General features: G+C 41.0%; 3 protein-coding genes and 2 long non-coding RNA genes across 10 annotated transcripts in view; 3 read left to right on the top strand and 2 right to left on the bottom strand.

Annotated features, from left to right (window-relative positions):
• Positions 1-383: 383 nt before the first annotated feature.
• Positions 384-6,857, bottom strand: LOC115577920 (uncharacterized). 5 transcript variants are annotated; one of them, XM_030410778.1, is made up of 9 exons: positions 6,717-6,857; positions 5,358-5,659; positions 4,938-5,104; positions 4,738-4,834; positions 4,288-4,623; positions 4,033-4,171; positions 3,426-3,553; positions 3,237-3,302; positions 384-3,155 (listed from the first exon to the last, which is right to left on the bottom strand). In XM_030410778.1, exons 2-9 carry the CDS (start codon positions 5,526-5,528, stop codon positions 2,976-2,978), a joined length of 1,284 nt encoding a protein of 427 aa, XP_030266638.1. In that variant the 5' UTR covers positions 5,529-5,659; positions 6,717-6,857; the 3' UTR covers positions 384-2,975. The 5 variants fall into 5 exon arrangements, with proteins under 5 accessions (XP_030266638.1, XP_030266640.1, XP_030266639.1 ...); XM_030410780.1 differs by having other exon boundaries at positions 6,721-6,742; XM_030410779.1 differs by lacking the exon at positions 6,717-6,857 and adding an exon at positions 6,437-6,703.
• Positions 6,858-24,956: 18,099 nt separating this feature from the next.
• Positions 24,957-27,992, top strand: LOC115577925 (uncharacterized). The gene is made up of 2 exons (XR_003983304.1): positions 24,957-26,320; positions 26,507-27,992. It is a non-coding gene; the product is annotated as an uncharacterized LOC115577925 (long non-coding RNA).
• Positions 27,993-31,745: 3,753 nt separating this feature from the next.
• On the top strand, positions 31,746-52,388 carry LOC115577924 (programmed cell death 1 ligand 1-like). Its single transcript, XM_030410787.1, has 6 exons — positions 31,746-31,869; positions 41,621-41,944; positions 42,249-42,284; positions 43,573-43,848; positions 51,106-51,192; positions 51,392-52,388. The coding sequence occupies exons 1-6, from the start codon at positions 31,818-31,820 to the stop codon at positions 51,526-51,528; spliced, it is 912 nt and encodes a 303-aa protein (XP_030266647.1). The 5' UTR covers positions 31,746-31,817; the 3' UTR covers positions 51,529-52,388.
• On the bottom strand, positions 35,091-36,695 carry LOC115577926 (uncharacterized). The gene is made up of 3 exons (XR_003983305.1): positions 36,534-36,695; positions 35,299-35,427; positions 35,091-35,133 (listed from the first exon to the last, which is right to left on the bottom strand). It is a non-coding gene; the product is annotated as an uncharacterized LOC115577926 (long non-coding RNA).
• Positions 52,389-56,699: 4,311 nt separating the features above from the next.
• LOC115577923 (butyrophilin subfamily 3 member A3-like) overlaps positions 56,700-72,089 on the top strand; it is a 17,093-nt gene continuing 1,703 nt past the window's right edge. For both annotated transcript variants that reach the window (XM_030410783.1, XM_030410784.1), the window contains exons 1-4: positions 56,700-56,828; positions 60,127-60,450; positions 64,092-64,403; positions 68,665-68,940. In XM_030410783.1, coding sequence (XP_030266643.1) covers positions 56,777-56,828; positions 60,127-60,450; positions 64,092-64,403; positions 68,665-68,940 — 964 coding nt within the window. In that variant the 5' untranslated portion in view covers positions 56,700-56,776. The remainder of the gene's footprint in view (positions 56,829-60,126; positions 60,451-64,091; positions 64,404-68,664; positions 68,941-72,089) is intronic.

The following is a 72,089-nucleotide window of genomic DNA, read 5'->3' on the forward strand; positions in this document are numbered from 1 at the left end:
ATCATAATTTCTTGGCTTCATTGTCTATCTGCATCAGGCCTACAGGAGGCTTTGTAGGGTAAGAGACAAACATCGTCATTTAACATCGTCAATAAACCCACAAACGTAATAAAAATCTGCAGCATTTAAACCACAAATGTACACACTAAAAACGAATGTGTTGGAAATAACACAATTTTTGTTTTGTTTTTTAACACATCTCCATGTCCAGAGAGGGACAACTCGACTTTTGTTAATCTTAACACATTCACTTTGTTAGTTATATTAACACAGTAAATGTGTAGGTTTTATTAACAAATGTTTGTGTTACTTAATCCTAATCAACACATATTTGTGTATATTGGCAACACGTGTGTGTGCATGCTATATAAAAAACAACAACATTGAAATTTACTTGGCATTTAATTCAATAATTCTTTCAATTCATTACATTTACTATTGCCATTTACACAAGTCATACCATTTAGGAAATAAGTCTATATCTTGTCAGTAAATGAAATTCAGAATCTCTGAGTTGATATACATCCAGTGGCAAAGCATCAATTGCATCTTTCAGATTAATCACTTGAAATTCATTTGTCTCTTTAATCACATAAGTGTGAAGGTGGTCATCAAAATACTTAACAATGAGAACTCTCAACAAAACGAACACTTCGTCACGGTCAGAAAAGGGAACAATATACATTGCCTGTCCAAAGATATGTTCGTTGTCCATATCACATTTTAAGGGAACCACACAACCAGGTCTGTAGCAATGACCAAGTATAGACACACAACTGGCCACACTTATCATACTCAAAATGTTTAAATCATGTCTGCAGGCTGCCATTTTTTCAATCAACAAATCATACTTTACCAAACTACCAACAGCAACTTGGAAATTATTTGTAACAGTGACAGGTCTTTCAAGTGGGTCACCAAACATCCATGTGTACATGCAAGAAACTTGATGTTTATAAGCCAGTGTTTTGGAAATATTCACAAAGTTGCAAACAATGTGAGCATGCCTTTTTAAAGGGCTATGCTTGCCCTCGAAACGCATGCACCACAGTCTTACCAGAGGGCCGAATTGGATTGTCAGTCGCCAATAATGTGTCATGAAGTGGTGTTTTGGGATAAGTTTTCTTTCTGGATAAAGAGTTTTAAATAGATTATGATGATCAATGATGAGCTGCTTTAAATAAAGGGCCATTCCTGTGGTTGTTACTGGGGCAAAAACAATGTCGCATATATTTCTCAACAGAAGGAACAATTGCCAGTGTTGACTTTCTTCGCTCACAAAATCTCCAATAAAAAATGGCAAAAAAAGAAGCAAACACCACATTTGACTTGCTGTTTGTTTTACAGTGTTTTCTCCTGTTCTCAAGTTAAGTATGATGCTAGGTTTGCTCTTACCATTGTTGTAACCATAATCAAAGCTTGTAATCTTATCATTTAATTGCTCCAATGTGAAGAGCTTTTCCACATATATGAAATGATGCAACATTAGCTTAATTTCAAGTGGAGCTACACCTTCTAAGATGTCATGCATCACATCAACGCGAACATTTTCTGTGATGTGGAAATATTTAAGAGAATTAAGGCATGAATCTCCCTTAACACCAGTGGCAGAAGGATTTTCTTGAGCGACATGCAGCTGGTAATTTTCTTTGTTACACAACTCAGTTTTATCATCATCAAACTCTTTTTGGGCCATCTCTTTATCAACCATGCAAAAATGACAAAATTTGTTCGCAGAAAAGCTTTCAACAAAACCCCCAAGTGAATGACAGCCAAGATTGTCAGCAGTGAAAACACAAATTGTTCCAAAGAGAGTAGTCTCCTGGCCTCCAATGTTGACCTGAATGCCTCTGGTTTCTAGTGATTTCAAATCATCTAGTAATGGTGCAAATATTTTTTCAAAACCATATGTTTCTTTATCGATTGAATTGAACAGAAGGCAGAGGTGAATGTTGGCAAGAGCAGAGTTAAATTCAGCAGGTAAGTTTCTAATACAAAAATAAACAGCCCCCATCCTGTGTATTTTTGTTTTTGACCCTAATGGGTTCGTTGTTTCTAAATCATCGAAATATAATTGAATTTGTAAGGCACTACGATGTTTCTTATACAGTTCATGTCTTTTGAAATGTAATCCATCAGAATAATCATACATTTTACCATCATGACTATCAAAAGTCTGCCTGTAAAATGCTTGCATATGTTCATTCCTGAAAAGAAACTTGACTGTTTCGGAAATTGGGATGTACTGACAAGTGTCAGCAGCAAATGCTTGTGATGACGTGCCATGCTTTCTGCCTGTATGCCCTCTATAACCTAAGAATATTTCTGTAGATTTAATTAATGATAGCTTCTCTGAAAAATGTTTGCACATTTTGTGCGTTGTGTCCACATCTTCAAACATGTTTCGTGCTTCTTCAAAATTTTGTAGTAAGTTTTGGACAGCTTCATCATTTTGTGGCACTGCAAAATTGTTGGGCACAGACACAGTCTTTTCTTGTAAACAATCCAATGTTTTCTCAAGTAACTCTTTTGTGCATGTTATACTTTTCTGAACATCAGTAAGAGTTGTATTTGATGCAGAATACATTTTAGCAACAAAACCTGCTGCACAGATCTTAAGGTCTTGGAGATCAGAATTCACAGTTGTGTTAACATCAGTAGTACTGTCAAAACTGCAGTCCATATCAGTCTCTGAAGCACCTGAGGGGGTTGGGATTGATGAGGTCTGAGAGCTGGTAATATTTTCTGTCTTTGTTTCAAAAGGAACGACATTAGCATGGGAATGATCTCTTTTCAGATGTTTTGAATACGAATTTACACTGTGGTAAGTTCTTTGGCATTGGTCTTGACTGCACACTAAAGTGTAGTCCTGCCCATCGAGAGTGCATGGACATGTCTGAGATGATAAATAAGCCTACGTGCATCTCGAGATATTTGTCCTTTGCACTTCGGGCAGATGTACATGGTCACATAACTTAGAGGACCTGGAGCTTTGCAGCAAGCTCCACAATTTTGGATCTCTTCCCACCAGAGATCTGCAGGCCATAGATGTGCTCGATGAACCCGAAGACTGAGGTCAGTTGAACGGGATAGGCGAGGTTGCAGACCCAATACAATTTGAACAGTTTGTCCAGACTGCAGGTGAGGCCCTCTTCCTAGAGTGGAATGACTATGTTGTCATTAGCAGCCACAATGACATATTGTGCTGATGTTGTGCTGGGATGTCCACGGCTCACCAGACGAGGTTGCATCACTGGAGCAGGGTCAGTGGTTTGTAGGAGGTCGTGGAAGCTTGTTCCTGGCTAAAACACACAGTGTATGCAACAAATGTTATTCTGTATACATCATGCACATAGATGATCTAGGTTATGAATAATTTACATATGAACTTGTTTTATATTCCAGTCAAATTAAGATAATCTTACTTGTTTAATGTCCAACATGTAGGACAGAGCTGATTTGATGCTGCATTTTGTCCATCCCTTAGATCTTCCTGACACAGTAGGGGGCAGATAATGTGTGAGCATCTTCAGTGCTCTATAGCACTTTGATTCTGTAGAAATAGAAAAACATACAGAGTATCAGCACTTTCCACCCATCCTAAATAGCAATAATTTGGACACATTCACAAATAGGACTTAAGTAGTTACATTTAACTTAAAGATTACAAGTTAAACAATTCTTTTCTTTTATCCCTTTCACCAATTGCGTGCATCGCTAGTTTTTTTTTGTTTTAATACACATTAGTCGTCACATCCTGTCCATTTAATTTTTAAGTGTTTCCTGTTCTATTAGTTTTACTCTGTTTTCCCTCTTTTGTCATTTCCTGATGTGTTTCACCTGTGTCTTGTTTTGTATATATGTAACTAAATTAAGGTCATAAGTTCATTCAAAAAGACATTTGAAACCTAAAGTTCAAGTTTTGATTTTGAAATCTGAAAAAAAAAGTTTTTTTTTAAATCTAGTAGGAGGGGAGACACGTGACTCACGAAATCAACTAAGGAGGGAAAACATAAATAAACCAAACATTACCAGCACTCTCAAGTTCTGGTGGTTCATCTTTTCCTTCAAGAGCAGCCAGCTTCAACAACTTTGGCACCATGGTTGCGTCCCATTTGCGTAGAAAGATGTCCATCTTGTTTGGAAACAACTTCTCGAACTCTCTGTCAATCTGTTAAGTTTTACCAACAGGACAACACAAGGGTGATTAGATAAATGTACACATCGGTTAAGGGTATATGAAAATCCATTCGAGGGTGAGGGTGGTGATTAAATTTACTGACTTACCAGATATGGCATATCAACGAAACAAGGGCAGTTCTCAACAATCTCTGCCAGAGTAGGTGACTGATTAGATATCCAATATCTTTGGTAGGAGTAGGTTTTGTCCATACCCATCTTGATCGATGAAAGGTTCTCAGGACTAGGCTTCATCCTCTTGATCACAGTTATCCATTCTTGGACAGACTCATCACTTTCTGTAACTTCTTCAAGTCTAAGAGTGACTTCAGATGGACCACCCCTTCTGCAATAACGGCGCTGATCATCCCTTAGTTTTCGGCGGATATTCCTCAGCTTATCTTCCAGAAAGCCAGTGTGGCTTGTTGGATCATAGAAGTGTTCCTTGACAACACAGAATACAAGCACAACACAAATAAAACAGTTATCTTATGAGCTACCATCAAAATCAATCAACATAATGCATGTTTCACACCACTTTTAACAATTTCCCCTTACATATCCTTCATTTTCATCCTCCATCTTGATGTTAAGTGATGGGAAAAGTGTCACAATGGTTCTGGCGAGGAGTTTTTTGTCCGCACTAACTGGATAACTGAGGAAAAACATAATGAACAAGAAAGAGGACACATTAACATTGTGCACATTAACATTAGACCCCCTGTACTCCAAAATAAAAGTGACAAATGTCTACTTGCAATCCCTTTTTTTCCACAAGGAAGCTGACGGCAGTTGTTACCAGTGCCCTTCTCCATTTTTCTGTTAGGGTCCCATTCTCCTCGTAGAATGCAAAAATCCTGGGATCTTTTTGTTGAAGGTGACCTTTCACACTCTCAGGATCAAGATCACTGGCTGCAGTTGAAATCTGAAGGAACATTCCATATATACAGTATTTTATTTTAACTAGTATACTGCTGTAAAGATATTACCACTTAATCTACGCACTGGGATAATAATGCTACACATAAAAGGCACACTAATATTCTGTTTAGTGAACTTGTAAGAGCTGCTTGCCAAATCTTATGTTAATCTGAGAAACATTTCTAGATATTTGTCAGGAGCACATGAACACAGGTACAAAAACCTTTCTTAAATTAACAGACATTGAACAAACATACCTGCTGTACTTCCATTTCCTGTGTGGTAACAGCAGTGGCACGGACATCACAAACATCTGATTGAATGGACTTGAATAGAATTTGGAATTTATCCATGTTTTCAACATTACAGTTCACATCAACGTCTATGTATTCCTTAAAATCTGAGCAGAACTTCATAATTCTGGTCATTTCTGCTTTGCACGACAGTGCAGATGTACATGCCTTGGTAACGTCCTTGACATTACCAAGAGTGCAAGTCTTCTTGAAAGCTTCTTTGCCATCCAGGAGGACTGTTGTGAGGGACCTGGGAAGAAGCCATTCTACGTGTGTATAAACAAAAATGTACAGTTACAAAACAAAATGAACACAAATTCACACTTAACACAATTCATACAACACTAAGGTGACAACAGAAGGAGTTATCGTAAAAATAAAAATGTAATCATAGCCTAATAGCAATCAGAACACAGTTTCTGCAGGTTTGAACAAGCTAGATTTCACAAATCCCAAAATTGAGAGTGTAATGTCTCTCCTAATGTCTTAGAAATAGGACCTGTATACAGGATCTATGCATGACAGTACAGTTCGCACCGGGAGACAAAATGGCTACCGTTCGCGCCGCGACAGAACAAAAGGCCCCAAAACCAAAGTTACCGCTGTTAGCTTAGAGCGCGGCCTAATGTTTTAGATAACAGTTACCAGAGCCGAGTAGCGCCATTAGCTCGTACCGGGAGACAAAATGGCTACCGTTCGCGCCGCGACAGCACAAAGACCAAAAAGCAAAGTCACCGCTGTTAACTTAGAGTGCGGCCTGATGTTTTATATAGCAGAGCCGGATAGCGCCATTAGCTCGTACCGGGAGACAAAATGGCTACCGTTCGCGCCGCGACAGCACAAAGACCAAAGAGCAAAGTCACCGCTGTTAGCTTAGAGTGCGGCCTGATGTTTTATATAGCAGAGCCGAGTAGCGCCGTTAGCTCGCACCGGGAGACAAAAAATTTTATATACAGGCGCCGTTAACTCGTCTTAATATTGTTGTATTGAAACAGAATGACAGAGCTCTGTTACTGTTAGCTAGACAGACATATTCTGTAGACCTATGGACCCCTACTAAGCTTTGCCGCTGACAGCGAACAGACCTCCGTTGACTGTTAACATGGCTACTCGGAGCTGAGCTAACAGCTCCACTAACGTCACTCGGTAATCCACAGCAGAGTACCTCCGGATTAATATTGCTTAAACAGACCGACCATAAACAATTAAATTTATTTTTCCGAGTAATTGTGCTCATGAGAGCGATAGTAATACCTAGCTTCAGTAAAATCCACTTTTATTAACAATTTCAGTATGCTAATGTCAGATATGACGCGTACTTACCTACAATGAGGTCAAAGGGTATCGAGCAGCAGCGCAGCCGGACCAGTGGTTTATATCAAGGCCAAAAAAAGATGCACACACAAGTGTCCAATCAGAGTCCTCCTGTGTGCCTGTCATCTGTATCCGAGGTGATTTGTCAAATGAGATGGCTGATATCTGTGCACTGGCACAGTCGACTCCGGTGCCAATCATACCTTGCTGCATTTCATGATTTATATATTTTTTTATGAATGTATGAGAATATAATACATTTAAAAGAAAAACAATGTTAATTAGAACACTTAATTAATCATATCAATTGATTAATATTAAATAGATAATAAATAAAATAAAATAAAATAAAATAAAATGCTTCATACATGCGAATTTATGCCCGTTTCCATGAGGTGGAGCTGCAGGGTCGGGTGGAGAAGTTTATTTGTGCTGTGAAACAATCATTAAATAACGAGAAAATTAAGGAGAGCGTCACCGTCACACACACACAGAGACACAGGTCGCAGGAGCTGCAGCTGCTCCACTCCTCGTATCAGCTGGTGCAACTGAGTGCTGTGTGATCGAGTGTGGTGTCTGACTCCGATGGTTGTTTCCATCGATCTAGGGTCTATATATTAAACTTGAGATTAATTCTGAAACACATATACAACCTAAACAGCCCAAAATTCATTTTCTTCATGTAAGACCACTTCTAGGATCGGGCTGCTGCTTCCGACTCATTTGGATGTAACATATTCACGCAGGTAGTGATGCGCAGCATGCAGACAGCCGTGAGAGAGAGAGATGATCCTCATTAACAAAAAGCATTTGCTTATGCAAAGAAATAAATCTGTTTAAGCTAGATATTTATATGCCACAAAACAATATTGAGTGAGAAAGAGAGATATGATCCATTACGTGATAGTGGAGCGGAGAGTCAGCAGGATTTTGCACCCACAGTCAGTAGTATTAGTAGGTGTATAGGCAAACAAGCAAGCAACAACCACTAAGATCATTATTCATTGTACTATTACATTTGTGGAAAGTTATTACAATACAGACGTTCACGTCCCCACAAACGTAATAGTTATTACGTAATAGTGATAGTTATTACGTTTGTGGGAAATTGTGTGTTACATTTGCAGTAGGCAGCGCAGGGGCGTCACTAGACCAATTATTGTACTGGGGCACAGCTGGGGCACAGATAATTAATTTATTAATTTTTTTAGCACTTATTTATCATAAAAAAAAAAACATAAATAGTGCTTCAAACTATACAATCATATCAGATTATGTTGTTGTCTGGATCTTTGAATAACCAGCTGAAATGAACTGATGCATTTGGCCTACTTGAAAAAAAGAAGCACAAATATTTATTTCAGCAACCACATTCAAATTGAAAATTTGCAACAGTAAAACAAAAAATAAAGCACTCCTACATCTCTGGGTTCTATTCACATACACAAAACTATAAAAATATACACAAAACAATAAAGCCATATAGTACTGCATTAATCATTAATCAGAGAATCATTTTCTGAGAAGTAAACTGTAACGTCTCGGTTTCAGTTTGGCAAAGCGGTCAGTCACTTGACAGTGACTTAACTTGGAGAGTTCCTCCCTCTCAACTGACAAGATGGCAAGATGGTGAAGCCTATCTTGCCCCATTGTGCTTCTCAGCCAAGTGTGGAGCTGTCTCAGCACACTGAACGTCCGTTCACATGTGCAGCTTGACACTGGGATGGTCAGAGATATCTGAATGACCTGTGTCAAGGTTGGGAACATGACTTGATCCAGCAAGCTGAGAACACATTGCATGTCCGTGATTGGAAGGCTTTCCTGCTTTCTGGCCAGATAGCGTTTGGCAACTAACACCTCCTCAGGTTTTAGATCAACATTGTAATGATCTGCCAAACCTCTGAGGTCCTCCTCACAGAGAAAGTTGTCAGATCCTGGATTACAGGCCTGAACACCTTTTAGAACCTGGCTGTTGAGAGATGAAAAACGCTGATCCATCTCAGCAACCATCCTGTCAAGGCAAGGTAGATACAAGACTGTTTTCAACTTCTCTGCATCATCTAGGTCACTCACTGCCCCGCAACTAGACTCCACTACATAGCCCTCCATGCGTTTCTGTTTCTGCCTTTGTCTGGGAACAGCACATGACTCTGGGATTTGGTTGGCTTCACAGAAGGCCTTTGCTCCATCATACAGTTCAGCAGCTTTCTCATCTGTACGCATATCTTTTAGTGTGACACACAAAGCGCATTTGTACTCTTCAGCTTTGGCCAGGTCTACCGTTTGACTTTGCAGATATCTGTGTAGGTTTTCAGTCACAGACAAAAAAGTCTTAAACATCATCAACAGATACACTGTGGAGAACCTAGCAAGTTTGACATGGAGTCCCACAGCCGTAGGGTTGTTGATGCTGGACAGGCACTGAAGCACTGCAGGGAAATTTGCTATCATGGCATTGATGGACCTCAACTGGCATGACCAGCGCGTCTTCGAGAGTTGCACAAGTTCAGATGGCTGTAAGCCAAGCTGCTTTTGAGTCTCCCTGAATTTGTGATGGTTAACAAGAGAGAGAGAAAAGAATGTGTATACACTCTGTAACAGGTCAAATAAATCCTTGGCCTCTGGTATGGCTTGGCAGGTGAAACACAGGACTAGATTTAGTTGATGGGCATAGCAGTGCACATAAATGGCCATGGGATGAATCTCTCTGAACTTAGTTTGGACCCCTCCAACTGTCCCACTCATGACCGATGCACCATCGTAAGCCTGCGCAACCACCTTTACATGATCTATGCCATTCAATCTTAGCTGTTCTTCAATTGCAGCGGTAACAGACTCTGCATCAAATCCTTCCAATTCTGTCATAGCCAGCAAATGCTCCTTCACACTCCCTTCAGTAACGTAACGAACACATACAGCTAGCTGTTCAGTGCAGCCATCTCTAGCTTCATCTGCCATGACTGAAAACATTCCTGCCTCTTTTATTTCACGACTGATAGTTCCTGCTATCTCTTGAGCACAGCACTGAATGATTTCATTTTGGGATGAAGGTGATTGATATGTACTGTGTGATGGAGCTGAATAGGACTGCAGAAAAGGATCAAACTCTTTCAGGAGATTAATACACTCCAGAAAGTTTCCCTGGTTGTTGCTGGACATGCCCTCATCATGGCCACGGAATGGGATGTTCTGTTTACCCAAAAACTTTGTAACAGCCACCAACCGGCTGAGGTACTCACGTCTCTCTTTGATTTCTTTCTCATTTGCAGAGTCTAACTGTTCAACAACACTACCATGAGCTGCACTGGCTTAATAGCCATGCCAGGAAAGCATGCTTGCCTTATGGGCAGGTGATTTCTCATGCTCTCTACAAAGATCCAGAGCTTTTTTCCAATTCTGAAGGCCAGAGTTTACAAAGGTGTCATGCTTCAAATGTTTACCAAATATCCTACAAGAAAAACAAAAGGCTGCATCTTTAGACTTGGAATATTCCAACCATGTAAAGCTTTCAAACCAGTTAGCATTAAAGGATCGTTTCTTTACACCAAAGTTGTGCTGAGGATATTGTGACAACTTTACTTGGTTTGGGCCAGAATCCTTTCCCCCTAGATCACTTACATGTCCCTCAACATTGTGGACACTGATTTTTCCCCTTGCCCCCAGTCTGATGTTCTCTGCCACTGTGGCAACTGCTTTCTCAGTCTCATCTCTAGGGTTTGATCTCTCCTGCCTGTCTGTCTCTTGCTGCCCTTCCTCCTCTCTCTCTGTTTCCCCTGACTCAGCCAGCTCGATCTCTTCTGCACTCTGCTTCTCCTGTCTGGTGCAACATACAAAAAATTCAATATGATCAACTGTCGCCTCAGATAACCATTACAACTAACATTTATCACATCTGCAAGTGGGGTAGTTTGCAGTAGCTAACTACATTGTCAGCCAGGTCTCACCTCTCAGTGTCACCTCTCAGGGTCATCTCTCCCTGAGGCCCTTCAACCTCCATCTCTCCTTCACCTCTTCTTGTACTCTGCTGCTCCACTTTGTCTGGACAGACATGGAAATATATATCACTGTAACTGTTATACAGTTGACCAGTGGTTTTCAACTGGTGGGTCGTGACCTAAAAGTGGTTTATGTTGCCTCGTTACCTAGCTTACCTCTCTCATTCCTCCTTTCTGCTTTATCCCTGCTCCGAGCAAATAACTTTCTGATATCCATCTACAAGAGTAATCCTGTTTGAGTCAAATCGAAATCAAAATAATACATTATGTTACAGGTCCCAGTCACAGGGACCGAGGTAACAAATAATAAAATGCCTCCAAAAGACCACAAAAGAACTGTACAACATTAAATAGCTCTTCCATTACTCTAAATATAAACTGCATGTTTAGCTGCCTGGCAGACCACAACACTAAATTATCCATACCAACATACACAGACGAAAACAGACAAAACATTACCATATCAACACAGTTTCTATCAAGGCACTCAGTGTGCAAAGCTAGACCACAGGCAACTGACTCACATTCAAATCGCATTTCATTTTCATTGCAGTATTCATTATAGGCTAAACATTCATTGTGTAATTCAAATAAACCATTTCATCAAGGTATCAGTAACTGCAATCATTTAACTGAATCTTATATGTTTTAATCAGTGTATCTTTACTATTAACAAATTTTTTCTTTAAAACTGTGTATTCACTGGTGTATACCGTATCTTTAAACTATCATCAAAACTTTTATACTCTCATTTGTTATCATCGTGTCTCGTAACCAGAATACTCAATGAGCCCGATTATCTGTTTATACAAAGCCTGTGTTTTAACCTTAAATATCAGTGTTGTATAAAGTACTTGAAAGCGATACTTGAGCAAAAGTACAAGTATCTTACCAGAAAATGACTTTGGTAGAAGTTAAAGTCGTCTTTTAGAATATTACTTGAGTAAAAGTCTTAAAGTACCTGACATTTACTGTACGTAAGTATCAAAAGTAATTTTCTGATATAAAATGTACTTAAGTATTAGAAGTCAAAGTACAAGTATTAAACAAAGTGAGCAAATACAATTTTGAATATGCAATTTATTGTGGCTTCTTTACAATAAAAGCATAACAGGTACAGGCGAAAGAGGCTTCAGCTTCAAACAACATTGAAATTAAACTTCTATCATCAATGATGATAAGCTCTCTCTCTCAACCTCCCCGTGTGTTATATGAACAAACGCAACTGTCTGTGGAGCTTCTGGACATACTGTGTTTTTATTCAACTTGGAGACCAAATCTGCGGATTAACTGCGTGAGCTCACCGTGTTTGGCCGCTCAGCTGACAGTCGATAGCTGAAACCCGACGTCCGGAGAGTTCAACAGAAACCCGGAAACCAGAGCCTTGGGGTTGGACGCGGTAAACAACGAGCCGCTGGTCTGTTTTAAGTTCACTTGGAGCCGAAACCTGCGGCTAACAGCTGAGCAGCTAACAGCTGAGCGGCTAACGGCTGAACGGCTGAACGGCTGAGCGGCTAACGGCTGGTGATGCTAAAAACAACTAGCGACAACAAACAGCCTCATACATTAAACATAAAAAGTAAAGTTGTAACATTTAAATCCACATGGAAATGGCGACACAGAGGTGAAAACAAACAACATGATGGGCAGTTTACCCAGTACTAACCTGTAAGACAGGTGGAAAGAAATAGCGCTCAGACACCGTTGTTAGACGTTATGTTCCGAAGTTGTTTCTGAAGTGACCGTGGGACCCCAATCACAGCCAAAGTCGCGTGAATAAATTACCATATTAAGTAGCCATGTGTGCATTGTGTATGGAGTGAATAAAGTAGCAATGAGTTGCCATATTAGGTACATATGTGCGCATTCTGTAGATTATGCCATGTAGACTTAAAACTCTAAAGTGATTTTTTTTTTTTTACTGGTGAAATTTATACTGGGGCACTACAGACCAATACTGGGGCACGTGCCCCAGTGAAATCTGTCTGGCGACGCCAGTGAGGCAGCGGCTAATACGCTTATGGAAAATGTATTACATTTGTGGGTTTATTACATTAAATGCTGCTGATTTTTATTACGTTTGCGGTCATTATTACTTTGGCGGGCGTTGGGGGGGTGGGCACTTGAGGTATAGTGCCCAGGGGCACCAAATGGGGTTAATACGGGCCTGGACTCAGTGGGCGTGTTCAAGCTGAACTCCAGCTGACCTCCTGCAGCAGCGACATCTGCTGGCGACTGCAGGGCGGAGACACAAACGCTGCTGTGAAGTTGGACTCTCTACGTGACGGGAACAGAAAGGGCTCATAAGAGTGGACAGTACAGATAACTGTAGAGTTGAACCTGTGTTGTCTGCAGCAGTTCACCACTTCTCCATCATCACCACAAGTAATCTGACAGAACTGAGCAGTTTATTGACGACATCTTTCAGAGTTGTTGTGTAACATGAAGGATTTTATAGGTTTATTCATGTTGACTGTCCCACAGCTGCGGCCACACGGCTGCTACTGATCTGAAAGTATGTGATGTTTGAGTAGAAAAGAGGCGCTTATGGATATGGAAATTCATCGAAACACACGTCATATACGTCAAGTCCTGACGTCATGAAGGTGGGGTCTAGACTCGCGCAGCACCTGGAGAGCAACTGCTCAGCTGCTCTGCAGCCGCCTCGCTCCCGCGATAACTTAAGGTCATGTGACATCGGATGCGGAGCAGAAACCATCCAGGTCATCGTGGACACATTTTAACCAGCATGCATCACGATTTAGGCAGCTGCACAGTGCTGCATGATCATGAACTCGTCTGCTGACCAGAAATCATCACGTCATGGTGGTGATGTCACATAAAGGGGGCGGGGCACCTGTCACTCACGCAGCATCCTGGGATTGATTTGATTCTGATCAGATCGATGTTGAAGATGTAAATCTGTCATAAATATGAAGGAACAACAACTGACAGCTGACCTGTTTGATTACATGCTGCATATTTATGATAGTTGTCTGCTGATAATTTACATTTTTTTAATCATAAAATGTTTCTGTATTCAGAATAATAAATGTATGATGTTCTGTCAGGGAGTAAATCACTTCACTGCTGAAAGTAAAGAAAGCAGACTCACTGCCAGCTGCAGGCTCTTATTTTGATATGCAGACTGTTTGTCTCTGTGACGTCATTATTAGAACTTAAATATAAATCACTGAATATAAAATCGATTCATCAGAATCAGTTGAATGTGAATCATGGTGGTCTACTTCAGTGCAGCACTACCTGTAACAGGTGTGTCACAGTGAGGCTCTGTGGTTTCTGACTGAGAGACGCTCAAGTTGTTGATTTTGGTATAATGTGAAATAAATGGATTTACATATCTGAACATAGTTTTTTGTTAACTTGAGCATGTTGTAATGACAGCAGCTGATACAAAGAGCAGGAGGCCCGACATCTACACCTGAGCCACACACACATTACTGAGCAAACAAACGGTGTGTCAGCTGATCATCTTTACCTGAACTCTGATATCTTCTCCAGAAGTCATGTGTTTGTTTCAGCTCCCATGTTGATGACTGTGACGCCCTCTACTGTCCTAAAACCAGCCTCTGTCTTCATGAAGTCAAACCTCTGTGATCACATTTGGCTGCATTAAGACAACAGAGGAGGGTTGTGATGATGAGACGCTCCAACTCTCACCTGAAGTCACTCTTTTCTTTCTCCTCACACCTGCTGCAACACATCCCTGATCACATGACTCAGATATCCAATGAAAACGTGTCTGAAAGTGTTTGTATGTATTTTTAAATGAAAAGCAGAAATGAACCTCAGTGAAATAGGATCCTGTGTGTGTGTGTGTGTCATATCCTGTTTTAATAAAGCTGCTACTTTCCGAGAAACTCAAACATTTCCTTGTAGTTTCACTATTAGAGGGATTTAAAAACACGTATATGCATCACTTAAAGCCATAGAAAGATGGCTGACTCTTCCTATCTCCCTCATTGGGAGGATAAATATATTAAAAATGAATATCCTACCCAAGTTTTTGTACTTATTTAAGGATGTTACTTTGGCGCCACCTGAAGGAACATTTGCAAGAATTACATCACTCGTTACAAAATGTATATGGAACAAGAAATGTCCGAGAGCTCGCCTGTCACTGTTATATCTTCCATTTGATACTGGGGGTTAAAATGTCCTAACCTTTACTGGTATTATTTGGCAGTACAGCTGAGGACCATAATGTTTTATTTTTGCAAAGAAAACTCTCCATCATGGGTGGATATAGAGGCATACTCCCTCCAGATACCATTAAACCTGTATCTGTACTCAGCCAGTTTAAAGTATCTACGAACTCACACCACTCATCCTATAGTGCTTACTATGGTTAACATATGGTACGAAGTAAGGAAATATATGACAATATCTAATTCTTTGTCACAATTTAGCCCAATATGGGGCAATACTGTGTTTAAACCAGGAACACTAGATGCGGGATTCCAGATTTGGGCAAAAAAATGATTGAGAATCATGTCTGACCTTTATAAAGAAGGAGTTTTAATGACATTTGAGGACATATCCTTAATGTTTAACATTCCGAGGAAGCACTTCTTTAAATATTTACAACTAAGGAGCTTTATTTCTTCCTCACAGAATCAGTCACTAACAATCCCGACTCTGTCGTCTTTAGAAGAAATTATGATTAAAAATTGCAGAAGCAAGGGCTTGATCTCATTATTCTTGCATTATTATACAACTGGCTCATGTCTGGTTCTGGCGAATCAGCAATATCCAAACTTCATGCATGAGGGTTAGACCTTCAAGTTGACATTTCAAACGACGAGTGGAATAAAATCTGTAAGGAGGATCAAACCAAAACAGCCAGCACAAATTTAAAGCTTCTTCAGTATAACTGGTTGCTGAGGACCTACATCACCCCAGTGAAATTACATAAATATAACAGTAATATACCGGACATGTGCTTTAAATGTAGAGAAAATCAAGGGACATTCATACATTGTATATGGGAATGAAATAAAATTAATGCATTCTGGAAGGAAGTGACTAATAAAATAATGACCATTTTGTCTATAAATATCCCAGTAGATTCAAAAATGATACTGCTACATCTGTAGCCGACAAATCTGAAACTAAGAACCACAGAATATAAATGTATTGACTTTGCTATACTACAGGCAAAACGATTAATAGCTCTCAATAGGAAGAAAACCTCGGCCCCTACAATAGGAGCTTGGATTAATACTATGGCACAATGTATGTCAATGGAGAGGATAACACATATTCTGAAAAAAAATACATTAAGTGTTTGTATCTTCTTTATATTGTATTAAAATATGTACTCGAATCTGTTAAACTGCATATCTGTCTGTGCTTGAAATCAATAAAGAAATTGTTTTAAAAAAACAACAACACGTATGTATTAAAAAGGCGTGAACACTAAACAGAGGTTGTCTGGGACATAAAAACAAATATGTCAAAAAAATGTATTGCAGTTCTCTCACTGAAATGTTTTAGATATTGAGCTCATTTTCTTCTCATTGGGTCTGATCCTGATGTTTTACTGGAGGAGCTGCACAGAGAGGATTCACTGCTGCTGATCAGGAAGAGAAGCAGCTGTCAGACACTAACAGTGAAGCTGAAGCTGAATCTGAGGCTGCAAAGTGTTTTTATACACAGCTTTAATGTGAGTGTGAAGACAAAGTGCAGAATTCATGAGTCATAGTTAATATATGCGGTGATGACGCTTTTATTGTGAAGGAGTGCACCGGATGCTGAGGAACAGAAGCAGTTTGTGATGAAGCATCAGAGTGTTGAGGAGTGTGTGCAGCTCCGTCACATAGAGCCTCCATCAGTGAGGTGAATCCTCAGAGGACATCAACAACTATGGAGCTTCTTCCTCTCGTGTGTCTCTGTCTGCTGAGCTGCTCTGGAGACGGTAAGAAAACTGATCATCATCACTGACACTTTGTCATTTCACTTTATTTCATCTCAACAGGAACAATGTGGAAACATGCTGGATGTTAATCAGGCTGCTTCCTGCTTTAGTGCGCACGAGACACCTGCTCAGCGCCCGGTGACGTCACGTGCACCCTGATAATCGGCGCACATCGATAGTATTGATTGGATCGATTATAGAAGAATTACAGCAGAATGATAATGAGTTTTATCCCGAGATGCTTTATAATGATGTGTCGTCATCACTGTTGTGTGTGCGTGCGTGTTCGTGCGTGTGCGCATGCTCGTGGGGCGCCGTCTCCATCCTGCTGCAGACTCTCGCAGGTTTCACAGAAACTCTTGTGATGAAATTAAACCTTCCGGATGTTGTGATCGTTGGACTTTGGACTCTTTTATCGGAGGTGAAATAAAACGCGTGTGTGGAACATTTGACAGTTAATCATCGTTATTGAGTAACTCCTGAATCACTGTGATTTATAGACTATATAGGAGATAATGAGTTACTACAGGTCAGACTGGAGATAATCAATGAATCATCAGGTGATGATCAGTTCATGAGGAGGGCAATAAAATGATCTTTTAAAGGCGCATTTCAAAGAAATCAAGGACACATAACAACAGACAGTACAACAGAAACAGGAGACAGTTTAGTGCAAATGAGGATAAATAAATAAATAAGAAGATGTAATTACATGATTCCAGGAGCTCGGCACAGAGTTCAGACTCTGCAGTCGTCACCATACAGGAAGTGGACCGGGCCGGGTCAGGCAGGGTCAGACTTCCAGGGTGAGAATAGAGAATAGAGTGTGATTATGTGATCAGTCTGACACAGAGAAGGCCACTCAGAATAATAAGTGTGTTTTCAGGTGAGATTTAAAGGTGGAGACAGTGTCAGAGGTGTGAATGTCTGCTGGGAGAGAGTTCCAGAGGCTGGGGGCAGATCGGCTGACAGCTCTGGACCTCGTGGTGGTTCTGTTGGCAGATGGTGAAGAGCTGGATGGTAGAAGAGGAGCGGAGAGTGCAGGAGGGTGTGTGGATGTGGATCAGTTCAGACAGATATGATGGTGCCAGGTTATGAAGGATCTTCAAAAGTGAGGAGAAGAATCTTAAAATCACTGCAGGATTTGATCAGGAGCCGATGGAGCTGCTGCAGGCTGGAGTGATGTGTTCAGCAGAGGGAGTTCTGCTGATGATACGGCTGCTCAGTTCTGGACCAGCTGGAGTTTATGGAGTGATTTCTGAGGAAGACCACGGAGGAGAGAATTACAGAAGTCCAGACGGGATGTAATCAGAGTGTTAACCAGAATATCAGTGCAGGCTGGTGTGAGTGAGAGACGGAGACGGTTGATGTTGTGTAGATGGAAGTTTGCAGACCAGGTAACATTATTGATTAGTGAATAATAATACAGAGTAGTTAACAGGTAGACTCACTGATTTTAATGACTTCATCATCATGTGAACAGTTAACTAATGATTAAGTTATTAGTAAGTAATAAGTTATTACTGTTTGTTGCTTCTTAGGTAATCAGTAGCAGCTCATTAAGAAAGTGTTCAGCATGTTGATTCACAGGTGATTATGAACGAGTCATTACCTAATGATTAATGAATATAGTATCTCAGCAAGTTCTCTCATTAATCATCAAGTTGTTCCTGATTGGTTCCTCAGTAACTCCTCATATGTTTGTTGACCTCATTGTAAAGTGTTGCTGCTGAATCTTTAACTTCAACCTGTGAACTGCTGTAACAACATATTTCAGTGCTTTTATGAAACGTGAACCAAAAACAAAACAACAACCACAAATCACACATAAAGTCATCAGCAGGTCGTGTTGGGACGTTTGTGTGTTTGTTCTTTAACTTGTTGTGTTTTCTTCCAGGGTCAGTCGTCGTCACCGTGGAGGAAGGAAGTGACGCCATGTTGCCCTGCTCCATCAACACCAAGGAGAACATCGAGAAACTGACGTTTGACTGGAAGAAAGGCGGTCTGGAGGTTTTCTTTTATCAGAACGGCAAACATTACAACAACGGAGGCCGAACAGGTCAAGATAAACAGTTCCAAGGACGCGTTTTTCATTTTGAGGATGAACTGAAACACGGCAACGCCTCCATAAAAATCAGCAGAACACAGCTGACTGACAGCGGAAACTACGCCTGCACTTTCCCCCCCAACAGAAGTCCATCCAGCGTCACTCTTCATGTCGGTGAGTATTTTATCAAACAGTTCTGACGACTGATGGACTGTTAAAGTTCTTACATTTCATCATTTGAAGTGTTTGTGTAACATTTCTTTCTCAAACTGTCTCCAGACTTCCTGTTAATGTCAACAATAAATTATTAAATAACATAATGAGCACACTTTTATTTGTTTGTGTTTATTCTGACTGATGTAATGATTTGTAATTTAATGTTTCGTTGGTGTTTATTACTTATTTACTGATCATAATGTTGAATTTTATAATTATATTTAAATCAATACTGGAGAGACAACTGAAGATATTATTTCCACAACTATCAGATAAATTAATATTGTGTAGATATTAATATTAATGAATGATCCTCTGGTACGAGCTGCAGGTCTTCTGGTTATATTCCTGCTTTAACTCACTTCATCATGTGACTTTTTGTGGCTGCAGCGATCAAAGTTCCTCACAGAGACGAACAGTTTCATCTCAGATTAACTCAGAAACTCTAATTCTGTTGATGTTTCAGTTTCCCAGTATCACATGTTTTCCATGTTGGTGATATCACATCATCACTCTGATATAATTACTGTGTTCTGTTTTCCCTTTTAGCTCCTGATCCAGAGCGCTCTGTGTTAACCTCTTGAGGCTCATTTTGATCGCGTGTGTTTCTGTCCCTCAATATTTAAACATTTTAAAGTGTGTAATAGTCCAACAAGACCACGAGGAGCTGATACATGTTCACTGCATCACTGTAAAACACTCTGAGGGTTCATCAGGTGTGTTGATCTGATTTAAGACTCTGAGAGAGTTTAATTAGGAAATGATCAAACTGAAAAACTACAAACTTTCTTGTTTTATTTTTTATCAAACAATATATTAAGAAATGTAATTAATAAGTTATAATCTGGTCCATCAGGCTGAAATTCTCAGGATCTCTCCCTCAACTTGTCTAAAATGTCTGAACCAAATTGTATGTTGACAGACAGAAGAGGCTCTGAGATATTTTAGAAAGTGCAGTACAGATTATCTCCAGCAGATGTCCACAGAGCTCTCTAAAACTTCTCCAAAGTTACCAAATGATGATAATAAATCCCTTTAAGATGCTGAAAAATGTCCCTCAGTGTTAAAGTCGACGATAAAAAGATGTTGTGAGTGTTTAAATAAAGATTTACATATTTATTATCATTGAATCATGTCTCCTTAAACATATAAATAAAGTTTCTCTGTTATGTGGGTGTCCCGCTGCCACAGGAAGTCCGACAACATTCACTTCCATATATGGTCACACAGGTGATTTAATTGGCTGCTAACTCAGAGTGTTTTCACGGTGCTGACTTCCCATTGGATGAAAGCAGCTGTCAATAACACACACGTGGCGCTCACGTACAGATGCTGTCCTGTGATTGGCTGAGGGAGTTAAAAGACCGTTAGGTTCGTCACTTTAGGTCGTAGAAAGATGCTGATTGGTTGGTTTTGTTCCGGGACGTTTACTGATGTCAGAGATACTGAACATCATTGGTCAAATCTTCTGTCGATACTTTAAATTGATTAAAATGAAGTTGTTCGGAAAGTTTGACGAGCGGCGCTAAAAATAAACGAGCGACACAATCGACTTTTATTGTGGTGGTTTTCAGTTCCGCTTCCGTTTAACCGAGCTGGATTTAATGGCTGGACTTTTGTGTTTAAAACGAGCCGCTGTTCGTCTATAAATGTCTGTTTTTACACCTATAAATACAGTTTAACTGCGGCTACACAGGCTAGCTAGTAAGTAGCTAACTGTTTACTGCCGTAAAGTGAGACGCTGCTGCTGTAATGTCGTAAATCTTTATTTTAGGTTCCTGAATGTGTCGATAAAAACGAACCTGTGAGCTTTCAGATGAGGTGTAATATGTGTGTGTTGACTTCTGACGTCAACATGAAAATATGTTGTTTATGTTTTTATTATATTTTACTGTAAATATCGGGTCGCGTGCATCCTGCGCACCTTATAACATTAAAAGACAGAACACGTGAAAACATCCCAGGTGAGTGATGACGTCACTCTCCACCTGTCATTACCAGTAAATGTCTGTCATCAGCTCCACAGGCCTCAGTATCATACAACACACTAACATCTGTTGAGCTGAACCTCTGTGTGTCATTCTGCTGTGTTACACATCTGGAGACAACAACATCTGTTCAGTTTGTGTCAGTGTTAAAGATTTACACTAAAAATGCCTTCCTATTATATTTATATTGACAGTGAGTAGAAAATGTGAATATTGTGCTTTGATCATCTCAGTGACAAAAACCCATTCAGAGTTATACACACTCAATATTCCAGTTCATCAGATAACAGATAAAAACTAACAAGTCTCATTAAACAAATCTTCATGAAAGTTTAAATGATCAGATTGTGATGAAACTGTTGAGAGATGTTGTTCAGTCTCATTGTCAGTCTGCAGAATGTAGTTTGTGTTTAAACTGCATATCTGTGAAGTGTGTTGGGATACTGAGAGGTGTTTCTAATATTTTGTCCACCCTTGTTTGCAAGAATTAAACTATGAAAATATATAAGACACAGCACTTTAATCTTTCACAGGTTTAGGTGTGTATACCTTTGAAGATTCAGTCTTTTATTTTTTTAATTGTTCCTTGTTAAATTAAGCAGAAATGTACTTTATATGTGCATCTGCCATAATATGAGGCAGAATCTGCCTCATATTGGAGGAAGTAAAAATGTTCGAAATATCAAATATCATATAATTACTTCTCATGGCCGATACCAATGAGATAACCAATAATGTCACCGTTTGTGTTTTTTTAAAAAGACGTTTTTAACTTGTAGTTTATGCACAGCAGAGGGTCAAAGACTTTAAACTTGTCTTTTTCCCTCCTCTCTTAGCTCTTGTAGAAGATGTATTGCAAATTTCAATCTTGTTGTTTTCCTCTGAAATTATAAAAAACATCCTCACCTGAGACGACATGTTTGGATATTTGGCGCTGTAGTCTTCACTGTTGTCTGATAATTTATCAGGCCGTGCATCATTATTATAATGTGTTATATTATGTTCACAGGTGCAGCTCCAAAGCCGTTTGTCATAACACTTGATCAAACAAAGGACTGGTCTCTGCTGCAGTGTGAAGCTCATGGTGATCCACTTCCTACAGTAGAGTGGAAGGACAGTGATAACAACACTCTTAATGCTGATACACCTCAGATCTCAGAAAGAGGAGGTCGTTCATACATCACTGTCAAGACCACAGTGACAAAGACTGACAACTACAGCTGTGTAGCTACACAGGAGACACTCAGCCATCAGATTGCTACTGTGACTTATGTGCACTTGGCAGGTCAGTGGTATTTTAATCTTAAAAGAATTTAACTCTCTGTGTGTTTCAAAAATGATGATGAGTTCAGACTGAACACACAGGTCATCAGCTCAAAGTCTGTTGATGCTGAAAATGTTTCAAACAGAAGAAGCGTCGAGAATTAAAACAGAAAAAGTAGATAAATGTGTTCTGGATGTAAATAAGAAGAAGTTCATGTTTGTGCTGCTGAAACATTCACTGTAAAAACTCTCCAGCTGTTGAATTAACTGGAACGAAATCAACTTTTGTGTTCAGTCTGAATTCACCTTTAAGGATCATTTCCATCATGAATTATTGTCTGTATGTTGGATATGACGACGTCCAGCTGTGATGATACACGACTACAATCTGAACACAGACACTTGATTCATGTGTTCATTTAGTTGATGAATCAGAGAAACTTTGAGTCCTGAAACACATCTGAGCTCCGTCTCCTGGAGTCACACTGGAGCTGCTTCTGGTTCTGATGTCACAGGATCTTCATCACTGAATCTTTTTCTCAGTGACATAAAAGAATGATGTTGGTACCGGTCTCAGGTCCACTGAGGAGCTCAGACTGAAAGTGCTCCTGAACTCTGAGCCTCCTTTTCTGTCAAGTTTGTGGCTCCTTTCCAGTTGAGAGGCAGTTTCCACAAACGAGGCCTGTAGTGAAGCTCCACAGCTGCCTCTTCTGCCTGCTGACTGTTTCAATCCTTCACAGCGACTGTCTGTCAGTTCACACCTGGACAAGTTCAATGTACAGACATGTGCTTACTGAACAAAGATTTCTGCATCCACACACTCAAATGAATCACAGCACACAAAGTGAGTCTCACACACAGCTGAGCTGGTTGTTCAGCACATCATAACTACGAGGTGTAACTGTGGAGGAACTGATGGACCCGACTGACAGAACTGGATCAGAACACACAAACAGAATATGAGCTGCTGAGTGAGTAGAAGAGGAAACAGAAGATAATCTGACATGACGCTGATCTGAAGTGATGAGTTATGATGAGAGATAATAACAACATGAGTCATTAAACATCATCACAGGTTTTAACTCACTCTGACTAAATATTCATCAAACGTTACATTCCTGCATCCAGAAAGACAGAAACAGAACAACAGCTGCTGAACCTTCACACAGTGTTACAGCTCAGTTTAACGTCACTTTATCACTTATTTCTTGTGCGTCAGTCTGCAGCTGTTGTAGTCGTTTGATTTGATGTCTGATGGTGAATCTAAATGATAAAAACATGAAACAAAGCTGCAGTTTTTAATAAATAATAAAGGATGACGCTCTTCTTCCTGTTTGAGCTGCTGTCGAATACAACAGAAGAATTATAACAGATGTGATGATCAGTTTTCTGTTCTGGCAGCTGGAGACTGTCCATCAAATACACTCAGTGGACACTTTATTAGGTTCACCTGTACGACCTGTTAATCAGATCAGATTCAATACATCTTTATTTACACTGAGTGAATTAACGAGACAGAGAAAATTCAGTGTCACGTCCAACCAGAGGTGTAAAAAGCAGCGAGGAGCAGATTGTGTACATTCAGTTTGTATCAGAGTAACTAGTAACTATATCTGTCTGATTAATGTAGTGGAGTAAAAAGTACAATGTCACCTTTTGAAATGTAGTGAAGTAGAAGTTTAGAGTACAATTATCAGCTCAGTAATGGAGTATTTGTCCCCGCGTGTCTCTAAATGTTTGTTAATCTGAGTTGTTGTCAGAGACTCAAACAAAAAGCTTTTAAACACTTAATGTTTCATATTTTAAAACACATTATTTCTCTGACTTTAGTGTCATAAACAATATATCAGACGACAAATCTCATGTGACGTCATTTCAGGATTATATTTTAGTGAGTCGTCATCTTTTTTTTTTTTTTTTTTAAATCAACTTAAAGCTTTTTAAAGTTAAAACAGTTTGGATGGTCGACTGTATAAAATCTAGACGACGACTCCACTGGTTTCAAGAAGAAATCAAGAGACAAGTGAAGTCATTTTCTCATAAGCTTACGTACGTAAGCTTATGAGAAAATGACTTCACTTGTCTCTTGATTTCTTCCCTCAGTAAACAGTCTCCTGATGAGTTCATGCTCTCAGTCTCTAGTTTCAAGTCTTCTTCAACACAACATGATGTTCATTTAGTCAATTATTCTCCTGTTGACAGTAAAACAGACCAGAAAGCAGCTGTGTGTGTGATTTAGGGGGCGTGGCTTCCTCGTGATTAACAAGTCAGATCCAATCAGGATCTCCTCCTCAGCTCCGCCCCTCTCATCCAAATATGGTCACTTCTGGCTCCAAAGGAAACAAGATGTTTTTGACGGCTGTGACGTCAAACTGGAGGCTTCAAACCGGCAGCTTTTATTGTTATATTGTGCTTTTTTTCTGTTTGTCTTCAACACTCTTTGATCCTCATTGTAATCCAGGAGAATATTTTTAATCACGTCAACTTTCTTAATATATTTATTTATTTATATTCACAGGTGCAGCTTCTGAACCGTCTGTCACGACCCTTAAAACAGATGATGGGACGGTTCTGCAGTGTGTCGTTAAAGGAGCTTCTCCAAAACCTAAAGTGGAGTGGAAGGACAGTTCTGGAAACATCCTTCCTGTTAAAGATCTGAAGGAAACAGAAAGAGGAGACAGCTACGACATCGTCCTCCAAGCTGCTTTGACCAAGACTGATCGCTATCACTGTGTCGTCACTCAGGAAGAAATCGATCATCAGATTTATGCTGAGATTTATGCGAACATCAGCGGTGAGATTTTAATATTTCAGTGGTTTAAAATCTGTATTTTCTGTTAACTCAGGTTGTCTCTTCTTTATCTGATTCTGTCTGAACATCTGAAACAATGAAGTGTGACAAACATCCAAACACAGAATAAATCCTGCAGCAGTCCAACACTTCTTCATGACTCTGAACATAAAGGCTGTGGAGCTGCAGTTTTTACTGCACCATGTAAACTTGTAATTATAACCGTTGTGTTGCAGTGAAGGTCCAACATGACAAACAGCTTCCTCGTACTTTATTCATCAACTGCAGCAGAGTTGGTTCATCACAAGATGAGTTTGAACTTCAAATCCAGCGTTCAGTTTTGAGTTGCAGTGAAACTGAGATGAGAACAACAGATGAAGTGTAACACTGTGGTTTATAAATGTGAGCAGGAGTCTTCCTCCTCTGTCTGAGCCTGAAACCAGGAGTGAAGAAATGTTCACCACCTCCAACATTTACTCATGTTTGACTTGTGATGGAGAATCAGAGTCATGACACAGTTTGTCCACTAGAGGGCAGCATCAGGCTCATTTACACTGTTAAAAAGTCCCTCTCATTACATACAGTCACATTTTATATTCATCACATCTAAAGGATCCTTATCAGGTTTTAAAATGTTTCAGACTGAGTGAAAAATTCCGTCTTCTACTGAGACTCAACTTCAATAATCTACAGACTGTGTTGATCTGCTGCCATCAGGCCCAATAACTGTGGACCCGACCAGCACCAAGAAGCTCCCAGTGATTTGAATCTTCATGTTTGTGGACAGTAGTCAGTGGTGGAAGAAGTACTCGGATACTTTACTGAAGTGACAGAAGCAGAAACACAAAGTAAAAATACTCTGTTCCAAGTAAAAGTCCACTTGAGTCAAAGTGTCAAAGTGTCAGTAAAAGTGTTGTGAAGAAGTTTTCTATTTGATCAGATGATCCTGTGTTTTTACTGTCAGATCAAAGTGATGAATGGAACTAAGTCCATTTGTTTCTTCACTGCTGGGACCAGAACCAGAAGCAGCCTCTGAGCTGTGGAGCCCAGCAGGAGGAAACTGGACCTGAGATCAGAGCTAACATCACTGTTCCTGCTCACATTCATCCCAGTGGAGTTTTCATGTGGAACAAGTTCAGATCTCAGGAGCAGACTCACCTTTAGTGGTTCTGTGTGGGCTGTGAGGTCCAGTCTGCTGCTCATCATCTGCACTCAGGTTCTGACTCTCACATTCACTTTTCATCTGTTTCAGGGCTTTCTGCTGGAGCGATTGTTGGTTTTGTGGTTCTCAGCCTCCTTTTAGTTGCTGCTGTTGTTGCTATTGTTGTTGGTGGACTTTATATCAAACATCTCAGAAAAGAAACTCGTGATAAAGGTACGTTTAAAAATATCATATCAACATATTAATAATGAACAAACAACACAACTCATTCTTTACATGTATCTCATGTTCAGAGTCTTGACAGATGTTTTATCTTCTCAGACGTGAATCATTCTGTTGGTTTTTCCACTCGAGACATTTGAGACGTTCTTGAATATAACTGTGTTGTTCTTCCTGCAGACGAGGAGAAGAGAGAGCCTCAAACTGAACCCAACTCATCGACCTCGCTGAGAGAATCCAGCTGATCCAGAAATGTGACTCTCTCTGCATGTGCTGTGAAGTTTGCTGCTGCTGAATGTGTTGAGTTGTGACAGTGAAACATTTAAAGAAAGCAGTCAGAGTTTCAGACGATGCTGGATGACAGTGAGGACGTTTTGTCAGCTTGTTTCAGGCAGTTTAAGAGTTCAAACCTGTTTTAAAGTCAGTTTAAAGTGGAAATGAGTTTTTGGGATCAGGGTTGTGATGCAGCAACGTGGAAATGAAGGTTGTTTGCACTTTGATGCAGAAGACGGAGATTTGGACTGAGGTGCACATTACTTGGCGTTTCTTTTAAGGAGAAGATAGTTTTCAGTTGTGATCCTGTTTAGTATATTTAGTGTACAGTAGTAACACTTACCTGATACGTCAGCTCGGCTCTTGTTGTTACTTCCACCGTTGATTCACCTCCACTGACTGACCACATTAACACACCTGTCACAGTCACATTACCTGATGAGCTCGCTTCTGTCTCAGCAGTTGTTAAAGTGCTTTCATTTAGTTTCCTTCATTGTTTTATTTAACATGCACCATAATATACATTACTATCAGCCCTTCACAATAAGAGCTGGTCCACATGCAGCACAGTGACATGTACCTGTAACAGAAGAGAGCAGGTGACCTTTAATGCTGACAGAACTGATTATTAATGAATCCTTCTGTGAAGTGAGAATTAAATGAATTCTGATATTTGGTGAGATTCAGTTCCACTCTTGTGCAGCTTGAAGAGAAAAAATGATGGAGCGAACAAACTTTGACTCTGTTATTAATGTTGTTGAGGACAAAGACGAGCTCTTTCTCTCTGTTCTATGTTGCTTTTATTCTTTTATTTTTATACTCTGATGATCTGATGCGTCTCTAGCAGCTGGTCAGTTAATCACACGTCGCTGGTTGGATCCCCGGCTCCTCCCGTCCACATGTCCAAGTGTCCTTGAGCAACAGGCTGAAGCCCAAACTGCTCCTGATGGTCAGACCAGCACCTTGCATGGTAGCTGACTGCCATCAGTGAGTGAGTGAGTGAGTGAATGGATGAATGAGGGCAGCAGTGATGTATAAATGCGTCTATTTACCAAATCTTCTCAGACTGCTTGTAGAGCTTAAAGCTCCTGACTGAGCTCCACATGTGCTTTAAAACCATCAGACTTCACTGAACTGAAGCTGCTGTTAACGCTGTCAGTCACTGTGAATATAATGTGACTTTACATTTGACATTTGTGTTGTTGGCATTATTTGGGTGGAGCCTGTGTTGGTTCTTGTTTGTGTTTTAAGGTGCTCAGCAGTCTGTCAGGTCCAGTTCCACACTGATGGTTCTGTTGTTCACTGATGATGCTCTTGTCGTGTTTCAGGTCATTTCAGGCAGCGCTTCATCATTTCTGTACAAACGTTTGAATAAAACATGAAAACTGTCAAACTGTGTGTTGTGACTGTTTCTGATGTTTCTGTGTTCAAACTGGGATCAAAGAAATAAAAGTGATTTTAATTTCTGGGTGTGATTCTGAGATGATCTCTATTTTACAGACATTAAAACAGTTTGAATGAAACAATATTTCAGATACGTCAGATTTAAAACAAAGCTTCTAACAGACAGTTTACTGCACTGACAACTTCATTAATGGAGAGTAATATAAAATCTATTAATCAAAACATTTTAATCCTGACACATTTAACTGTAGAAATATGAGCTCCTAAAATCTAATAAGAATATATTTTTAACTTTTAACGGTTTCCTATTATTTTAATAACTTGTATCAGTGACCTTTTTTCATCTCTCTTTATTTCCTGTCTTCTAGACAATAAAAGTAACAAATATCTGGAGTTACTTTGAAATACTGGTCATATCAGTTATTCTTAACAGATCCTTTACGTGTTTACACTTATTTTCCTGATATACTTGAAAGATAATTAATATTAGACGACAATATTCTGTAAAATCATCCTTATTGTTTCTTAATACAGTTATGATATTTGATTCAGTGCTTTAGAAAGAGAAGTGATGAATATGGAATGATTATAAACAAGATCACTGACACCAGTTATTCACTTCAGTGCACGAGATCAACATCACAAGAATTATCTTGCAGCTACATTTCTTCACTTGCACAGTAATAATCAGACTATTCTGCTCTGGAACTGTCCAGGTGCACTCAGGACATTTTTGCAACTTTACATGAAGTAGAATGACACAACAGACTTGATGCAGTGATGTAACAGTATGGATGTTCTGTATGTCTGAATATCTGCTGCAGGTCAGACAACAAGCAGCAGCAGCAGCACATCAGTGAAACGCAGCCTGAAGCAGGTGAGTTCTGTTACTGAAATGTTACTGTGGGCTTTGTCTGTTGCTCTCGGTCAGGTGTGTGCACCTCTGTCAACATACAGTTGGACATCAATGTGAACATCTTATCCAGAGAAGACAGACGGTTTGAAAGAGGAGTAAAAGATCCACGTATGTCAAACTGTAACGATGGTCTTTGAACGGAGGAGGTGGAGTAAGACGTCACTTATCACCCTCCTACAATGCTGTACTGAGTTGTCTCACCTGGGCTCACCTGGCCTTAGTAACACACATGAAGGTCAGTTGGGTCAACGACCTACAAGTGGCCCTGGTGACTCTGTAAGGACACTCCCACACAGAGTTTAAGAGCCTGACGATGTTACACTTTGTTGTAAATAGATGAACCCTGAAGTGGACAGTGAGGCAGAAAGTAGTGAGCAATCAGCCTCTCAGTGCATCTCTGCAAGCACAACAGGAAGCAAAACACCAAAACACAAAAACCCACCACAGAACAATGACAGACTGAAGAAGCCTCTAAACGTTTTCAGGTAACTTGTCTATGATTCAGCATTTAGAGTTACTGTGACCTGGATGACTGAGAACCTTCAGCAAAAGTTAGATTTGCCTGTATTTTGTCCTATATTTAATTAAATACTGCACAAAGACGAGATATTTCAGGTTCAAACTAATAAACTATGTTGATTTCTGAGCTTCTTGTGATTCTGATGGCATCAACACGCTTCAAACTAGTTTGGGATAGTGGCAACAAAAGACTCCACAGGTGAGCAGGTTCACTGGTAACAGGTGATGGTGTGATGAAGGCTCAGTCAGTCACAGGTCAGGTTGGAGCAGGTTCAACTGTGAAACACATGACACACACATGACTGTATAAAGGATGTTAGAACATGTTCTCAGGAACACTTCATAAACTGTTGTCAGTGAACAGGTTGATTGGAAATGACTGCACTCTGGTTTTATTCAGGTTTTTACACAGTGTGACGACTCAGAGTTAGAATATTTATAGTTAAGTTGTTACTGAGAAAATGGATTTCAAGCTTCCTGTCATTCAAACTTTACGATGAGTTTGTCACGTATCATTTCCTCTTTTGAGAAGGCTGCTGTTTTCTGTTCCTGGTCAAACAGCATCTGTGGTTAACACATGATCTCAAGAGACTTTTATGTTTTGTTCCAACAGACGGAGGTTAAACCAAATGTAAATAAATTGATTGCAGTTTTCTCACTGATATATTTTAAATATTTTGCTTGTTTTCTTCACATTTGAGACACAAATTGTTAGAAATATGTTTGTATGTAAAAATAAAGTTCCATGTTAAATCTGAATGGGTCCCCTTTCACATTTAGATTTAACACTACTTTAAATGTGTTAAATCTAAATGTTCAATCTCTTTTTGTTTACATATAAACATGTATTGCTCTCGGTCAGGTGTGTGCACCTCTGTCAACTTACAGTTAAAACACCAATAAAACAGAATGCAATCATTTGCAGTTCATTTGTCCGATATTTAATTAAATACTTTATAAAGACGAGATATTTCAGGTTCAAACTAATAAACTATGTTGATTTACTAATGTTTTCTCTTTTGCTGTTGCTTTTCCTGCAGCACTTTGAGATTTGTTTAAATGTAAAGTGCATTAGAAATTAAATATATCCTGTTTTGAGAAGGCTGCTATTTCCTCGTCCCCTGCAAACGGTCGATCATGGTTTCACTGTTAGAGGATATAGAGTTACAGTGAAACGGCTGTCAAGGTAAAGTGGGTAATTTAGTAATCAGAGGGTCGCTGGTTAGAATACCGGTTCCCCCAAACTGCATGTTGAAGTGTCCTTGAGCAAGACACTGAACCACAAATCGCTCCTGATGAGCAGTTGGCACATTGCATGGCAGCTTCTGCCATCAGTGTAAGAATGTGACAGAATTTGTGAGTCACTTTGGACAGATACGTCTGCTAAATACCTTAAAATGTAAAAATGTAAATGTAAAACGTCTGTGAGAATAGAAAACGATCTATTATATTATAATTATTCTCCTGAATGCTGCTCAGTGGTTCCAACATGTTCATGCTCACCAACTGTGGGAAGCTGTGTGTTACCTGAGGGCAGTGTGGGCAGAGGTAACCAACGTTAACCCCATGCAGGACACATAGCAGGTTTTCTGACTGTTGGGTTTACCAACATTTAGTGTCTGATACTCTGACACTCCTGTGAAATGAGCTCAGGTCCTCTCAGGGGCGGTTCTAGGGGGGGGGGGGGGGGGGGGGGGCCAACAGGGGCCAGTGCCCCCGTAACTCCGAGTCTGGACCCCCCTGTGGCCCCCTGACAGGGAGTCTGCATCAATAATACAATGACAGATTTCTTGCAATGATTTTGTTCTGAAGGGAAAGGCAGAAATAAAGTGTCTCAGCAGTTTACTACCCAATCAAAATTGTTGGAAATTGTAAACACTGCTTTGTCTGAATGAGGGATTTATCCTTTTTTCCGGGTTGTATGTGCCCCCTAACAAAAAAGCCTGCCCCAACCTGGCCCCCCTATGAAAACTGGTCTAGAACCGCCACTGGGTCCTCTCCATCAACTCCAGTTTCTAATGTGTTCAACTGAACTGAGTTTAAATACACAGTATTAACTTCTGCCACGAGGAATCTCTCAATCTAACCGATGACATGAAGACAGTTTGAGGTGTTGTGAAACAGCGTGAGAACGTGGAAGTTGTAATAGTTAAAACATGTGGCATTGACACTTTATTTCTGAAATATTCAAACAGGATGTGTTGCAAACTGCTTACAGGCTGAGAAACCTCAAACGTTTGTGATGAACCAATCAGAGTGTTGAGGTTTTCTGTGAAGCTCATTTATATAGAGTCTCCGTCAGAGTGTTGAGGAGTGTGTGAAGCTCCGTCACATAGAGCCTCCATCAGTGAGGTTAATCCTCAGAGGACATCAACAACTATGGAGCTTCTTCCTCTCGTGTGTCTCTGTCTGCTGAGCTGCTCTGGAGACGGTAAGAAAACTGATCATCATCACTGACACTTTGTCATTTCACTTTATTTCATCTCAACAGGATCAGTCAGTGTGTTTACATGCACAGCTTAGTCAGATTACAGTCATAGTTCGACTCTGCTGCTCAATCAGACAACTGCAATTATCCTAGTATACATGCCGGTGAGAAAATCGGATTATTGTCCGGAGCATGTCATACCCCGGTACGCTAGGTGGCGCTGTACCCATTTCAACTAGTGGTAACAGAAACACCTCCGGCTGACCTCTTTATGTCACCAGCAACAACAAACTGCCTCGGCATTCAAGAAAGATGGCGTACGAAGAGCGAGACGAAGCTACATCTTTGTACACTTCAAATATGGTGTACATGATAATTACACAAACTAGATGCTCACTAGCGCTCTTTCTTGCGGTGATTTCGGAGGAAAGACGCCGCCGCCGCCGTCCGTCTACTTCCTAAAAACTTGTCTAAAAATCTTGCGCCTGTGCAGAACGCAAAATCCAATCCGATCCGCTGGAATGTATACATGCAGGAGTAATGCGACTATCAATCAAATAATCTGGGTGCTTTAATTTAAACTATGAGAAATCCGATCCGGTCTGATTTTAGTCACACTAAGGTGTATACATGCATTTTAGAAATCCCATCATAGTCGGACTAACACAGTAATTCGATTTTCTTGAGTGTCATGCAAACACACTGAGTGTGGAAACATGCTGGATGTTAATCAGGCTGCTTCCTGCTTTAGTGCGCACGAGACACCTGCTCAGCGCCCGGTGACGTCACATGTACCCTGATAATCAGCGCACATCGATAGTATTGATTGGATCGATTATAGAATGTTTCAGATCAATATAATGAGTTTCATCTCGAGATAGTCTATAACAATATGGTGTCATTACTGATGTGTGTGTGTGTGTGTGTGTGTGTGTGTGTGTGTGTGTGTGCGTGTCGTCTCGTTCCTGCTGCGACTCAAAAAGATTGTAATAATTTCTAATTTCTTGTGATGAACTGAAACCTTCCGGATGTTGTGACCAGGGGCGTTGCCAGACACTTTTTGCTGGGGCACGTGCCCCGGTAAACATGCGCTGTGCCTCCCTGTAAAATTCCAGATGAAATTTCACATTGAGTCTATTTTTCATCACAGACAGTTTATGATCACGTTCACTCTGATTCAGTGACGGCGCAAACGTGATTCACGTCCTCAGCAGGTCGTTCGCGAACGAGGAATGTCAGGACGTGAATTACGTTACCTGCTGAATTACGTTATGTGTGAATCACGTTCGCGCTGTCACTCACTTATGATTCGCATCGCTGAGGACCTGAATCTCGTTCACGTACTGTGCTGAAAGTGGCGCTGTGTCAGTCAGTCACTCACTCAGGGCAGAGGAGTTGATTCACGTTCAGTAACCGTACTGCTAAAACTAGCGCTGTGTTGCTAACATCCGTGTAGCATCATGTTAAGTGATTTTACTGTGCTTAGAGGACACTTTCACTGTGTGATAATTTTAGTGCATGTATACCACTCAAAGCAGCACTGCGTCTCCAGCGAATGATTGTGAACTATAGTCCGTGAACGCACCGTCCCTCAGTAAGTGAACGGGAACCGCAGGGCTTAGCGCTGTGTTGCTAACATCCGTGTAGCATCATGTTAAGTGATTTCACTGCACAGTAAAAGTCACTCACGTTCGAGAACGTGATTCTCAGCAGGTAAAGTAATTCAGGTCGTTCGCGAACTTTTTTAAAATCTATTATATCATTAAAATAAAAAGTTATATATGATTAAAAACAGCACAGACTCATAGTTAATGAGTCAATGAAATTCTTTATAAATGACTTATAAACAATTGTTTACTGTAATTGATGTTAAAGGAACTTAGGGCAGGATCACGAAATAAGACTCAATAGCGACACGACGGCCGTTTGGGTAACTGCAGCCATCAGCCAAGCCGGCGCGGGAGCGCGCATGAACTCCTCACAGCAGTGCAGCTGATGCTATGACACGGTTATTTGTTTGCTCACTGCTCACGCGACCGTTTACTGCAAGACTTCCTCGCATACCTCCGCGGAACTACCTTGGTAGCCTACATCAGCGAACAGCATGATGTCAAGAGACGAAGTAAGTAAACTAAGTGTTTATCTTAGTGCAGCTTTAGTATGTTTCTTTGACAACATTAGCGCATCAATTCAGCAAAACGACAGTTGTAATGTAAAGTACGCTTACCTTACACTGGCCAAATGGTTACTAAAGTTCAAATTTCACCAGCCATGGTGAATAACAAGCTAGCGATAACCATTGCTTTGTGATTGAAGCTAATGTGACTGCTAACAATGTTATGGTGTTTGACGAGCATTTGGCTTGTGGCTGCAGCTAATTTCTGACTGTGGTAATTACCAACATAGCTAATATTTATAACATTGGATAAAGCTTGCTAACAAGCTGACATTAGTGTGCAGTCATTATCATGTAACAGCAATAGTATGATTCAATATCTCAAGCCACGTGTTATGTGCCAGTGCCAGTGAGATCATTTGTGAAATCATTTCCATTATAAGACAATATAAATGGTATAAATAGCACTGCGCCATAACAAAGTAAATACAAGGAAAACACAAATGTCATTATGCCATAACTGGTATTATACTAAGTTGAATCAGAATAAAAATAACATCAAATAAAATCAAAACATCACTTTGAGGATTACTAAAGTTATTCTTATTAGTATTGTTCTCAATGTTTTTTGTTTCAGGATTTGGAATTGACTCTGGAAGGAGTGGCACACATGGAGATGTACTGCCTGGATGAGGGTACACTGCGTCTGGTTAGGATGACGTGGAACAACACCTTTGCTCTCGAGGACAGCCAAGATGTGGACAGCGATAACCGAGAGTTTCGCTTTGCTTCTTCGTATCTGGTTAAACTTCCCTGACCCCTTTGCAAACTACACAGGTTACAAAGAAGCTCCATTTAGGGTGCCTGACTGATATTTTCTCCTGTTTTGTGTCCCTGTGACCACAATACCTAAAAAAAAAAACATTTCTTAGCCAAAGATTCCACTTTCATCCAAAAATAAAAACTATTTATGTACATTATATATTTTTATATTTATTTTCAAAGTTTACAGTATTTTTCAAATTTGCAGTATGTACAAAGTTTTACTTTGTATTTTTTTACATGTTTATAATAAAATAAATGTGTGGTAAACAAGACGGTCTTGTCTTCTCTCTTTTCTTGCTCACGTCTCTGGATCATGTAGCTGAGGCCTTTATGGAGAGAAGAGAACAGTAGCGTTAGAACACATACCAATGCTCCATAATCAAATCTGGTAATTATTATGTTATATTATAACATTTTACAATGTTTTGTCTATATTCTGAAAAGATTGAAATTCCTAATGACCAAAACTTAGAAAGTGAAAACATACTAACCCCTCAGACACTGGTTCAATTGGTGATAATCGATGAGAGAGTTTAGCAGCTATTCGCTTGCTGGGTGTTGATGCTCTCATCTCCTTACTTCCCCGAGTAGCAGCTTCAGGAGTCTGCTTCTTCTGATAGCTGGAAAACAGCAATATTTTAAAAAGTTCGAGTCTCAGTCAGCAAGCTGGCTGTGACTTTGCTACCTTGGTGTCTTTTCTCTTTGGTCAGAACAACTATGGCCATGCAATGTTTGCCTGTAACAATAATAATATCAAAATACTTGCCTCAGTCAGTACTTTTGTGTGTTTCACTTTTACAAACAATTTCTCCTGCTTTACTTACAACGTAATGTATAATGTCTGGAGCAATCTTGTGTGTAAGGTACAACATTAGAAAAATAAAGGCTAAAAGCTCTATTGATGAGTTGAGACCACTCTTTTAGCCCACCCACCCCAAAGGACTCAACCACACAGACGTGCTTCACAAGCAAGGTCGTAATAATAATAACAATAATAATAAGTTTATCAGACCTGTAGACACGCACAATATCAATTATTATATAGCACCACCTGAGCTCGTTTACATTGTGCACTTCACGGTTAGCTCTAAACTGCCTTTTATTCAGCTACATCACAACAGTATCATCAACTCGTCAACACAATAGCCCCCAAGCCATAGCCTGTAAATACTGTAACTGTACACCCCAAATACTGTATTTACCAGGGACAGGAACGAGACGGGAACCGGTGCTGTCTGTATGATATATTTCACTGTACAGATTGTAAAGCCCACTGAGGCAATGTGATTGTGATTTTGGGCTATATAAATAAAATTGATTTGATAGCCGTATCCCCTACACTCACGAAGCAGCCGGGAAGCCGGCTCGCTGTGTGCAGCTAGCGGCTAATATGACTACATAAACCCAAACAAACCGTTAGCCTGTTGCTACAGCCAGCTGCTAACGTCACCTCCCAGATACAAGTTGGGCTTTCGGTCCCATATCTAAAAGGGCATATTTCTAACTATTCGGTTTCAGACTGCGCAGTCTGTAACTTCTCAGTGTTACAAGCAGTGGACTAAGTTACATGTTAGCGGCTAGCGCTACGTTAGCGGCTAGCGCTACGTTAGCCACTAACGCTACGTTAGAAGCTGACGCTACTTTGCACTTTAGCTCACTCCGAGTCCTCGTGATCTCATAAGATTTTCAAATCAAGCTCTAAAAATGACCTGTAATGTATTCTTACCTGGTTACGAGGAAATTAGCCATGTCAGCATCCGTTTTCAGTCCCAGTTCAAGCTGAAGCTGCCTCCATGAGTCGAAGGCATATCCAATGTATATTCGCGTGCCAGCCCGGCTTTAGTCATAACTTCTTTTAGACTCACGACTTGCTACTGATAATAACCTTCGTTTTCTTCTTCGTATTACTTTTTAGTGGACTTTGTGTGGTGGTGGGTCGTTTTCCGGCCGTAGCAGAGTCCATAACAACACAAACAGTATTTCCGGTCCACCGCGCTTGTCTTCTTCCGGTCTCCAAGCTGTCGAGGACGCGCATTCAGCGTCAAATAACGTCACGTCCGCAGGGCTGCGCGGGAAATTCGGACCCCGAATAGCAGTACATCATGCAGCACACAGCCTGTTCAAGGCAATGGGGAGATATGTGTGTGGGCTCATTCTTTTTGGTTTTGAACGCTTCATCACCCATTAGCATTAAAATACTTATAATGAATGTTTATTTTTTCACAAATCCTGCCCTAAGTTCCTTTAATAATAGATACTGTGTGGTTCTTTTATAAACATCATTTGTGTGAATTACAGCTGATGTTTTTAACCTTTACAATTACTGAATAAATGTTATATAAGTAAGGGATAATGCCCGATGAGGTGTCCATAAACAGGAGTTAATGGACGACGCGGAGGCCTATAAAGGCAGGAACACACTGGCCCAACCGTTGGACGTCTGAAGCGTTTGGAGAGACTCGGACAAGGTCGGGAACAAATATGTTTGGTGTGTTCAGCTCCGTCGGAAGCTTTCGGAGCCGCGCGGACGTTGTCGATCCGACTGAGCATGCGAAGTCTGAGGAGGAGGGCCGTCGGACGTCTGAGCCATTGGATCCTCTGATTGGTTGTGTGCCAGCTGAATGGCCGTTATGATTGGCGTTGTGCTAGCGAATCAGCGCGGTGGGTGCGAGGGACGGAATACTGTGTGCGCTTTGTTTTTCTATGCACTCCGTTCCGTCATTCCCTGTTTTCATGTTTTGCAGTACTGGCACGAGACTAGTTGTTAGTCCGTTCAGGATGAATTAATTCTTGTTCGTCTGGTAATGCCTCGCTGCATGTTTAGTATGCAGCTGTTTTTATCGGAAATAGTTAAGTTTCGTTTTGATCGAAAGTAAAGAGAGTTGCGTGCACAAGCCTCTCGTTTACAACTCACAACACAAGCACCACCCGCTTATTGCATCTCGCGCAAGCGCAGAACATACAAGCTACTGTGGCGTAGGCAGCACGTCGAAGCGCTGTGTTCAGTGCAACCTTTCTGCCGAACGGGTCAGACAAGAGGCAACGGAGTGGTCGGAGAGTGGTCGGATAAGGCAGTTGGACATCTGGGCGGTGTGTGGGGGCCTTAAGAACGGTTGCCTCCGCGAAGTCCATTAATTTCTGTTTATGGACACCTCGAAGGGCATTATCCCGCTTATACCATGGTCACTTGCCAAAGAAAAGAAATTCGGACCATTAATTTACATTTTAATGCGTTTTACAATCAAAATATAAAGTTTTTCACAAGCCATAACTTAGTTTCCCTGGTAACGCCTGAGGGTTTGACTAATACCTGGAACAGTCATTACTCTCCCGCAAGATTCTTATGCAGCGGAGACATTGTTCACTCCTCCAGTAAATAGGACGGATCATAGATACGACTTGGCAACGGGAGATATTCTTGTCCGCTCAGCGATGAGCCAGAAAGCTAACGCTATGCTAGCAAGATTCAAAGTCAATAACATTGTGTACGGTTGACAAACAGTAAATATAATATGACAGTATGCTAGCTAACATTATTAGCTAGCTAACCAGTCATGTCACTGTCCCCAAATCAATATCAAGATTTTCACGAACAAATGACCGGCCGTGTGTAACGTTACTGTGGCCGCAGCCTGAAGCAGAGCTGAACAGCGAACGGGATGTGAGATCATTCGCGTATCAGTAAGTTTAGAGGGGAAGTGAACTTTCTGCAGCTTGTGTGTTACAGTCGCCACCCTGTGGAGATCAGAGGATAAGACACTGAAGGACTGACGGACTGCACTCAGTGCTGGAAATAAAATATTAAGATTTGATACGCCAGCTAGCGCATGAATTTACAGCGGTGAACAGTCAATTTGACTGGAACTACTTAGTAGGTGTCCATATATCAGGGGTTAATAGACACCCTGCAGCCAATCAGAATCGAGTATTCCCCCAGACCATGGTATAAGCAATGTTATTGTTTCTAAACAGTGAAATTACTGAACTATAAATTTACAGTTTATTACTGATTTATCACATTATTAATGTTCCCGATGTCAATGCTTTAGATTAATTTTCAGATTTTATTCAATTTATTTTATCCATCCATCCATCCATCCATTATCGTCCGCTTATCCGGGGCTGGGTCGCGGGGGCAGCTGCCTGAGCAGGGACACCCAGACTTCCCTCTCCCCGGACACTGCCTCCAGCTCTTCCGGGAGGATCCCAAGGCGTTCCCAGGCCAGCTGGGTGACATAGTCACACCTGGGTCTTCCTCGGGGTCTCCTCCCGGCGGGACATGCCAGGAACACCTCCAGAGGGAGGCGTCCCGGGGGCATCCGAAACATATGCCCGAGCCACCTCAGCTGGCTCCTCTCGATGTGGAGGAGCAGCGGCTCTACTCCGAGCTCCTCCCGGGTGACAGAGCTCTTCACCCTATCTCTAAGGGAGCGCCCTGCCACCCTGCGGAGGAAACTCATTTCGGCCGCTTGTATCCGGGATCTTGTTCTTTCGGTCATGACCCAAAGTTCATGGCCATAGCTGAGGGTCGGAACGTAGATTGACTGGTAAATCGAGAGCTTCGCCTTTCGGCTCAGCTCTCTCTTCACCACGACAGACCGATACAACGACCTCATTACTGCAGCCGCTGCACCGATCCGCCTGTCAATCTCACGCTCCATCCTTCCCTCACTCGTGAACAAGACCCCAAGATACTAGAACTCCTCCACTTGAGGCAGGAACTCTCCTCCCACCTGGAGGGAGCAAGCCACCTTTTTCCGTTTGAGAACCATGGCCTCGGATTTGGAGGTGCTGATTCTCATCCCAGCCGCTTCACACTTGGCTGCAAACTGCCCCAGAACATGCTGGAGGTCCTGGCTCGAAGGAGCCAACAAGACCACATCATCTGCGAAAAGCAGAGATGAGATCCAGTTGCTCCCGAACCAGATCCCCTCCGGCCCGTGGCTGCGCCTAGAAATTCTGTCCATAAAAATAAGGAACAGAACCGGTGACAAAGGGCAGCCCTGCCGGAGCCCAACATGCACTGGGAACAGGTCTGACTTACTGCCGGCAATGCGAACCAAGCTCCTGCTCCGGTCATACAGGGACCGTACAGCCCTTAACAGAGGGCCTCTGACCCCGTACTCCCGGAGCACCTCCCACAGAATGCCACGAGGGACACGGTCGACTGCCTTCTCCAGGTCCACAAAACACATGTGGACTGGTTGGGCAAACTCCCATGAACCCTCGAGCACCCTGCGGAGGGTATAAAGCTGGTCCAGTGTTCCACGGCCAGGACGAAAACCGCATTGTTCCTCCTGAATCCGAGGTTCGACTATCGGCCGAATTCTCCTCTCCAGTACCCTGGAATAGACTTTCCCAGGGAGGCTGAGGAGTGTGATCCCCCGATAGTTGGAACACACCCTCCGGTCCCCCTTTTTAAATAGGGGGACCACCACCCCGGTCTGCCAGTCCAGAGGCACTGTCCCCAACTGCCACGCGACGCTGCAGAGACATGTCATCCAAGACAGCCCCACAACATCCAGAGACTTGAGGTACTCAGGGCGGATCTCATCCACCCCCAGTGCTTTGCCACCGAGGAGCTTCCGGACTACCTCAGTGACTTCGGCTTGGGTGATGGATGGGTCGACCTTTGAGTCCCCAGCCTCTGCTTCCTCTATGGAAGGCGTGTCAGTGGGATTGAGGAGATCCTCGAAGTATTCCTTCCACCGCCCGACGATATCCCCAGTCGAGGTCAACAGCTCCCCACCTCCACTGTAAACAGTGTTGGTGGAGGACTGCTTCCCCCTCCTGAGGCGCCGGATGGTTTGCCAGAATTTCTTCGAGGCCGACCGGTAGTCCTCCTCCATGGCCTCCCCGAACTCTTCCCAGACCCGAGTTTTTGCTTCCGAGACTGCCCGTGCTGCCGCACGCTTGGCCTGCCGGTACCCGTCAGCTGCCTCAGGAGTCCCCCGGGCCAGCCAGGCTTGAACATGGTGTTCGTTATGGACAAACTGTGACTAGCACAGAAGTCCAGTGACAAAACACCACTCGTGTTCAGATCGGGTAGGCCGTTCCTCCCAATCACACCCCTCCAGGTAACACTGTCATATATACTGGCATATAAATATATACATATAAATGTTTCAATAAGTTTGACCAATTTAAGTAAAACGTGGTCATATTTGTCACTTATCTTCTGGTTCTGATATTATTTCCTCGGCAATAATTGGTCCCGTCAAAATGCAGAGAAATGCACAGATTTAGATTTTAGTCTTCAAAATGTAGAAGGTGGAAGGTTTGATTTCCTGGTTCCTGTGTCTGCTGAACCTCTCAGAGCCGTTAGCTCGGCTGTAGACTTTCAGATTAAATGATAGACCTGAGAAACATCAGTGAACATGTTTCTGTTGGAACAGAATTCTCTGTCATGTGAAGCTTTAATCTGATGTCCTGACTATTTTAATCATAAAGTTAAAACCTGTTGCAGCTGTGGAACAGGATAGTTTGGTGGTTAGTTGTGTCTTTGAATCCAGTTTTATAAATCTAGATCTGAAATAAATAGAACTGCAACTTCTGCTGGTGTTATAAAGTGTTTCCACAACTCAACAGAACTTAAACAATCTGAAAGGCTCGATAACAAAAATGGTTTAATCTCATTAACTATAAGCTTTAAATAAGGTCAGTAAAATATGTCAGTACAAGCTCGACACAAGCAAAACTATCATGTTAGAGGAAACAGGTGTTTGACTTTTTGTTGTGTAAAGTTGTTATCTGACTTTGTTTCCTGATGACTCTGCATGTTAACATACTGACTAACATGTTTTTATCTTCCAGCTGTCAGAGTGCTCGTGGAAGACCGCAGTGATGCTGTTTTACCCTGTTTGATCAGCACAGAGGACCTCGCAGGAAAACTGTTTGACTGGAAGAAAGATGGTCAGAAGGAGGTGTTCATGTATGCTGCAGGCGTTCATTACAATAACGGCCGTACAGGTCAAGATGAGCAGTTCAGAGGTCGAGTCTCACATTTTCAAGATCAACTGAAGAACGGCAACGCCTCCATAAAGATCAATAATACAAAGATGGCCGACAGCGGGAACTACAGCTGCATTTTTCCACGTCTTGAGCCGAGTCAAACATTCATCATTGAGCTTGTTGTTGGTGAGTGCTTTCATTAAACAGTTAAAGATGTGGCTCATTTACTGCTGCGACTGGTTCCAGAGTCCCAGATGGACTTTTGTTCAGTGGTCAGAATCCACATCTGGCAGGGCCTCGAGCCCACAGAGCTGCAGCCACATCTGGAGAGACCACCTCTGTATCAAACATGCTGATATCAGAGACACACTGCAGATTATGTCTCTCTGTACAATGAAGCTTCAGCCGTCTGTAGGAGATGAAATATGACTTTTACACAGTATTACCTGTCTGTTTCAAAACTATCTAACGTGTTTGTTTTACCTTTCAGTTCGGGTCTTAAGAGACAGAACAGGTGAAGAACCAGGTGAGTCCTGATCGTGATGACGTCACTCTCCACCTCTACAGGTGTCTCTGTAAATGTCTTCTCAGGCCTGTCAGTCTGAACACTTACATCTGTGGGCCTGAACCTCTCTGTGTTCACCTGACTGGGATCAGTCGTCACTTACAGGTGGACACGTTTATTATATTATAGTTATACAACATGAGCACTTGTGACCCTTGTAGGGACAGGGTGAATGTTTTTTTAACCTTATCTATGTATGTATGCATGTGTGACTAATAATGGCTGGAGCCATGAAGCGGTTTCCTGTCAAGGATTAATAAAGTACCCAACCAACCAACCAACATCTTTGAAGAAGACTTTGTGTTATTAAATTTAATACTTTTATTCAGATTGTCTAATTATATAAAGAAGTTATTGTGCAATATGCTGCAATAAAATCATTATTTACTGTATTTCCCCTAAATCCTCCATTTAAAGTCTTTTTACTGACATGAAAGAATAATGTCATCTACATTATTAATGTAGTTTATGTTTATTCTGGGTTCATGAATTTAACTTTATGTTTGATATTTATGTCACAATCCATCTGCCAACTCCCATCTCCCAACATCACAATATTCCTTTTATTCCTTTGTTATCTCAGTAATGATCAAATAGTTTATCTGTAAGTTGAAAGAAGCTCTTTCTGCAGCAGCAGTGACATTTGAAGCCTCTGACATCATCAATAAACTCTGACATCATCAAACTTCACCTGATATTCTTCACCTGACACGAGCTCTGACACAGCAGCAGCGATCAGATGGACTTTTTGAGGTTCTGTAACTCAGGACAAAAACTCCTGTTGACCTCAATCAAGATTAATTGTAATAATGTTTTGGTACAAAGACCTTCATCAAGTTCCATCAGGAAAATGCTTCAATGTTGCTTTTTGTTTCCTCCTTTAGTCTAATAATACGATGAACTAGGTTTGTCAGTATCATCCAGAAAATAATTTAAATTAATAACATTATTCTTATACTTAAAGCAGTTCTCACAAACATGTGACGCATCAGGTGTTTTCACCTTTGACCATTATGTTTTAAATTATATAACAATCTTCATACAGTTTAACAAATTCACTGTATATGTGCGTCTGCGTCAAACTGTAAAAAGTTTTAAATGTTTGAAATATCGTCCCATAAAATGCTGCTGGAGGCTTTTATTGTGTTTTTCTCTTCACAGTAAACTGTATACAAGCAGAGTGTAGATGAATAAAATCACAATATGACATTAATAATGCTGAAACTGTCTCTTTATAATGTGTTCACAGGTGCAGCTCCAGAGCCATGTATCAGTACACTTGACCATACAAACCACTGGTCTCTGCTGCAGTGTGAAGCTCACGGTGATCCACTTCCTACATTAAAGTGGGAGGACAGTGATAACAACACTCTTACTGCTGAGGAGCCACAGATCTCAGAAAGAGGAGGTCGTTTGTACATCACTGTCAAGATTACTGTGACCAAGACCGGCAGCTATCGCTGTGTAGCTACACAGGAGACACTCAGCCATCAGATTACTGCTGTGATCCCCGTGTCTTTAGAAGGTGAGATTCTTCCTAGTTGTGATTTCATATGTAAATATTGTAAAATGGTTTAAACGGAGTGAAAAATGTGTTTATACAAATAATGACATTGGTTCATCAAACACCAGCGATTGGAGAGAGAATTAGATGAGCACACACTATATTACTTTATATTTCATCATTAAAGTGAAGTTTGAATCAGAGAAACTTTGAGTCCTGAAACACATCTGAGCTCCGTCTCCTGGAGTCACACTGGAGCTGCTTCTGGTTCTGATGTCACAGGATCTTCATCACTGAATCTTTTTCTCAGTGACATAAAAGAATGATGTTGGTACCGGGCTCAGGTCCACTGAGGAGCTCAGACTGAAAGTGCTCCTGAACTCTGAGCCTCCTTTTCTGTCAAGTTTGTGGCTCCTTTCCAGTTGAGAGGCAGTTTCCACAAACGAGGCCTGTAGTGAAGCTCCACAGCTGCCTCTTCTGCCTGCTGACTGTTTCAATCCTTCACAGCGACTGTCTGTCAGTTCACACCTGGACAAGTTCAATGTACAGACATGTGCTTACTGAACAAAGATTTCTGCATCCACACACTCAAATGAATCACAGCACACAAAGTGAGTCTCACACACAGCTGAGCTGGTTGTTCAGCACATAATAACTACGAGGTGTAACTGTGGAGGAACTGATGGACCCGACTGACAGAACTGGATCAGAACAGACAAACAGAATATGAGCTGCTGAGTGAGTAGAAGAGGAAACAGAAGATAATCTGACATGATGCTGATCTGAAGTGATGAGTTATGATGATATCTTTGTGTCATATGAACAATTCAGTCATTTTAATTCTTGTCGGTTTATAGGTTTTCAAAAAAGTTTACACATGTTCAGACTGAAAACAAAGCACATTGTGATGGAGTCAAAAATGTTTCAAACTGAGTGTAAAATTCTCTTTAATGTCAGGCTTGGCAGAAACTGAGGACTCAGATGCAGGAAGGCAGTTGTACAGACAGGCTTTATTTTTTAATACAGTTCCTCTGTAGACAGAGTGATAACAGAACAGGCTGTGAACACTATAGGTCCAACGGACCACACTAAAAAAAACACAACAAGAACAAAAGATGCTCCCATAGGAGAAAAAGGGGATAACTACACTGATCTAAAGAAACTAGAAGTTTATAAAAATTACTCAAACTAAAAGTCGCTCCCGAAGGAGGAAGGCACACAGGCTATGAAAATTTGTCTACTCTAAATAAGGCTGAGAAATTTTAAAGAACGGAAAACACTCCAACAGGAGGAAAAGCAAACGCTATGAAACTCAACTAACAACGAAACAAAATTCTGACCAAAAGATATCCAACTCAAAATCACTCTACCACAGAGGAAAACTATATGCAAAAAACAAAACTTGACAATACTTAACTTTCTCGAAATACAAGGCTATGATCAAGGCTGTGAGATAGGCTGGACGTACTCGACGAAACAAACGAAATACTCTGGCAACGAAGACAGGGGAAGACAAAGACTATATACACATGAGGGGAGGGAGCACAGGTGGAAACAATCAGGGATCAGGGAAGACGCCAGACCGGTGACACAAGAGGAAGGGCAAGTGACCTGAAACGAGAGGAGAGTTATTTTTCAAAACAAAACATGAAATTCACAAGACAAAAAAAACCAAGACAGGACATCCCTCACCGCGGTGTGACAGTACCCCCCCCTCTACGGCCGACACCTGACGGCCCAGGCTGACCAGGGTTATTTTTATGAAAGTCATCGATGAGGGTGGGGTCCACGATGTGGCGGGAAGGGATCCACTGCCTCTCTTCAGGTCCGTACCCCTCCCAGTCAACTAGATACTGTCTGCCCCGGCCCCGGTTGCGTACTGCCAACAGCTGCTTTACCTTGTACCGGACCCCCTTCAATTACCTCGGGTGGTGGAGGGGCCGTGGTGGCCGGAACCATTTGGCTTTCCTTGACAGGTTTGATCTGGCTGACATGGAATGTGGGATGCACACGAAGGGACCGGGGCAGACGAAGGCGCACAGCTGCAGGTCCGATGATCTGGGTGACAGGGAATGGTCCCACGAACCGAGGGGCTAGCTTCTTGGAGGGAACCTTAAGGTGCAGGTCCTCGGCCGAGAGCCACACCTTCTGGCCCAGCTGCTAAGCTGGGGCAGGACGCCTCTTGCGGTCTGCCGCCTTCTTCATCCGATCCCCCTGTCGGATTAGCACCTGGCGGGCGGCTGCCCAGATGCGGTGGCAGCGTCGAATCATGGCGTGGGCAGAGGGGACCGAAACCTCCCGTTCGTTCTCTGGAAAAATTCGGGGTTGACAACCGTAAGCACATTTGAATGGTGAGAAGCCTGTAGCAGATGTGGGTAATGAATTGTGGGCATACTCAACCCAGACCAGGTTCTTGCTCCATGTCGAGGGATTTTGGGAGAGTAGGCACCGGAGGCGGGTTTCCAATTGTTGGTTGAGGCGCTCGGTCTGGCCGTTGGCCTCCGGGTGGTATCCTGAGGTCAGGCTGGCCTTGGCGCCGATGAGCCTACAGAACTCCCTCCAGAACCGTGATACGAACTGGGGCCCCCGGTCGGAAACAATGGGGAATCCGTGAATCCTGAAAACCTGGTTCATCATGACCTCCGCCATCTCTTTGGCGGAGGGTAGTTTAGGCAAGGCAATAAATTTGACCATTTTAGAGAAACGGTCTACCACTGTGAGGACAGTGGTGTTACCTTGGGATACCGGGAGCCCCGTGACGAAGTCCATGGAGATGTCTGACCACGGTCTGGAGGGGATGGGAAGAGGCTGCAGGAGGCCCATTCGAGGCCGGGAGGATGTCTTGTTGCGGGCGCAGACCGAGCATGCCTCCACGTACTCCCGAACCTCCGGCTCCATGGACGGCCACCAGAACCGCCGAGAGATGACGAACATCGTTCTTGCGGCTATCAGGTGTGGGCCATTCGGCCACAGCGCTAATTTTAGCCGGGTCCATCTGAACTCTTCCAGGGGCTACGATGAAGCCCAGGAAGGAGACGGTGTCGGCATGAAATACACTTTTCTCGGCCTTCACATACAAGTGATTTTCTAGGAGTCTTTTAAGAACTTTGGTCACATGGTCTTGGTGAGTGTCAATGTCAGGTGAGTAAATCAAAATATCGTCTAAATAAACATAGACAAAATGATCCAAGAAGTCCCTCAACACATCATTTATCATGGCTTGAAAAACGGCGGGGGCATTGGTGAGACCGAATGGCATGACCAGATACTCGTAATGGCCACTCGGAGTATTGAAACCGGTCTTCCACTCATCGCCCTCTCTTATTCGGACCAAGTGGTAGGCGTTGCGTAGGTCGAGCTTAGTGAACACTTTGGCCTGTTGGATTTGGTCAAAGACAGATGACATGAGAGGGAGTGGATAGCGATTTTTTATTGTAATGTCATTGAGTGGGCTATAGTCTATGCAGGGTCTCAGAGACCCATCTTTCTTATCCACAAAGAAGAAGCCCGCCCCAGCTGGCGATGATGAAGGGCGGATGAGACCAGCTTTTAGTGACGTGGTGAGGTACTCTCTCATGGCCTCTTTTTCTGGTCCGGAAACAGAGTACAGACGGCCCTTAGGTATGGGGGATCCAGGAATCAGGTCGATGGCGCAGTCGTATGGGCGGTGTGGGGGGAGAGACAGAGCTTTGGACTTACTAAAAACTTCCCGAAGCTGGAAGTAGCAGGTGGGTACCAGGTTCAGGTCCGGGTATTCAGGTTCTGTAGTAGGGTTGACAGAGAACAGGTTAATCTCAGCTTCTTTGCACCTGGTTATGCCCATACAATGTCTTAAACGGTCCTTTACCCATCTGATGATGTCTCCAGACCTCCAATCTACCTGGGGGTTGTGGCGAAACAGCCATGGTTGGCCCAGAATGAGTGTGTGTGAGGTGGACCTAAATAAGAAAAAACGAATTTCCTCTTCATGATCCTTAATGTGCAGGTGGACGGGTTCGCTGATGTGAGTGATAGTAAAAATTTCCTTACCGTTGAGAGAGCGGGCCCTGACGGGCTTAACCAGGGGTTCAGATTTAATCCCCAATCTCTCTGCTAAACCCCAGTCCATCAGACTCTCATCTGCCCCAGAGTCAATAAGTGCATTGAGGTTCGTGTCCGTGTGGTGCATTACCTTCACTTTGGTCAAGGCGCGTGAAACAGAGCTTGCAGCTGCGACTAAACTCACCGTCGGGGCTCGTTTGGTTGGACAGGTGGTTACAAGGTGCCCCGTTTCCCCACAGTAAAAACACCTTCCCTCCAACTGCCGTCTCCGCCTCTCCTCCTCCGACAGCCGCGCTCTGCCCAGCTGCATGGGTTCGATCTCTTCCTCAGTCGCGGATTGATGACGTGGGGTCGGCAAGGCGTCATGAGTGAACGGGCGGCTTGGAACGGTAGTGAGCGGTGCTCCTCCCGCCGTGCCCGTACTTCCTCCCTGGTGTCGTCTGAGCTGGCGAAGTCGATTATCCGTCCGGATGGCGAGCGCGATGAGGTCGTCCAATCCTGCGGGCAAATCGAGGGGAACAAGCAGATCCTGGATCGGGGCTGCTAGCCCCTTAAAAAACACATCATACAAAGCTGTGGAATTCCACCCACTCTCAGCTGATAGTGTGCGAAAACGAATAGCATAATCACACACGGAGTCTTTGCCTTGTCTTAATCCACTTAACTCTTGAGCCTTTTCCCGGTCGTCTGCCACCGGATCGAAGGTTCTCTTTAGCGCCGCCTCAAAGTCTCCAAGAGTGTTACAGACGGCCGATCTCCTGCTCCGTTCAGCGGACGCCCAGGCTTTGGCTCTCCCGGTTAGGTGCGAGATCATGAAGGCGATCTTTACTCGGTCAGTGGGAAATGCGTGGGGGGTTAATTCAAAGTGAATGGAACAGTCTATGATAAAGGTCTTACATAGTCCTGGTTCCCCGGAGTATTGAGCTGGTGGAGCCAATCTGCTACCTGCTCCAAAGTGAGGAGTGGGCGGAGTAGGTGGAGTCGGTGGTACGGGAGCTGGTGCGGTGGGTCGAGGGGGCTGCGAGAGCAGTCCCTGTAGTTGAGCCGAGATCTGACCCATCTGCGCCGCCATGGCACTCTGGAACTCCTCCTGGCGTAAGATGCGGGCTTCTTGGTCACGCAGGACTCCCGATAGCTGTTCTGCCTCCGCTGGGTCCATTTCTGGCCAGAGTATTCTGTCAGGCTTGGCAGAAACTGAGGACTCAGATGCAGGAAGGCAGTTGTACAGACAGGCTTTATTTTTTGATACAGTTCCTCTGTAGACAGAGTGATAACAGAACAGGCTGTGAACACTATAGGTCCAACGGACCACACTAAAAAAAACACAACAAGAACAAAAGATGCTCCCGTAGGAGAAAAAGGGGATAACTACACTGATCTAAAGAAACTAGAAGTTTATAAAAATTACTCAAACTAAAAGTCACTCCCGAAGGAGGAAGGCACACAGGCTATGAAAATTTGTCTACTCTAAATAAGGCTGAGAAATTTTAAAGAACGGAAAACACTCCAACAGGAGGAAAAGCAAACGCTATGAAACTCAACTAACAACGAAACAAAATTCTGACCAAAAGATATCCAACTCAAAATCACTCTACCACAGAGGAAAACTATATGCAAAAAACAAAACTTGACAATACTTAACTTTCTCGAAATACAAGGCTATGATCAAGGCTGTGAGATAGGCTGGACGTACTCGACGAAACGAACGAAATACTCTGGCAACGAAGACAGGGGAAGACAAAGACTATATACACATGAGGGGAGGGAGCACAGGTGGAAACAATCAGGGATCAGGGAAGACGCCAGACCGGTGACACAAGAGGAAGGGCAAGTGACCTGAAATGAGAGGAGAGTTATTTTTCAAAATAAAACATGAAATTCATAAGACAAAAAAAACCAAGACAGGACATCCCTCACCGCGGTGTGACATTTAAATGAGGCCGTCACTGTTAGCTCTGTTTACATTAGAGAGATTACAGAGAGACTTTATTCATCCCAACCACAAACTGCAGCCCAGTTACACAAGAATAACACAACAGACAACATGGAGACACTCAGACAGGAAGAGAAGAGTTTACTCACTGAGGGTTTCATTCTTTTATTTCTCACCTACAAACTGAACTCACACTGAAAACTAGGACCAAACTTTAACTGTGAATAAACACAATGATAGTTCCTGTAATAATATGAGATCATGGAGCTTTGAACTGAGTTTCTACTAGACACTCATTAAAACTTGTAATTAGCACCATTGTATTCAGGCTGTAACTACAAGTCTCCAACATTAATGATCATGTTATAATTGTAGTAATTGTGACTATTGAAGCAGCAGAAGCTGATCAGAGATCTGCTGAAGGATTTGATGCTGAAGGATGAATTCAGATTCAGAAATCAGGAGCAAACCTGTTTCACAGCAACATAAATGATCAAACTCTTCAACATTTCAAATCAGATCTAGATCCTGCTGTGATCTTTAGTGAGCTTTAGTTAGCTGAGACAGAAGAATTGTTCTGATTCTATCATTTAAAACTCTGTGTGGAGAGATGTGAAACTGTCTCTCAGTCTATATGTGTCTATAAGAATCTCTAAATATTGATTCTGTTCTTTTATTAATGAGTTAAAGTATATTTATGTTGAACAGTCGGAGCTTCAACAGACTCTCGCTTCATAAAACCTGCGACTGTGTTGATCTGCTGCTATCAGGCCCAATAACTGTGGACCCGACCAGCACCAAGAAGCTCCCAGTGATTTTAATCTTCATGTTTGTGGACAGTAGTCAGTGGTGGAAGAAGTACTCGGATACTTTACTGAAGTGACAGAAGCAGAAACACAAAGTAAAAATACTCTGTTACAAGTAAAAGTCCACTTGAGTAAAAGTGTCAAAGTGTCAGTAAAAGTGTTGTGAAGAAGTTTTCTATTTGATCAGATGATCCTGTGTTTTTACTGTCAGATCAAAGTGATGAATGGAACTAAGTCCATTTGTTTCTTCACTGCTGGGACCAGAACCAGAAGCAGCCTCTGAGCTGTGGAGCCCAGCAGGAGGAAACTGGACCTGAGATCAGAGCTAACATCACTGTTCCTGCTCACATTCATCCCAGTGGAGTTTTCATGTGGAACAAGTTCAGATCTCAGGAGCAGACTCACCTTTAGTGGTTCTGTGTGGGCTGTGAGGTCCAGTCTGCTGCTCAGCATCTGCACTCAACTTCTGACTCTCACATTCACTTTTATCTGTTTCAGGGTCGTCCACTTGGTTGATTGTTAATGGAGCTGGTGTAATTCTTGCTCTAGTCGCAGTTATAATCCTATTTATATGCTTATGGAGACGTAAGTAGCTGTTAGTATTGTATCAACATAGTAATGATGAACAGAACCACAACTCGTTCTTTATGTATCTCATGTTCAGAGTCTTGACAGATGTTTTATCCTCTCTGACATTAATCATTCTGTGTATTTACACTCAGAGTAGATCAATATGTTTGGGATATTCGTGAGTGTAACTTTGATTTGTTTCCTGCTGATCCAGGCACAACCAATGGACCAACAGGGACAGGAATGAATACAATTAATAACCAGTCAGATCCAGGTTCAACACCAAACACAGCTAACGGACAACCAGACGCTGATCAGAATACCACAATGATTCAGTGGGCACCAGTTTGAGTCTCAGATCATGCTGGATGACGGTGAGAACATCTTGTCTGGTCACTTATTTCAGTCGGAGGAGTAAAACCTGGTTTTAACATTAAACTGAATCTCAGGTTCAGGTGAGGATTGGTGTTGTGTTAAAGCAGATAGTTGTGAAGGTAGAAAAGAAGGTTGTTTGTGTGACGATGTGCATGTAGCTCATTCTGCTGTCATCACTATGTCCTGTTACCACGGCAACAGTCTCTCCCTGAACTGTCCTCATGTCCTGAACCTCATCCAGATCATAGACAGTCAGATCTTACAATTAATACATTTATATAAAAATAAATACACATATTCAGTCCTCGTCTTTATCTCACAGCACTCAGTCACAAATAGTGTCCAAGTCAAGTGTCGGACTCAGAATCCTGTCAGAGTAAAAAGACATCAGTGCAGCAGTGATGTTTATAAACAGGTAATATTTTTAGAAAACCCTAAAATTCAATAATTTTGTCTTTTTATCTCATTATGATTTACCATGGGAATATTCTATTTTATTAATTTTCATTATTTAGTTGTCTTTAATTGTCAGAGATGATCTTCTGTCAGGACGAGCCCGTCCTGCTTCTTTGTATTTGTTATGGTTCTGATCCAGAGTCAGTTACTAACTGAACTCTACACTCAGTGTCCAGTTTATTATAATTATAAGGTTCAGTTTGTTGTTCAAAGATTCGACTTAATGATCAGTTTGGAGGCTGTTGAACTGTCGTGTCTTATTCTGCCTGCTGTTTGTATTCTTCTTATTTCACTTTGAGCTGGATGAACCTGATAAACTGTTGGTTTATATTTGAATTGCGTCTCTCAGAGTTCATGTTTGAATAAAACATGAAAACTGTCAAACTGTGTGTTGTGACTGTTTCCGATGTTTCTGTGTTCAAACTGGGATCAAAGAAATAAAAGTGATTTTAATTTCTGGGTGTGATTCTGAGATGATCTCTATTTTACAGACATTAAAACAGTTTGAATGAAACAATATTTCAGATACGTCAGATTTAAAACAAAGCTTCTAACAGACAGTTTACTGCACTGACAACTTCATTAATGGAGAGTAATATAAAATCTATTAATCAAAACAGATTTTAATCCTGACACATTAAACTGTAGAAATATGAGCTCCTAAAGTCTAATAAGAATACATATTTTAACTTGAGCGGTTTCCTATTATTTTAATAACTCGTACCAGTGACCTTTTTTCATCTCTCTTTATTTCCTGTCTTCTAGACAATAAAAGTAACAAATATCTGGAGTTACTTTGAAATACTGGTCATAATATCAGTTAGTCTTAACAGATCCTTTACGTGTTTACACTTATTTTCTTGATATACTTGAAAGATAATTAATATTAGATGACAATATTCTGTAAAATCATCCTTATTGTTTTTTAATACAGTTATGATATTTGAATCACTGCTTTAGAAAGAGAAGTGATGAATATGGAATGATTATAAACGAGGTCACTGACACCAGTTATTCACTTCAGTGCACGAGATCAACATCACAAGAATTATCTTGCAGCTACATTTCTTCACTTTCACAGTAATAATCAGACTATTCTGCTCTGGAACTGTCCAGGTGCACTCAGGACATTTTTGCAACTTTACATGAAGTAGAATGACACAACAGACTTGATGCAGTGATGTAACAGTGTGGATGTTCTGTATGTCTGAATATCAGCTGCAGGTCAGACAACAAGCAGCAGAAGCAGCACATCAGTGAAACGCAGCCTGAAGCAGGTGAGTTCTGTTACTGAAATGTTACTGTGGGCTTTATCTGTTGCTCTGGGTCAGGTGTGTGCACCTCTGTCAACATACAGTTGGACATCAGTGTGAACATCTTATCCAGAGAAGACAGACGGTTTGAAAGAGGACTAAAAGATCCACGTATGTCAAACTGTAACGATGGTCTTTGAACAGAGGAGGTGGACTAAGACGTCACTTATCACCCTCCTACAATGCTGTACTGAGTTCTCTCACCTGGGCTCACCTGGCCTTAGTAACCCACGTGAAGGTCAGTTGGGTCAACGACCTACAAGTGACCCTGATGACTCTGTAAGGACACTCCCACACAGAGTTTAAGAGCCTGATGATGTTACACTTTGTTGTAAATAGTTGAACCCAGAAGTGGACAGTGAGGCAGAAAGTAGTGAGCAATCAGCCTCTCAGTGCATCTCTGCAAGCACAACAGGAAGCAAAACACCAAAACACAAAAATCCACCACAGAACAACGACAGACTGACTGTTGACTCCTCTCCAGTTAGTTAGAACTGAAGAAGCCTCTAAACGTCTTCAGGAAACTGAAACATGTCCAGTTGTCTAAGATTCAGCACTTAGAGTTACTGTGACCTGGATGACTGAGAACCTTCAGCAAAAGTTAGATTTGCCTGTATTTTGTCCTATATTTAATTAAATACTGCACACAGACGAGATATTTCAGGTTCAAACTAATAAACTATGTTGATTTCTGAGCTTCTTGTGATTCTGATGGCATCAACACGCTTCAAACTAGTTTGGGATAGTGGCAACAAAAGACTCCACAGGTGAGCAGGTTCACTGGTAACAGGTGATGGTGTGATGAAGGCTCAGTCAGTCACAGGTCAGGTTGGAGCAGGTTCAACTGTGAAACTCATGACACACACATGACTGTATAAAGGATGTTAGAACATGTTCTCAGGAACACTTCATAAACTGTTGTCAGTGAGCAGGTTGATTGTAAATGACTGCACTCTGGTTTTATTCAGGTTTTTACACAGTGTGAAGTCTCAGAGTTAGAATCTTTATGGTAAAGTTGTTACTGAGAAAATGGATTTCAAGCTTCCTGTCATTCAAGTGTGTACGATGAGTTTCTCACGTATCATTTCCTCTTTAGTGAAGGCTGCTGTTTTCCACTTCTGGTCAGACAGCATCTGTGGTTAACACATGAGCTCAAGAGACTTTTATGTTTTGTTCCAACAGACGGAGGTTAAACCAAATGTAAATAAATTGATTGCAGTTTTCTCACTGATATATTTTCAATATTTTGCTCATTTTCTTCACATTTGAGACACAAATTGTTAGAATTATGTTTGTATGTAAAAATAAAGTTCCATATTAAATCTGAATGGGTCTCCTTTCACATTCAGATTTAACACTTCACTTTTTCTTTTACATATAAACATGTATTGCTCTCGGTCAGGTGTGTGCACCTCTGTCAACATACAGTTAAAACACCATTAAAACAGTGCAATCATTTGCAGTTCATTTTCGCGATATTAAATAATTGAGACAAAGACGAGATATTTCAGGTTCAAACTGATAAACTATGTTGAACATGTTCTCAGGAACACTTCATAAACTGTTGTTAGTGAACAGGTTGATTGTAAATGACTGCACTCTGGTTTTATTCAGGTTTATAAATGTCTTCACTTGCACAGTAATAATCAGACTATTCTACTAAGATGCACTCAGGACATTTTCGCAACATTTATCAATATAATGACACAACAGAATTGATGCAGTGATGTAACAGCATGGATGTCCTCTTAACATACAGTTGGGCATCAATGTGAACATCTTATCCAGAGAAGACAGACGGTTTGAAAGAGAGTAAAAGATCCACGTATGTCAAACTAACGATGGTCTTTGAACAGAGGAGGTGGACTAAGACGTCACTTATCACCCTCCTACAATGCTGTACTGAGTTCTCTCACCTGGGCTCACCTGGCCTTAGTAACACACATGAAGGTCAGTTGGGTCAACGACCTACAAGTGACCCTGATGACTCTGTAAGGACACTCCCACACAGAGTTTAAGAGCCTGACGATGTTACACTTTGTTGTAAATAGTTGAACCCAGAAGTGGACAGTGAGGCAGAGAGAGTAGTGTGCAGGGTGATTTATTTGACTTCATAAGGTATCTTGCAGGTGAACTGGGGCGAGACTGGTGCTGGTGGTAAACATGGTGAGTACAGACTCAGGTGAGAACAGGGTGAAGCTGTTGGCTGCAGAGGTGCTGGGTAGCTGGAAGCACAACAGAAGCAAAACACCAAACCACAAAAATCCACCAGAGAGTAACGACAGACTGACTGTTGACTCCTCTCCAGTTAGTTAGAACTGAAGAAGCCTCTAAACGTCTTCAGGAAACTGAAACATGTCCAGTTGTCTACGATTCAGCATTTAGAGTTACTGTGACCTGGATGACTGAGAACCTTCAGCAAAAGTTGGATTTGCTTTTATCTTTTCCTAAATCTAATCATATACTGTACAGAGGAAATATTTCAGGTTCAAACTAATAAACTATGTTGATTTACTAATGATTTCTCTTTTGCTGTTGCTTTTCCTGTAGCACTTTGAGATTTGTTTAAATGTAAAGTGCATCACAAATTAAATATATCCTGTTTTGAGAACACTGCCTCGTCCCCTGCAAACGTTCGATCATGGTTTCACTGTTAGAGGATACAGAGTTACATTGTAATGGCTGTAGAGGTAAAGTGGGTCATTAGTGTCCTTGAGCAAGACACTGAACCACAAATTGCTCCTGATGAGCAGTTGGCACATTGCATGGCAGCTTCTGCCATCAGTGTAAGAATGTGACAGAATTTGTAAGTCGCTTTGGACAAATACGTCTGCTAAATGCCCTAAAATGTAAAAATGTAAATGTAAAACGTCTGTGAGAAATAGAAAACAATCTATTATATTGTAATTATTCTCCTGAATGCTGCTCAGTGGTTCCAACATGTTCATGCTCACCAACTGTGGGAAGCTGTGTGGTAACTGAGGGCAGTGTGGACAGAGGTAACCAACGTTAACCCCATGCAGGGCACACAGCAGGTTTTCTGACTGTTGGGTTTACCAACATTTTGTGTCTGATACTCTGACACTCCTGTGAAATGAGCTCAGGTCCTCTCCATCAACTCCAGTTTCTAATGTGTTCAACTGAGTTTAAACACACAGTATTAACTTCTGCCACGAGGAAACTCAATCTAACCGATGAAATAAAGACAGTTTGAGGTGTTGTGAAGCAGCGTGGGAACGTGGAAGTTGTCAGTTCTGAAATATTCATACAGGATGTGCTGCAGACTGCTTGCTGGCTGAGAAACCTCAAAAGTTTGTGATGAACCAATCAGAGTGTTGAGGTTTCCTGTGGAGCTCACTTATATAGAGCCTCCATCAGAGTGTTGAGGAGTGTGTGAAGCTCCGTCACATAGAGCCTCCATCAGTGAGGTGAATCCTCAGAGGACATCAACAACTATGGAGCTTCTTCCTCTCGTGTGTCTCTGTCTGCTGAGCTGCTCTGGAGACGGTAAGAAAACTGATCATCATCACTGACACTTTGTCGTTTCACTCATCTTCATTATTTTTCACTTTGTTGTCATTAGGGTTGTTTATAATGCCATCAAGAACAAGCCTGAATCAGGAGTAGGTGGAGCACTTTAAGTGTCCTTGATAAATAGCAGCTACTATGCTCAGATGGGGGCTTGAAAACTGTTTCTATGTTTTCTTTTTTATTCCATCGATGGTGACATGTTGTGGTTTCTTTCTTGTGAGAAATGTACTTATTGTTAGTCACTTTGGACAAAAGCATCTGCTAAATGCCCTCAATGTACATGTACATGTAAAATGAGTCAGGTGGGGCCCCCTTACATCTTGTAATGTCATTCTAAACTTTATGACACTGCAGTTGTTGAGGGTTCATGAACCCTCAGGGGCCCCCTACAGGCCTAGGGCCCCAAGCACATGCCTGCCTTGCCTGTTGGCAAGTGGTGCCCCTGAACAGCAGCAGTTGAGTTCTGTATGTATTCAACTGAACTCACTTTCAACAGGATGAAATTGAACACTATTGATCATGTTGAGGTGAAGATTAAATACATAAATCTTCATGTGAGTCGAGACTCAGAGATCCTGAAAGTGTTTGGACTTGTTCTCTTTTGTCCCAAACCAACGATCACAGCAGCTGGAGGTCTGATAACTGACTCAGGGTCAGCTGGGAATCTGTCTCAGTGTAGCTTCTAGTTTATTGATTATCAGCATCAGATTAATTTGTGATTGAGTGTTTATTTGGGGATGACAGGTTTGTCAGTGTTTCCTGTTTTCAGAGATCAGAGAGTCACAGATTAGACTTCACACAGAGAGTGAAGCAAATTTTGTCTCAAATTATTAGGGGGCCAAGCCCGAGGGGCCGAGGTAACGCGTATGCAAGTATACGTGTTTCCTAGGACCAGTGGTGCTAGGAACCCTATTGTAATTGTTAAGATTTTAAATGTTCTCCCGCTAAAAGTGCTGCTGCAGGTTAAGGGAGGGCGGTGCAATTTGAATGGTTGGTCCAGACACCTGCACGTACCTCAGACACAAAAAACTACATATATCCGCCTGCAGGGGGCGCTATAACCTAGGCCAACGCATTTTTGCCTATAACTCCCACACTGTATGTTGCACATTCAAAGGTGCCCACTTCCGCCTCAAAAGTTTCGCAAAAACTAGAAAACCTACTTTTTTGAACTCCTCCTTGGGATTTTGTCCGATCTGCGTGAAACTTGGCACGTACACTCTTCAGCTCGATCTGATCTAAAGTTATCAAAAGAATTTTGCTCGGTCAAAAAATGCTCAAATTATTAACAAACAAATTTCTGTAGCTAGCTATAAAAATGTAAACTGTTTGATATCTCGGTCAAACTAAATGCTATTAACACCACATTTGAGATCCTTGGTTGCCATGACACTTGGAAGGGATGAGCCGAATTTGGCTACTAGGGGGCGCTAAAATATGGAAAGTTTATATCTCTTGAACGGCTACACAGATTTTTAAGAATTTTGGTCGGTATGATGTAGGGCCAATCCTGAGGCCATATCTTAAAGGTGGTCATGACTGGTCAATGTGGGCGTGCCTTATTACAACAAATCCAAATCCGCATACATTTAGCCTTTTGCACTTCCGGTGCACTTCCGATTACAGCGAATACCACGGCTCAGACAGTGGCCTGTGTCCTCACTTTTCCCCGAGCCCGTCATCCTTTGGGGCCAACTTCTGTGGGCTCTGCGGTGCGTGGGGTCCAAGTCACGCGGGGGGGCTTGGCCCCCGTTCATAACTGCTTGCAGTTCTAGTTTGTGATTTGATCGCAGGTTTATTCACCCAAACAGACAGAAAACTTTCATACATCAGCCACAAGATTAACAACCTGCTCCATGTGTGTATGTGTGTGTTCAGTTTAGCCTCTGATAAATGTCAGCACTCACAAGATAATCTGGTTCTGGTATCCTGCAGTGTCTTCTATTTTTTCCATCTCTATTCTACATGCTCATTTCCCTCCATGCAGCGGTCAAAGAAGAGAGTTACAGTAGAGTACGGTGGATTTTGCAGCTCGTTTTAGCAGCAAGAGTGAAGATAAATCCACTTCTTTAAAGTGAAACTCTCTCCAAAATGCAACCTTGGCTTTATTTGTGAATGTATATGAGTCAGACCTTCGTGTAAAAGCATAATTACGACGAAAGAGGCACTTTTAAGATCCGCTGTATTTTTGATTTCAGCTCAAACTCATTTTCAATGGGAGTGCTACGGGCACTTTCACTTTCACTTTCAAAATCTCTATGTTTAAAACATTAAGAAGGCTCGACACAACATGAAACTTTCACCAAAATGTATTAAAATTATTTGTCTGATGTTTGCATATCCTACCGACATCAACAACACAACTAGAAGGTGAAGTCCAACAGACAGCTTTTGGGTACCTGTCACTCAAAGAGGCCACACCCCTGATTATATCTAACTTTAGTACATATATTTTTTGGGGTGGAGTGACACGCAGCAAAGGGCCCCTAATACTAATGATACTTGACAATAAGCTGGTCAATAATCATCAGTAATGAGAATATAATGTCTAAAGTATTAGAACAAACAGAAAACTAAATCACTTCACTGTAATACAGTCTTTAAACCACTTATGACATCATGTGATATAATGACATCATCATCTGATCATATACAGTTTAGTCTCATATCACAATAACAATATAACATTGAGATGTAGCCCAGTGCTAGTTAGCATGCTAAGCCTCAAAGTGCTGTTAGCTTAGCTGAAGACTTTTAGATTTCTCCAATAATAAATCAGAGAAACATCAGTGAACATAATTCTGTTTAAAAACATAATTCTGTTTAAAAACATAATTCTCTGTCATGTGAAGCTTTAATCTGATGTCCTGAGAAAGTTCAGTGAACACATTTGAATGACAAAGTGAAACAACATGTGTGTTCAGCTGTGGAACAGGATAGTTTGGTGGTTAGTTGTGTCTTTGAATCCAGTCCAATAAATCAAGTTCTGACATGAATAAAACTACAACTTCTCCTGGTGTTAGAAAGATGAACAGTTTCCACAGCTGAACACATTTTGTAACATTCAAACACAAACACTCAATAACAGAAACCTAATTAACTTTACTGTAAGATTAAATATACTGAAAATATGTCAGTACAAGCTCGACACAACCAAAACTATCATGTTAGAGGAAACAGGTGTTTGAGTTTTTGTTGTGTAAAGTTGTTATCTGACTTTGTTTCCTGATGACTCTGCATGTTAACGTACTGAGTAACATGTTTTATCTTCCAGCTGTCAGAGTGGTCGTGAAAGAAGGCAGCGATGCTGTTTTACCCTGTTTGATCAGCACAGAGGTGAACCTCGCAGGAAAACTGTTTGTCTGGAGGAAAGATGATCAGAAGGAGGTGTTCCTGTATGATGGAAACATTCATTACAATTACGGCCGTACAGGTCGGGATGAGCAGTTCAAAGGTCGAGTCTCACATTTTCAAGATCAACTGCAGAACGGTAACGCCTCCATAAAGATCACAAGAACAAAGATGGACGACAGCGGGAACTACAGCTGTGATTTTCCACGTCTTCAGAGTCAAACATCCATCATTGAGCTTGTTGTTGGTGAGTGCTTTCATTAAACAGTTAAAGATGTCGCTCATTTACTGCTGCGACTGGTTCCAGAGTCCCAGATGGACTTTTGTTCAGTGGTCAGAATCCACATCTGGCAGGGCCTCGAGCCCACAGAGCTGCAGCCACATCTGGAGAGACCACCTCTGTATCAAACATGCTGATATCAGAGACACACTGCAGATTATGTCTCTCTGTACAATGAAGCTTCAGCCGTCTGTAGGAGATGAAATATGACTTTTACACAGTATTACCTGTCTGTTTCAAAACAACGACTGCATCACTGTAAAACACTCTGAGGGTTCATCAGGTGTGTTGATCTTATTTAAGACTCTGAGAGAGTTTAATCAGGAACTGATCAAACTGAATATCTGGGAGCGTTCAATTTTTGTTTTTATTGATCATTTTTTAAAATACAGTAAATAAGTCATAATCTGGTCCATCAGGCTGAAATTCTCAGGATCTCTCCCTCAACTTGTCTAAAATGTCTGAACCAAATTGTATGTTGACAGACAGAAGAGGCTCTGAGATATTTTAGAAAGTGCAGTACAGATTATCTCCAGCAGATGTCCACAGAGCTCTCTAAAACTTCTCCAAAGTTACCAAATGAATCTGAAATGGACCAGTTGTGTTTTCATTTTGTTCAGTCATGAAAACGACGACTGTGTGTTTCTTTAGTGTGTTTAAGAACATGTAATCTATCAGTGAAGATCTTCCTGTTGTGATTAAATGTCTCTCTGATGAACCCCAGCAGCTCAGCTGATAGAGTGTGTGACCCGTTACAGAAACCCTGCAGAGGTCCAGGGTTTGAGTCGGACTAGATTGTTGCTCTGTGTGTTGTCAGCACAGCCAGTTTTAAACAGGTGATCGTTCTTTAGACAGCGCTTGGTATCTGTCTGTGCTCTTTGTGTCTGTGGACGCATGCTGATAAAATTCGGGACATCACTTAAAGACTAATTGATCCAACAGCCAGATGAGTGTTGGAGGCTGAAGATCTGTTGGGATGTCCACTGAACGAGAACAAAGAGATGAACTGTGACGTTAAAGATGTGTTCGGACTCTGTCACCTCCCAAGATATGCAGAGGATGTTTGTCATCACACTTTTATAGACTGATCAAATCTTTTCTATCATCCACCACTGTGTGAGGAATTGAAAATGATCATATCGATATTTATTTATAGATTTCAGCTTTTAGAATTTTTACCACTTTGAAGTTTCTGCAGGTATGAAGCAGCGGACATAAATCTGTCCGTGGAAAATATAAATCTTCAGCAGGTATTTTAGTTATAACAACTTCAAGCGAGCTGCACATTTCTGTGTTTATATGAGCAGTATTTATTCTGTTTGGGAAACCCCACAGTTACTGGAGCATGTCATCATCGCTCTAATGTGACTTCACATTTGTGGAAATACAGAAAAAATTAGCAAATGGTTTTGTCTTTGTTTAGACTTATGTAGGATTGCTTCGGATTTGTGTAATCTGAACGTTTCTTCTTTTTTTTTTTTTTTGGCATAGACAACTTTATTTAGACGGATAGTGGATTTTTAGTGGATAGATTTTTGAAAATAGGAGAGAGAGGCGGTGTGACATGCAGAAAAGTTCTGCTGGCTGGGATTCGAACCTGGTCTGCTGCGTTATTATGTGGCATACGCTCCAACCACTCAACTACCTGCGCACCCAATCTAAACATTTCTAATAATTTCAGAGCACTTGAACTGTCCAACAGTCAAAAAATATTGAAAAGTGAACGATGTAATAAATTTCAAAATCCACACCATGTTTTTACTAAGTGAAATATTCTGCTTCAGTCCATATTTGTTGGCTTTTAAACAGCTGTTACACTATGATAGTCTGTCCTGGTTCCACTGCAGACGCTGCCTGTACCTGGCTGCTTAGCAGTCAATATCTCTGCAGTACAGTACAAACAGTGCAGATAAACAGTATTCAGCACTTTAATTATTTTCCCATTTTATTGTTTTCATAAATGGAATCATAGTCAATATACAAAATATATACAAGTCATTATGTCAAAGTGAAATCAGATTCCTACAAGTCTAAAGAGAATCAGTCCAATAGAGAATATGTGGCTGGACTTGAAAGTGTTCACGTCTGATCCTGTGCAACCTGACAGAACTGGAGCAGTTTTCAAATAAGAATGGAGTAAAACTGCAGAGTCCAGATGTCCAGGCCTGATCAGACCTGTCAGCACAGACTGAGGGTGTGATTGAGGCAACAGGTGCATCTACTAAATACTGACCGAAGCAATCACTCATTTTACATCATATTATTTTAATTAAATGTCATTACTTTGTGGAAATCTGTTTTCACTTTGACAATGAAGAGGTTTATTTTGTATTTTTTTGGTTTTGTATATGTTATGTATATTTGACATGATTCCATCTATAAAGCAATATAAAATGAAACGTTCGAGGGGGGAAATCTTTTTATAGACAGTGTAATATGGGCTCTTCTGGGGATTGACTCACTTTTGGAGCCTCAAGTGGCCGTTTAAGGAACTGCAGTGTTGGTGCTTCAGCGTCGGCTTCATTTCTCAGTCCTGGAGGTTGGCGCTTGTTAGCAACATGTTAGCATGCTCACACACTGAAGTGATATGAATAACATGGTGAAAACATTATCAGCACACCAACACTGTGAGCATGTTAGCATGCTGACATCAGCATTAGAACTGGACAATATGACCTTAATGTAATATTGCAATATTTTTAGGAGACATCTCAATATTTTTGACCTCACAACTGGAAATCAATACTGTGACGATATTGTAGAGATGACTATTGATACTTTGACAAATATGAACACAATTACAGATTTCTGATCAATAATCATCAATAATGTGGATATAATAACTAAAGTATTAGAACAAACATAACAGTCTGGTGAGTTCAGAAAACCACATCACTTTACTGTAATACAGCCTTTAAAAGCTCTGATGACATCACATGATATAATGACATCATCATCTGATCATATACAGTTTAGTCTCATATCATAATATCAATATAAGATTGAGATGTAGCCCAGTGCTAGTTAGCATGCTAAGCCTCACAGAGCTGTTAGCTTAGCTGAAAACTTTTAGATTTCTCCAATAATAAATCAGAGAAACATCAGTGAACATAATTCTGTTTAAAAACATAATTCTGTTTAATAACATAATTCTGTTTAAAAACATAATTCTCTGTCATGTGAAGCTTTAATCTGATGTCCTGAGAAAGTTCAGTGAACACATTTGAATGACAAAGTGAAACAACTTGTGTGTTCAGCTGTGGAACAGGATAGTTTGGTGGTTAGTTGTGTCTTTGAATCCAGTCCAATAAATCAAGTTCTGACATGAATACAACTACAACTTCTCCTGGTGTTATAAAGATGAACAGTTTCCACAGCTGAACACATTTTGTAACATTTAAACACAAACACTCAATAACAGAAACTTAAATAATTTTACTGTAAGATTAAATATACTTAAAATATGTCAGTACAAGCTCGACACAACCAAAACTATCATGTTAGAGGAAACAGGTGTTTGAGTTTTTGTTGTGTAAAGTTGTTATCTGACTTTGTTTCCTGATGACTCTGCATGTTAACATACTGACTAACATGTTTTTATCTTCCAGCTGTCAGAGTGCTCGTGAAAGAAGGCAGTGATGCTGTTTTACCCTGTTGGATCAGCACAGAGGTGAACCTCGCAGGAGAGGTCTTTGCCTGGAGGAAAGATGATCAGAAGGAGGTGTTAATACATTATCCACACAGCCGCACAGTTCAAGATCTGGACTTCCAAGGTCGAGTCTCACATTTTCAAGATCAACTGCAGAACGGTGACGCCTCCATAAAGATCACAAGAACAAAGATGGCCGACAGCGGGATCTACAGCTGCATTTTTCCAGATCTTCAGCCGAGACAAACATTCTACATTGAGCTTGTTGTTGGTGAGTTCTTTCATTAAACAGTTAAAGATGTTGCTCATTTACTGCTGCGACTGGTTCCAGAGTCCCAGATGGACTTTTGTTCAGTGGTCAGAATCCACATCTGGCAGGGCCTCGAGCCCACAGAGCTGCAGCCACATCTGGAGAGACCACCTCTGTATCAAACATGCTGATATCAGAGACACACTGCAGATTATGTCTCTCTGTACAATGAAGCTTCAGCCGTCTGTAGGAGATGAAATATGACTTTTACACAGTATTACCTGTCTGTTTCAAAACTATCTAACATGTTTGTTTTTGGCTTTTAGGTCAAGTCTTAATTACATTAGATTCAATAAGTAAAGGAAATTAATGAGACAAAGAAAATAATTTTAACTTCCAGACGTGTAAAAAGCAGCTGTGAGCAGATTGTGTACATTCAGTATGTACAGGTGTGATAAACATAATAACCTTTGAGGGATGAAGACTCTGAGATATAAACAGTGTGAACACGTGCAGCAGGACAGAAGGACAAATATAGAATGCAGGTATCAGAGCAGAGTACCGTCACTGAGACGTTATATAGAGAATAAACAGCTGCAGGTTTGATATGAACACAAATCATATCAAATCAATTTTATTTATATAGCCCAAAATCACAATCTATACAATGAACATCAGTGAATCTGTACAGTGCAACATCCTCTGTCCTTAGACCCTCAATTCCAGTGAGGAAAAACTTCACATGTTGATGGAAAAAAAAACCTTTTAACAGGGTAAAAAAAACAAAACAATGGAAGAAACCTCAGGAAGAGCCACAGAGGAGGATCCCTCTTCCAGGACGGACAGACATGCAATAGATGTCACAAAAAGAGCAACAAGTCACAGTTTACCAGTTACATTAACAGAAAGTCTGATGAAGAGGGCAGGCCACACAAGATAATTAGTAATAGACAGAGATAGGGATCAAGGTTAACAGAGATATAGATATGAGGAAATAGTGAAGCAGAGGAGAGCAATGATCCAGGAGAGCCCGGGGTGTGATGATCCAGATCAGTCCGTGTTTCAAGGCAGCAGGAGCCCGGAAATGGTAGATGGTCCCAGGGGCCCGTGGTCCATCAGAAGGGAGCCTGAAAGAAAGAGGGGAGGAGGAGAAAGAGAAGGAGGAGAGAGAGGAGGAGAAGGAGGAAGAGGAGGAGAGAGAGAAGAGGAGGAGGAGGAGGAGAAGGAGGAGAGAGAGGAGGAGGAGGGGGAGGAGAAGCTATAGGGGAGACCGGGAATGATAGTAACACTTTTTGTTTGAGCAAGTGTTACTCAGTGGTTGTTGGTGCTAGAGATCTCAAATTTTGACATGTGGTACCCGTATTTGTCTGCTGTGAATGACATACACTTGGACCTCTACTACACCATCACAGATTATGTAAATAAATGTCAAACACAAAGAGGTATGTTGTTACAACCTACCCCAGTACCGGGGTGAATTGTAACACTACTTGAGGATGGATGTAACAATTAAATTATTATACTTAAAAAAAGATCTACACTTTAAATGTATGCAAGAAATTTAATGAATAATAAAGAAGGAACCATAAACTTGTCAGAATACAAAAATAATGATAAAAAAATAAATAAAAAGTACAAGTTAAATACAATAAAAATAAATACAATAAAATAAATACATATATATATATATATATATATATATATATATAACATAAAATAAATCAAATAAAGAATAATAAAGTATAAACTGGTGTCTGTTGTTTGTGTGTTTTGTAGCCTGAAACATGTTAATGTGAAAAAGTATTTGAACACTTGAATTTCTGTGGAACAAACCACTTTTGAACAGTGTGGTGCAAAGCTACACTAAATACTTAGGAAAAGGCATTTGAATAGTTGAACTAACTATTTTGAACAGTGTGTTTTTAAGGTGCAGAAGATAGCAAACTGCCTAAGGCACATGTGTTTAATTAGATAGGCAGTTGTGGCAAATGTAGTTGTCCTTGCCTGGGGTGCAGTTACAACCATCCCCATGCCAGGCAGCCATTAAAAAGCTAACCATTTTTAACATTTAGCTTCAAAGCTAGCACTAATGCAACACATCAAATTAAACTAGGGAAACTACTACTTGAGCGTATGTAAGTGAAACAACTGTATCTACAACACAATGGACACTATGCAAAAAATAATTGTGATGGAAATTTTTACTTTCTTACCTGAAAAATAGTTTTTTGGCTCCAGAACAGACAGTTTTCAACTCAGAGACATGAGGCTTCACCAGTGAGGTCAATTTGTCAGTGGGCATGGACTGTATTGATGACATCACCACAGCTTGTCTCTGATTGGTCCATCTGAGAGTGTTACAACTATCCCTTTGTTACCCCGGTCCTTAGAGAGTGTAGAGAGTGACACAGCTTGCAGCTTGTGGGAACAGAAAACAAAAACAAAGGTTAGAGAAATGTGGTAATTTTCTTGTATGTGTTTAGACTCTGGCTGCAGCACTCTGAACCATCTGAAGACTTTTAGTGCTCTCACGTGGAAGACCTGAGAATAAAGCATTGCAGTAATCCAGCCTAGACGAAACAAAGGCATGAATCAGGATCTCAGGATTCACACTATAGATCACATATATACAGTGTTTACAATAATATAAACACGATGCAGGGTTTCCCCTACATGTAATTGACTGTGGCGCACCGTCACAGCAAAATAAAGCCGCCAAACCTTCAAAGTTCAGGCATGAATAAATCTAGTGTTAGAGAAAGGAAATATTTTACCGTTATCTTCCACCACAGTCTTTGACGTTAACTAGCATGTTAGATATTTCGCTAGATAATTAGCTAGAGGATTCAAATGGTCACTCAGAGCAGAGTCCTGCACGGGTCACCGCATCCGACAAGTTTTCCGACAGTAGCACGAATTACATTCCGCACCCGAGCCGACCCGGTATAAACTGATACCAACACCCGAAGGAAAATTGGACGGACGCAATTTTTAAAAGTGAAAGTAAGCCAGCGTGGGGAATGGGAGTTCTGGCAGGGCGTAAGCACGCATGAATGTCCTCATATGAAATATAAATGCTGATCATTTGTGTCGCTAATAATGACTGATGAGAAATGACTTAGATAACTCCTTTCTTGAAACAAATAATAAAAATGGTATTTCCTTACAATATTAGAGTTCATGATGGCTGTGCGAGAGCATTATAACCAGAGGAAAAAAAAAGAAATTCCCTAAGTAGCCTATGACATAAGTATAAATACCCCCCAGCGCCACAGTCTCTTTAGTTAAAAGCAGCTCTGCCACTAATTCTGTTATTATGAACTTTATAATGTTCAGTTTGTGTTGACTTTGTCTGAACTGTGTAGATGAAACTGTGTGTTTATTACTGAGGTCACAGTTAAAGGTGGTGTTGTACTGAACTACATCACACTGAGAGGTGTTCCTATTTTTCCGTCCTCCCTGTTTACAAACATGACGGGTCAGAATATCAGAAACACCTGAATATAATACAGTCCAGTTCAACAGCGTCACTAACTACGAGCTCAGTGATGAAGATTTATTTAATTAACACCTCGATGACAGAAACTGAACATTAATTCATGATAAAAGTGAAGAATAAAGAGTAAATAAAGTATTAGAACAAGTAAACAGTCGGTGAGTTCAGAACATGACGTCACTTTACTGTAATGAGCCTTTAAAACCAGGAAACAGTTTTGATATTTCACCATGTGAGAATATCAAATATCTAAAACAATATATATTCTCATATCATGATCACAGTTTATATTGTTTATGTTGCTCAGCCTACTTTAGATTGTACAGGTGTTCCTATTAAAGTGTCCACACCCAAACTATGTTAACAGAAGGAGACGAGCTGTTAATGATCCTGTGTTTCACATTTCATAACACATTTTCTTTATTATTTAATGTCAATAGAAACAAAGTTCACATGACGCACAACAAAAGTTTAAAGTTGAGGAGCTGCTGTAAAGTCTTCACTGTTGATGTGTTTCTGTCATGATGGGAGTCAGAAAAGCTGTAAATAGTTAGAAACTGTCAGTAGAAGTTAAATGTGTGAAATATGATCCTCTGTTGAAGAATGCTGCGAGCTGTAACTGAGCCTCATCAGGATTTTTATCACTTTCTGGTTTCTTGTGTTTTTCTTTAATCTTAAACTCGCTCTGATCAACAAGCAGAGATGTGATGAACAAAAAACATCCCAACATTACATTTCTGATGCTGTAATTAAATCTAATGTCATCTTTTGTTTCTGTGTTCACAGGTGCAGCTTCAAAGCCGTCTGTCACAACAATTCAAACAGATGATGGGACGGTTCTGCAGTGTGAAGTTCTTGATGCTTCTCCAAAACCTAAAGTGGAGTGGATGGACAGTTCTGGAAACAAACTTCCTGTTAAAGACCTGAAGGAAACAAAAAGAGGAGACAGCTACGACATCGTCCTCCGAGCTGCTGTGATCAAGACCGACACCTTCCGCTGTGTCGTCACTCAGAAGGAAATCAACCTTCAGACTGAAGCTGAGACCTACGCTACTTTCAATGGTGAGATCATTCTAAGCTGTGTATTAACACATTTTACTTTATCTTTCGTTCAGACTGAGCTCAAAGCATCTACATCTGCACAAGTCAAAAATGTTTCAAACTGTGTCATATGAACACTTCAGTCATTTTAAGTCCTGTTGGTTAATTAGTTTTCAAACAAAAACAAAGCAAATTGTGATGACGACATCTACACAAGTAAAAGATGTTTGAAGCTGAGCATAAAATTCTCTTAAGATTCTAAGAATTGATTAAATTTCACCCACAAACTCAGTAATAGATTTATAAACAGCTGCTGATATAAACAGCCTGATCCTGACATTCTGTCACATTTAACTTCCAAAAGTGAAACGAAAAAATGTTGTTAAAGTGAAGAACTTTTTGTTTCACCAGAACACACTGTGAAGTGGTTATTAGTATCACAGCATGGCTCTCAGACTGGGTCAGAACCAGGAGACACAGTGAACTAAACAACACAGTGATTTATTTCCAACAGAGACACAGACATCGTCTACTGGAAATTTCTTGGATCCAGAAATTGTGTTTCCTATAAACTTTTATGACTGAAATGTAATCTATAGGCCTAGCTGATGAAATTCAACTTGGTTGCTAAAAGTTGCATGTTGGGCAATTTGAGTAATTATCATAATTAGTTAATAAAGGGGAGACACTACAGGTGAAGAATCAGGACATTTTTTAACTAATGTGTATCACCATGAAACTTCCCCAGTTGATTACTTACATTAACACAATAATTTTTTGTATTATGAGTTTTCCGAAATTGTATGTTTAAATGTGCAAATGAGGCATGTCAAATGCCATTAAAAAAAATAAAATTTCACCCTGTTTTTATGAAGAAAGGGTTATATAAATCAGGCTCTGAATGATATATGAACAAACCCCTCTACTAAAACCTTCAAAATATAGCTAGGAATAAAAATGGAAAGTTTGGTGTATGTAAGTGCTACTGAAGTGGAGATTTTCGGCTCAGAGTATGAGAAAAAACTCATTTTGAGAAAACAGCCTTTAAAGATATGTATTGTATAAGAGATCTATAGAAGGAAGGGGGGATTATGAAACATTCTGTGCTTTGGGATTTCTGGATATCACAAACATGGACTTAGATTCTTAGATCACCTTTCGAAGTTAACTAGAAGCAAAATTATAGTCATTCTCAGTTTCTCACGATTAAGGGAAAACATGGCAGGCAAAAACATCGTTTTTTATGCACTGTCAGTTTTGAGATTTTGGGTTGTTTTGTTTCCATAACATGTCTTCTTTCAGACTAGTGGAAAGAAAACATCCAAAATACACATTTAAGTGTTCATTTTACTTCACTTTGTCTATTTCCTTCCATAGATCTCTTATACAATACATATTTGAGGCTGTTCTCTCAAAATGAGTTTTTTCCTCATACTCTGAGCCAAAAATCTCCACTTCAGTAGCACTTATATACACCAAACTTTCCAGTTTCATTCATATCTATAATCTGAAGGTTTGGACAGAGGGGTGTGTTCATATAGCATTAATAGCCTGATTTAATAACATTTTATTCCTAAAAACAGGGCAAAAATTGTTTTTTCTGATGGCTGTTGACAGTATTTTCTGATTTATGGAGTGATAAAAAGACAAATGCAAAATTCCTTCTGTAAAAACCTTTGGCTATAATATGTCAACAAAATGAAACAAGAATTTTGATCCTGGCTTTATCCAATGTTTCGATTTATGTTCTGGAAATGTATGCAAATTAGCGCATATTTAATGAGATAATGCCTCATTTGCATATTTAAACATATAATTTCAGAAAACTCATAATACAAAAACTATTGTCTTAATGTAAGTAATCAACTGGGGATGTTTCATGGTGATATATATATATATATATATACATATATATATATATATATATATATATATATATATATATATATATATATATATATAGCCTATATCCGCTAAACCTATAGATGACATTTTAATAATAAAAGTTCATAGGAAACAACATTTCTGGGTTTAGTATGGGCCACATAGGGATTTCCAGTAGACTAACAGCTGGAGGAGTGAGTGCAGTCAGTAGTGCAGCAGTGGATGAGTGAAGATGTGCTGTGTGGATGTTGAGCTGTAAAAACAAACCAAAGGAAACCAAAAGCCACGACACAAAGATGTGTGAGCAGATGTTGTGAAGGAGTTGTATACATGCAGCACATCAGGCCCAGGTGTGTCCCATGCTGCTGATGAAGCTCCCAACAGGTCTGCAGCCCTGGAGACAGAAAGCACAGCAACAGCAGAGTGAAGCCGTCAGAGAGGCCGTCACTGTTAGCTCTGTTTACATTATAGAGATTACACAGAGACTTTATTCATCCCAACCACAAACTGCAGCCCAGTTACACAAGAATCACACAACAGACAACATGGACACACTCAGACAGGAAGAGAAGAGTTTACTCACTGAGGGTTTCATTCTTTTATTTCTCACCTACAAACTGAACTCACACTGAAAACTAGGACCAAACTTTAACTGTGAATAAACACAATGATAGTTCCTGTAATAATATGAGATCATGGAGCTTTGAACTGAGTTTCTACTGGACACTCATTAAAACTTGTAATTAGCACCATTGTATTCAGGCTGTAACTACAAGTCTCCAACATTAATGATCATGTTATAATTGTAGTAATTGTGACTATTGAAGCAGCAGAAGCTGATCAGAGATCTGCTGAAGGATTTGATGCTGAAGGATGAATTCAGATTCAGAAATCAGGAGCGAACCTGTTTCACAGCAACATAAATGATCAAACTCTTCAACATTTCAAATCAAATCTGGATCCTGCTGTGATCTTTAGTGAGCTTTAGTTAGCTGAGACAGAATAATTGTTCTGATTCTATCATTTAAAACTCTGTGTGGAGAGATGTGAAACTGTCTCTCAGTCTATATGTGTCTATAAGAATCTCTAAATATTGATTCTGTTCTTTTATTAATGAGTTAAAGTATATTTATGTTGAACAGTCGGAGCTTCAACAGACTCTCGCTTCATAAAACCTGCGACTGTGTTGATCTGCTGCCATCAGGCCCAATAACTGTGGACCCGACCAGCACCAAGAAGCTCCCAGTGATTTGAATCTTCATGTTTGTGGACAGTAGTCAGTGGTG

The sequence above is a fragment of the Sparus aurata genome, unplaced genomic scaffold (assembly GCF_900880675.1).
Source record: "Sparus aurata unplaced genomic scaffold, fSpaAur1.1, whole genome shotgun sequence".
Lineage (NCBI taxonomy): Eukaryota > Metazoa > Chordata > Actinopteri > Spariformes > Sparidae > Sparus > Sparus aurata.

Bases quoted from the DNA above. Each gene is read 5' to 3' on its own strand.
- LOC115577920 (XM_030410778.1), bottom strand. From the start codon at position 5,528: ATGACCAGAATTATGAAGTTCTGCTCAGATTTTAAGGAATACATAGAC. The intron at 4,835-4,937 runs GCAAGTAGACAT...GTTTTTCCTCAG, and splicing joins CTTGTGGAAAAAAAGGGATT to TTATCCAGTTAGTGCGGACA. The intron at 3,554-4,032 runs GTAATGTTTGGT...CTATTTCTACAG, and splicing joins ACCAGAACTTGAGAGTGCTG to AATCAAAGTGCTATAGAGCA.
- LOC115577924 (XM_030410787.1), top strand. From the start codon at position 31,818: ATGGAGCTTCTTCCTCTCGTGTGTCTCTGTCTGCTGAGCTGCTCTGGA. The intron at 31,870-41,620 runs GTAAGAAAACTG...TTTATCTTCCAG, and splicing joins GCTGAGCTGCTCTGGAGACG to CTGTCAGAGTGCTCGTGGAA. The intron at 41,945-42,248 runs GTGAGTGCTTTC...TTTACCTTTCAG, and splicing joins CATCATTGAGCTTGTTGTTG to TTCGGGTCTTAAGAGACAGA.